The following is a 72089-nucleotide window of genomic DNA, read 5'->3' on the forward strand; positions in this document are numbered from 1 at the left end:
CGGATCGCAGTCCGTATTTTCTATCCTAATCTGGCCCCACTAGTTGCCATTTTCACAAAACCTGTGAAACAATATATTTCCATTCATCCATTCACTAAATATGTGAATGGCCCATGCATTTTACGAAAAACAAGTAAAAATTGCACAACACGCGAAAACTAGTAACTAACTTAGGTTGTTAATCCAATTAACACGCCTAATTAAAACTAGTCAAAATTGTTTAATATATTATGTTTATTAAGGAGCAATTTGTTCACGAAAAAATCATAAGCTCCCACTAAATTCCGCATCTAACTTAATTAATCTAATTAATTAAGCCGATAAACCCTAATTTTGTCAAAATTAAAATTTTTGCAAGAGCCGGAAAAATCGAGGTCTAACCTCGTTAAAATTTTGATTAAAATTAAAACGACAATATTTGCAAAAGACGATAGCCCAAAACTTAAGCAAAAAACGTCCCACTCAAACCTTCTGGGTTGCGCACCAAGGCTGCTAGGCAGCCCATGTGTTGCGCCTGCTATGCTAGGTGCTAGCAAGCTCGCCCAGCGAATCGTGCTATCCCAGACAACACTAGCTGCTCGCTACGTATGCTGCGTATGCTAGCTTGCTAGCTGGTGCCTGGCAGCGCATGGCAGGCTGGCTGGGGCTTTGCTGCCCAGCAGCACGCACAAGCAACTCCAGCAGCCCATGCCACGCACCTAGCCCTACGGCAGTACGCAACAGCATCCCTTGCCACACTGCTCAGCAGCATCTCGAGGCTTAAGCACCCTTTGTGCGCACCTAAGGCAGCCACATGCGGACTGCCGGCTAGCCTTGGTGACGCTTGGGTGTTTTTGCCTCGATTTGCGTGCCGTTTCTCGGGATTTTAATCCCGATTTACGTGTGACATAAAATTAATCCAAAATTTATTTTAGAATCAATTTAGGGAAAAATGAAATTAAAATAAGTCCAACTTAATTAAATTCAATTTTAATGGTGTACAAGCCTAAATCATCCAAAATTACCCTTTTGAAAGAATTTAGGTCTTTCTTTATGCATTAAAATTGAAGGGCTACACCCAAAATTAATTTAACCCAAATGTAAATTAATGATGAGTTTTGACAAAATAGGGAGTTGGAAAATAAAACCAATCATCCAATGAAAAATTTTCCAACTTTTAACTTGTGTAAAATAATAAAATTACATCTTCCAATATGAAGATTAATCAAAATTTAATCACAAGTACTTGAACTTTAAGGACTTTAATCAACCAAAACGAATAAATCCAAAATTAGTTCAACCATGGAATTTAGAATCAAAGTTCCACCATTTAAACACTTAAAGATTGGATCTTTAATATACAAGGAACTTTGAATTTCACATTCACAATAAACATTCACACTTTAATGCAATTGATTTGCATAATTGTGAAATAACAAGTTTATGTGAAAAATTGAACATACAAACTTAAGCACACATTATGACTTCATAACTATGCTTAAAAGGGTTTATAATTGCAGTAGATTAGGGATGCAACCATATATTTAATCTACCCTTAACATGCATAAATTAATCAAGGCATAAAGATTTTAAAAAAATTTCGTCAAAAACGAAAAACCCCTCGAAAAACATATTTTAGGGTGGATTTTGGCTAGAAACGATTTAGAACATCGATTCCACCCAAAAATACTATTTTTGAGTCGAAATCTGGGTTCGACAGCCAAAACGAGAAAAATACGACTTTTAAAATTAATTAAAACGAGCTTCTAATCCAATTAGAAAGCACAACCAGAAATTTAAATTCATTTTAAATCACCTTAATTAATTACAAATTGCAATAATTAAAAGGAGCGCGGCTCCGATACCACTGTTGAGTTTCGTAGCGTCCAACGCTACGCAGAAGAGAAACCCGCCATGACCCGCCCCCATAACTAAAGCAATTAAAGCAAGCATAAACATAATTAAGCAATAATTAAGAGAAAGAGAGAAAGAAGTTATACCCTCGTAGCGTTCTTCGCTCGCAAATCGAGCTCATACTTCGAAAGCTCGAGCGTCACAATCGTGACCGCCTCCAACGGCTCGTACACACGAACCCGACCCGAAGAGTCCAAGTCCCGAAGGTCAGTCGGGAACCGACCAATAAAAACTGGAGTTTTACAAACTTAGAGGTTTTCTCACCTAATGGGAGATGCCTCATTTAGTTCCACTCAAGTATCTTCCCATATGCCCAACACTTGGGTATTTATAAGGCAATGCTACTTGATTTCCCATTCTCCCACCAATGTGGGAGAATTTGCATTTCCATCATAAAATGACAAGCAATTAATAATCAACAAGTGTAACATGGTGAGAAGAGGTTAGGTGAGGACCACCAAGGGAGGGGACCATCCCACCTTGCTCCCCAAGGCTATGACCAAGCATTGGTCCCCACCAACACTCAAGGTCAGCCCATGCATAGCTTGCAGCCAGCCTGCCTTGGCTGCCAAGGCTGCCCAGCTGGCGCCTGGCACCTTGGCTGGGCTGGCCAGCTAGCCCGCATGCGCATTCACGCAGCCAGCAATCCACGCACGCAATGCGGGCTGCTGCTGTAGTGTAGTGCATGCTAGGCGCTGCCTGGCAGCTGCTGCTTGTGCTAAGCGCTGCCGAGCACACAAGCATGCTAAGTCTCATCACATGGCATGCTGCGATGCCCAGCACGCGAGCATACACTGCCATAGCACATAACATGCTTGTTGCGATGCGTGGCTGTGTGCTAGAGGCTGCGATGCGTGAGGCTACCACGCTAGCACACATCGCCACAGCACAGCATGCATAGCGCATTGCTGCTGTGCTTGGTCCAGCGATGATGCGGCTGGGTGCATGGCTCAGCACACTAGCACGCTAGCATGCTCTAGCCGCTAGTATGCTTACGGCCTTGTGCACCGCCCTTGCTAGCGTACTTGCGGGATGCCTAGTGATGCGCATGGCATCATGAGCTAGATTAGCACTCGCATGGCTTAGGCCAATGCGAGGCTACAGCTTAGCACATACTTGTTGATTTTTCCCGTCTCGTCAAATTCCAAATTCGACTCGACCTACGACGATTGGTCTAGATGCTCCGAGCTCGATATCCGATGTCTTTGTTCGTAAAACTCCGACGACTCATCACATCCTTCGGATTGATTCATCGTCTCGGATCGGTTGTTCGATTGGGTTCGACCTAAAGGGTTCAGTCAAGATCAAGCTGTAATATTAATTGTACATTAATATTACTAATCAGAAGCGGCGTCCACCTAGGCATTCGGATCACTTGACCTTACTGAAGAATTAGCTTTCCGATAATTCTGAACCCTCTATCGGAATAATACACTTGTTGGAAGGACACCATTCCTTTTACCCCTTCCACTATAAATAGAGGAAAATCCTCATTTATTACACATTCATAAATACACATAAAAAATCCCGAGCAATATTAATTGCAGAATTCTCTCGGAATCCGGGAGAAAAACCCTTTACATTTCGCACTTTTATACATCCAGAAACGTTCTAACTTGATTGTTGGAGGCAGAACTACACCCAACCGGAGTTTCTATGATTTTGCCGGCATAGACGGTCGCCGCGCATTCTTGGAATTGTAACTCTCCCGAGGGACACCAAAAACCTCGAAACATTTGGCGTCATCTGTGGGGAGAGTACTTCCTAGATGGCATCAGAGTTTGTACCGCCTGTTGAAGACAAACGGCCTATGGCCGAAACTGAGGTCCACACGGACCAAGATAGTGGTGACGACTTTGAAGTCGACACCTACGTGGCCCCAGACGAGTCATTCAGAATGAGACACACCCGTTCCAAAGAAACAAGGGAACAGGACAAAGACAAAGCTGGTCCTAGCAGCACAACCGTCAAGCCGGCTGGGCGACCCCAGGCGGTTCTAGAGACGAACTCATAAAATTCATGACGAGTTTCAAAGGGGAGATCAAGGACCTAATAAACAAGTCAACTGGCACCAATAAGGGTCAGTCGGCCAAGAAACCTTCTCCCTCCGGGAAGAAGCATGTGAAAGATCGTGTGCCTACTCCACACCCTAAACCAAAAGGGGCGGATGGGCCCATGATTGACCTATCCAAACTTCGTTTCCCTGAATCAGGGCAAAGGAAGGCCATCCGGCAAGTTCAGCCGGATGGATCAAAAAGGATTTACTCAGATGCCCGGATGTTAATCCAGCAGAATAGAAGTCAACTATTGTCTAAATCGGCCTCAACGTCGACTTACCCTGACAGTTTCTGGAATACTTCAATGAAGTATTCGGAAACAAACCGAGAGATCAGTCACGCGGCATGTCCGCACGCACTGGCCCTCAGATTATCCAGTCGGCTCCGTATGTGCCCCAACAGCCATACATGCCGTATGGATCACCATACATGCAGCCGACACTCTTTCGGGGTCAGGCGACACAAAATGTCCAGCCAATGGACTGTCAGCTCCGGCTGCTAAACCTTGGGGAACAGCTGTCGGCATTTTCCAGGGAGATAAACGAGGCGGCTCGGCTGGCCAAGGTTAAGAACGTGTTGGTCAGTACCTATGACGGTAACACCAACCCGGAATATCACCTAATGGCTTACACCAACCTCATGTACTTACAGGGGTGGGATGACGCCGCCTGGTGCCGATGCTCCCGACAACACTGAAGGGCATAGCCCAACAATGGTTTGGCAATCTGCCAGCCGGGTGCATCAACAACTTCAAGACGCTTGCATACCTGTTTGCGTCCAACTTTTCTATGAACATCCCTGCTAAAAAGACAAGTCTCGACTTGGGGGCTATTTCGCAGGGAGATAGAGAAGGACTAAGGTCCTATGTCAGGCGGTTCAATCTGATGAGAATTCAGATTCAAGGGCTGTTTGACAAAGTTGCCTACACAGACTTCTTCAAGGGTCTGAAGGACGGGTCAACCTTTAAGTTCGACCTTGTCAGAAAGAGGGTTGCTACCCTCCAAGAGGCATTGATGGAAGACGAAACCTACATACAGGCGACGGAGCTTTGTGCCATCAAGCAACCGTCGGACCCTAAAAAGTCCGACAAAAAGGAGAGCCAGTTAGCTCAGCCGGCTAAAAAAGAAAAGCAAGAAAAGAAAAGAAGTCTGGGTGGAGGACCATTCTGGTCAACCGTCCCAGAAGAAAAAGAGAGAGTTGAAGCCATACGTCTCCAAGTACGAGTTCAACAAGGACTGCTCCTCCATCCTCATGGATATCGAAGACCGGTTGACCATTGAAAAACCGACTGCTATGAAAAGTCCCATCAAAAGCCGAGACAAGAGCAAGTACTGTCATTTCCATGAGGACATAGGCCATGACACCAATGGCTGCTATAGCCTCAGGAAGTTATTGGACCATCTGGCGGATGAGGGGGCTTTGAAGTCCTATATGCTGAAGTCCAAGGGTATCCCCAAAACAAACAATGGACAGCCGTCCAAGAAGCCTGACAACCTTTCTATTACGCTACAACCTGCAACAGAATAAACTGGCACAAAAGCACCCCAACCGGTCAATTATCTCAGCGAGCAGTGAGTTGATGCGGTCTATGTTGACTTGGTGCACGCCCAGCACCGCCTCCTTCTCGGACCGGGTGAGGGTCCTCAGCATCCTCTTGGAATAACTTTGGAGGTCAGGCTAACGAGAAAAGGCATCTGCATCAATAGATTTATTGGTTAAGTACTAAGCATAGGCGGCACCTACATTCTACCGGCTACTTAAAGAATCCACTGATTGGGTAACTTGGGATCAAATGTGAGAGCCGTACCTTGATTTTCAAGCTGAGGGGTCATCCCACCCCCAGCCGCATTGGAGCCGGACGCTACAGCAAGCACCCGACTAGAGGGAATTTCGGGCTACCTCGTTTCAACCTCAGCCGGCCCTGAGCTAAGGGTAAGGTCTTTCGGGCTTTTCCCCGCTGAGGTGGGCCTCTCAGGCACAGGCGACCTTCCGGTAGAGGTAGAGGCAGCCGGAACCCTTCTCAATTTGGAAGTAGGCTGGGAGGGCTCCTCTCCCAGTCTCATCAGCATCTGTCTTAAAGAACAAGGATCATTCTTGCTCCCTATCTGAAAAAGAAAACCAAACAGCCAGTTAATATAAAAATTAGCTTCAAACCATACAAACGGTAAAAGAGCTCAGCCGGTGCTTACCCCATCATCTTTGGCCGCCAGTTAGGCCCTCTTTTTCTCCAATTGATCCTTCCGGATCTCTGCAGCAGATTTAGCCAATCCTTTCTCTGCAAGGAATAAAAATCAAAAAGTCAAAACCCATTCAAGTATTATACAGATGGCTTAAAGTGCTGGTTAACAATCAACATACGTCTGCTCCACATTGCGCTTAGGCCACAGGCGGAAAGGAACGCCTCGTCCTTTAGCCAGTTTGGATAAGGGACCCACTTCTTGGGGACAATGACTTCTGTCCCATCATCCAAAGGCAAGGAGGTCTTTATGAAGAGACCCGTCTCCATTATTTCTGTCCAAGCCTCTTCCGGCACTCTAGGAAGGGCGCACTTCTTTCCAAGGAGAGCCGGGTGTGTATTGTAGCGACGCAACCGGTGGTTTAGTTGCAGCGATGAGGAAGAAACCATGTAAAACTTTCTCTTCCAGCTGCCCCACTTTGACGGCTGGTCAAGCGTCATCATGAATTCCGGATGCATGGTCAATGTATACCACGCATTCCAGCCGCCTGGGGCACGGCAGAGGTAGTGCATATGTGCAAACGCCTCCCAGCTAGGCATTATGTCCTGCATCTCACAGGCGGCTATATATCCTAGTATATTCACCCAAGAGTTAGGTGCTAGCTGTCAAACGCCAAGGTCGTAACCCCTTAGAATGGCTTTTATTGGAGGGGGAACCGGAGGCCGGCTTTGAAAGCCGCCTCATAGCAGCCGAAATAATCATCGGCATGATCAAGGTCGTCATCCCAGACGACGGTTGCCTCTACAGGCGGTACCACAATCTCCCATCCTGCCCAAACCGGGCGCTTTTTCAAAAATACGGGAAAGGTGGCATTTAGAGTGACCACATCCGAGGCGGTCATGTGCGCCTCTGTTGGATTGTTGATAGAGGACCATTTATATGTCTCCTCATCCTCTTGGGGTGCATCCGGTTCCATAGTAGACTCTGTGGAGTCTAATTGCTCGACGGTCTCTTCGCCGCCTATGTCCTCGGAATCGTCTAAGATATCATCTCCGGGCGTGCTAAGTACGCTCGGCTGGTCATAAGGTACAAAGTCAGCCGGAGCTTCGGCTGATCCGTCTGACTAATATTTGGGGTCTACAGTCGTCCGTCTCGTCCGAGCCATTTTGTCCTGCACATGAACAGAGACGGTCGGGTTTGCAAAAGAGTAAGGGTGGTCCAAACACCCCCATACGGCATCCCCAGTCCTAGACTCAACCGTATCTGGTGACCGGCTGACAACTGTCCTAGGCCGTGCCGTGTGTGAGTTGGGTGAGTCCATATTCTTTACAAGCTATACAACCGGAAAAACGCAAAAACGTTGCAAGGGGTAGAGACAGTACCTTGAAGTTGTAAAAAATCTGAAGACGGTTGACTCCTTGAATCATCAGTCGGAAATCCTTTTTGTTGCTTGATGATACCCCAGACGGTAGGCCGGATGTACCCCCTTGAAGAGCAGCTGAATTTTACTAAAGACCCAGGCGTTTTTCTGGAAATTTGCTGGAAGATACCCCAGACGGTTGTGACCGGCTGTGGGTGTATTGGAAGCTAGGGAAAGGTCAAAGGGTCCTCAGGCTGTTTGAAGTTTGTATTGGGCAAAGAGCACTCAAACGGAAGGCGGATGAGTGAAAGAGGAAGTTTTTGCAAATAAAAGCAGCCGGTCTTAGAGCTCTTTTCGTAGGAAGTTTTTTGAAAATATGTAAAGTGTTGAAAATGAGGGGGGGGGGGGGTTTCTACTTATAGAAGAAGAACCCAGATGGCGAACCGTCACCTCCCCACTTCAAATTCCAAAAATAAAAAATAAAAAAAAACGAGAGAGAAGGAGACGAAACGTCTCCTTCTCAAAGCGTGACACATGTCATATGTGCCACGTGGCAAGCCACGTCACACTTGTGAGGGGAAAATGTTTAGGGTAAAAATACTCTATCTGCGTGGTCCAATAGCATGCTGACACGTGTCAGCCTCAGAGAGATCCTAGGGGATCCAATCCTCTACTGACACGTGGCACTTTAACCCTAAAAGGGGAATTGATCTCCTTCCACTATAAATAGAGGTAAATCCTCATTTATTACACATTCATAAATACACACAAAAAACCCGAGCAATATTAATTACAGAATTCTCTCGGAATCCGGGAGAAAAACCCTTTACATTCCGCACTTTTATACTTCCGGAAACGTTCTAACTTGATCGTCGGAGGCGGAACTCAACCCAACCGTAGTTTCTGTGATTTTGCAGGTACAGACGGTCGACGCGCATTCTTGGAATTGTAACTCTCCCGAGGGACTCCAAAAACCCCGAAACAGAAGTCGCGCCTGCTCCCAAAGCAGCCGACAAAAAGAGAAAGGCGGACCACTTGGTGGCCGTAAAAAAAGAGAAGCAATAGCAATCATTGATCGGGGAACGGTCAGACGATTTCCGTCCCCAGCTGGCTGGTGAAAATAATGACATTGTTTTAAATAACAGCCGTCCGGAACGAACCGTTAAAGTGGGGACGGTTGCTTTTGCCAAGTTGGGCGCAGATTTGCACCAACTGCTGAAAGAATTCAAAGACATTTTTGCCTTAGAAGTGGAAGAGATGCCAGGCGTCAGCCCGAATCTTGTTGTCCACAAACTCGCCGTGGATCCAAAAAAGAAGCCGGTTAGGCAAAAGAAAAGGAACCACGACGAGGAAAGATCTCAGGCGGCAGCCGCCGAGGTCAAGGAGCTGTAGGATGCCGGGTTCATTCTGCAATGCTACTACCCGGACTGGGTAGCAAACGTTGTTCTTGTTAAAAAGTCGAATGGTACCTGGTAGATGTGTGTTGATTACACAGATATGAACAAGGCATGTCCAAAGGATAGCTATCCACTTCCAAAGATCGACAGTCTGGTCGAGTCTACAGCCGGTCATGCCTTGATGAGCTTCATGGATGCCTATTCAGGTTTCCATCAGATACCCTTGTGAAAAAAAGATCAAGAGAAGACGGCATTCATCACTGATCAAGGGTTATTCTGTTATACGGTGATGCCGTTTGGGCTGAAAAATGCGCCTGCTACCTTCCAGCTAATGATTAATACAGTCTTCATTAATCAAATTGGAAGGAATGTGGAGGCGTACATTGATGACATGATAGTCAAATCTAAGCTACAGACGGATCACCTAGCTGACCTCCGAGAAACCTTCACCACCCTCAGGCGGCATAAGGTCATGCTTAATCCCAAAAAGTGTGTCTTTGGTGTTGAGTCTGGGAAGTTTCTCGGATTTTTGATTGATCAAAGGGGGATAGAGGCCAACCCAAAAAAGGTACAGGGGGTAATTGACATGAAGTCACCCCGCACTGTCAAGGAAGTCCAAAACCTTACCGGGTGTCTGGCGGCATTGGGAAGATTCCTCAGCCGTTCAGGCAACAAGTGCCTCTACTTCTTCCAGGCAATAAAAAAGAAGACTAGATTCGAATGGGGGGAAAATGCTGAGGCGACATTCCAGAAATTCAAAGATCACCTCCACTCATTGCCACGACTGGTCAGCCCTCTAGTAGGAGAGGTTCTCTATATGTACTTGGCCGTCTCAGATCATGCCCTCAGTGCCGTTCTATTTCATTAGCCATGTTCTTCGAAATGCTGAGCTGTTGTACCCCTTGGTTGAAAATTTTGGCCTTGCTCTATTCATGGCAATCAAGAAGTTAAAACCATACTTCTTGGTACATCCAGTGGTGGTTTAAACAGACCAACCCCTCAAGAGGCCAATGATAACGTTGGAGTCATCCGACAGAATGCTCAAATGGGCTATTGAAATGCAAAGTCTGGAAATAACCTTCGAACCAAGAAAAGCAGTGAAGGGTCAGGCGTTCGCCTATTTCATTGTAGATATAATAAGGTCGGCTCAGCCAGACAATGTTGATCAGGTCTGGAAGGTGTATGTAGACAGGAGCTCTACTATGAACGGCTGTGGTGCAGGCGTAATTTGCAAGTCTCCGGAAGGGGACAAATATGAATACGCTCTACGGTTCAAGTTCCAAGCCTCGATTAATGAGGCGGAGTATGAGGCCCTGCTAGCCAGTATACGCATATGTAAGGCGGCAGGGGCAAAGAAAGTTGACGCCTGCTCCGTTTCCCAGTTGATCGTTAGCCAATACCATGGTGACTACGAGGCCACCCATCCGGCTATGATCAAATATCTGCAGGGGGTCAAAGACGAGGTCGGGACACTTGACGAATTTCATCTAAGTTAGGTGCCCAGGTTAGAAAATAACCAGGCGGATGCACTATCTAAGTTGTCATCATCCGCCTCTTGTGATGCGCCTATGTCAGTCTTTTGGGAAGTCATGGAAAAAAGAAGCATTGAACATGATCCCATTGGAGTTCTTGACCGAAGTTGTACCTGGATGGATGCCATCCGGGCTTATTTGGCAGACGACACTTTGTCGGACGCCCCTTCAGAAGCGGCTGCATTGAAAAAGCGAGCCTCAAGTTTTGAGATCTACAAGGGAGAACTCGTCAGGAAGGGATACCTTCAGCCGCTGCTAAAATGTGTTACCCCTGAAAGGAGGAAAAAGGGAAAGAGGTTCTAGAGGATCTGCACTCGGGCTTTTGTGCATCGCATATAGGCGGCAGAACTCTAGCAAAAAGGGCTAGGCAGCAAGGCTACTTTTGGCCCACTTTTGAGGTAGACGCCATGGAAATGGTGAAGAAGTGCGATAAGTGTCAAAGATTCGGCCAGCTCATACGCCGTCCGGCTACTGATTTGACGGCTGTCTACAGCCCAGTAACATTTGCAAAATGGGGCATAGACATCCTGGGTCCATATATGCCTGCTACAGGCGGACGGAGGTATATCTTGGTGGCTATAGATTACTTCACCAAATGGGTTAAGGAAGAGGCGGTCAAGGGCATTAAGACAAGGGATGTCATCTCTTTCATCTGGAGAAACATCATCACCCGGTTTGGGATACCTATAACTATGGTCTTTGACAATGGCCCTCAGTTTGAAACGCGTACCCTCAAGAGCTGGTTGGGAGATCAAGGGATCTCACATTGTTTTGCATCAGTCGGACGTCCCCAACCAAACGGCCAAGTTGAAGCCTTCAACAAGCTCATCTCAAACGGCATTAAAAAGAAATTGAAAGGGCTGGCCGTTTATGGGCAGATGAGTTGCCTCATGTCCTATGGGCCATTAGAACAACTGAAAAAGGGGCAACCGGTGAAACCCCGTTTCTCATGACATACGACACTTAAGCTGTCCTGCCTATTGAACTTTATGAGCCAACAATTCGAATCAGGCTCTATGATGAAAAGGCAAATTGGGAGGCCATGCGTCTAGCATTGGATTCACTCCCGGAGCGCAGGGGCAATCCCGCCTTGCATCATGAGATATACCGTCTGAGAATGACGAGAGCCTACAACAGAGGAGTACACAAACGACCCCTAAAAGTGGGGGACTTTGTGTTACGAAAAATGGAGGCAACCGGTAGGGCCAATAAACAAAGAAAGTTAACCCCTAATTGGGAGGGCCCCTACCGGATTTTTGAAGAAATTAAAGGTGACACCTACCGCCTGGAAACTCCAGACGGCAGGCAGCTAGCCAACACCTGGAACGTAGATAACTTGAAAAAGTACTACTTCTAAGGACTTGTAAATCTTTGTAAATAGAGTATTTTAATGAAAGAATGCTTTATTTTCATCGTCTTTTGTACAAAGTTCCATCTGTGCAATGCACAACCGGGCAACCGTCTTCTCTAAACTAAGTAGACGTAACCTAAGTATCAAACTTAGCAGCTATTTACAAGGCCAATGGCCGAATAGTTTTCAAACTGTCTGCTCCAACATGAGCAGGCAACCGGTGATGCCCATTTGGGTGAATTCGTCGAAGAGAGCATCTCCCATTTGGGTTGTATTGTTCTATAAATCATAGCTCAAGCGGTTTAACCGACTGTATAGGTTAAAGATAACTCATGGTCGTTTGAATGATCAATTGAAACCAAGATACAACCGGTCGTTGCTTCAAAGCAACACAGACAATAACTAAAATCTTGGTCGAAATGTAACCGGTCGTTGCTTCAAAGCAACACAAACGGTAACTAAAATCTTGGTCGAATGTAACCGGTCTTTGCCCAAAGGCACTACAGCCGGTTACAAACCCAAATTAAGCAAGGTCAAAACCTTGGCAATTAACTTGGTTATGATACATACGCTCGGCCAATGGCCGCCTGCATCCCAACAAACGGCAACGGATACCCAAAGGGTAACCCGTAACCGGTTAAAAGAATAATCTAGGTTGGCCCTAGCCGGCACCTTCTCCTAATCCAACTTAGAATAATTCTACTTCTTTAAATACGGTCAGTGACCACCTATCTATCCATTCGGATGCTTGTTTGGACGGCTACCTTCTTAGAGTTGGGCAATAAGCAAACAATCGTCCAGGGGCAGGCAGAGCCAATGCATCCGACATACCGCATGTACTGAATCAAATTGCAAAAGGAAAAAGACTTGTACAAGCATACTAGAAAAATTGCAAAAATTGAAGCAAATTTTGTCAAAGGCAAAACCGACTCAGTCGGCAAAATATATTAATGATGAGTGACATTTATGTTACCCTTAGGGGTAGTGTATTGGTCTCTTTTCTCCTGTTTTTCTTAGGTTTTCTACCTCTTTTCTCCTCTTATGGCTTCCTTTTCTTTTATGGATGAAAAGTATGCTTATTTGCGCTTGTTTTGATAATCTTTATGCACAATTTTATCATTCCGATGCTCTCGTGATCTTTGCTATCTTTTGCAGGTTCCATGACGGTCCTAAGCACGGTAGGAGGCCCCTTGGCCAAGTATGGAGGCATGGACAAAGACAAGAGGAGCAAAAGGGAAGAAGAGGAAGCAAGAAGAGGAAGTTCAAGAGGAGGTGTGGCCGAACCTTTAAGAGGTTCGGTCGAACCAAGGTGTGGTCAAACTTTTGAAAAGTTCGACCGAACCTCCAAGGCAGTTTCAACCAAGTTTTCAGCATGTTTACAAGAGGGGTCGAACCAGGAAAGTTCGACCAAACAAGGATCAGGGAGGTTCGACCGAACCTACCCTGAGTTCGGCCGAACCTACCCTGAGTCCGACCGAACCTACTCAGAGTTCGGTCGGACCTTTTCCCGTTTCAGCTGACTTTTTGCGGAGCTTCCTAAGCAATTTTGTAAGGGGTATAAATAGATTTTTTTGCTCATTAAAGAAACAGATTTTTTTCAGTTTAGAATAGATTTTAGGTTAGTTTTAGGTTTTAGAGAGAGAAACTCTCAAAATTTTAGAGAGAGAAAGTGAGAGAAACAATGGTTTTCATGGATTTTGGATAATCAAAGGAGGAATTTGATGATTTGAAGATCTCCATTTTATATCAATGAGCATTTCTTACTCTCTTCTCTCTTTATGCTTTATTAATTTCTTTGTTAATCATTTTTGAGTAGATTTCCTTCTACTAGGTGTTGAGTGAAGCTTTGTTATGGTTAATTGAGTTATTTGAGATAAATTTGATGATAATTGTGTGATTAAATTGATTGAATTGATGATGGCATGTTGTTTGTTTTAAATTGGATTGATCTCCCAAGATAGCAAACTTAATTGCATGTTAGTTCTAGTTTGACAAGGGATTGTGAATTAGAATTTATATATTTGATTGCATTTTGGGTAAATTTCTTCTATGCACCTAGTAAATGAGGGATCTAGGCTAGGAATTTGAGAGATTGCTCTTGATGGTAATTAATTCCCATTTTAATTCTTTCTTTGCATGATTGATTATCAAATCGATTCCCATTAACTTGTTAATTGTTCAAAGTGGATCTTTGCCCCTAGTAGACTTTGTAATATCTTGATCTTTATATGTGTGTTAGTGTAGTTGTAGTGTCCACTATCCATAAACCGACTTCGGCATAGCTTAGGCATTAGATTAAGAACAATCTAGCATTACCGTTCCTTGTGGTTCGACTCCGAACTTACCACTAGACTTGTTTAGGGGTTAGTTTTAGGATTTATAAATTTATTTGATTGAGTGCGGAATGTGCGACCGTTCTAACGCCCATTAATTAACAGAAAAGATTGTCTGCCGGACCTACGTCCGGGGAAAGTAGATACATCAAAAGTACACGGCTCGCAGGCCGGAGGTAGAAAAGAAACAAAAACAAATAAAGTCATTGTTGCTGCTGCTGCTGACGCTAAGACGTCTGGCCCTGGCCAGAAGGAGGGGCGTCTTGAGTTTGTTAGGCTTGAGCTTCGTCAGTCTCACCCTGCGCTTGTTCTTCCACCTGCTCCTCCTTTTCTTCCTCGACAATGCCGGCCCATTCTTCAAAGGGAGCCGGCTTCTTTGTTCCGAGGACCTGGGCATCGAACACCTCAATGGCGTACTTGTACCGCAGGTTAAAGAAAGCCCAGTCGGTGTCCGGGTGGATCAGAGACCAGTCCATCTTCATACGCTCTTCACAGTCGCGCTTGTTCTCGGAGATCAGTCGGCCTTGCTCAGCTTCTAGCTTAGCTTTGTGATTCACCTGAGTCTGGGCCAGCTCATTCTTCAACCGGGAGACGTCTACTCGCAGCTCAGTATTCTCCTTGTCAGCCTCCCCCAATGCCTTGACATCAGGTTGGAGGTTTTTAACTTGCAGCTCAAAGTCAGCCGCCTTCTTGTTGGCCGTCTCAGCATCAGCCGTGAGCTCCTTGATAAGCTCCTCCTGTTTTATCTCCCGGCTTTTAGTTTGTATTTCATACATTGAGGTCTTATATTGGGTAACATTTATGAGATCGGTTGCCCTTCTATAGGCATCCCTTACCTCCTCCTGCTTCTTTCGCAAGGGGACCATCATGTCGTCTACCCTTAGCATCACCTGCAAATTCAGCCGAAATGGAGTTAGTCTTTCAATTATGCTACAACCGGAAAAAGAGTAAAATTGTACAAAAGCACCCCAATCGGCCAATTACCTTAGCGAGCAGTGAGTTGATGCGGTCTATGTTGACCTGGTGTACACCCGGCACCGCCTCCTTTTCGGACCGGGTAAGGGTCCTCAGCATCCTCTTAGCGTACTGTTGGAGGTCAGGCAAACGAGAAGAGGCATCTGCATCAACAGATTTATTGGTTAAGTATTGAGCATAGGCGGCACCTACATTCTGCCGGCTGCCTGAAGAATCCCCTGATTGGGTAGCTTGGGACTTGACTCGCATAGGCCCAAGCGGCTAGGGGGGATCAAAGGTGAGAGCCATACCTTGATTTTCAGGCTGACTCGCATAGGCCCAAGCTTGACCAGGCTTGAGGGAATTTGGATCTCCCTCGTTTCAACCTTAGCTGACTCTGTGCTTAGGCCAAGGTCTTTCAGCCTTTTGCCTGCTGAGGTGGGACTCTCAGGCACAAACGGCCTTCCAGTAGAGGCAGGGGCAGCCAGAACCCTTCGAGATTTAGAAGTAGGCTGGGAGGGCTCCTCTCCCGGTCTCTTCAACATCTTTGTTAAAGAACGAGGAACGTTCTTGCTCCCCGTCTGCAAAAGAAAATAAAACAGCCGGTTAATAACAAAGTTGACATCAAACCATGCAAACGGTAAAAAAGCTCAGCCGGCACTCACCCCATCATTCTTGGCCGCCAGCTGGGCCCTTTTCTTCTCCAACAGATCCTTCCGGATCTGTGCAGCAGATTTAGTAGGCGTCTTCTCAAAGTTAAAATCAAAGTTAAAATTCATTCAAGCATGATACACACGGCATAAAGTTCCGGTTTATCAGTCAACATACGTCTGATAAACATGGTGCTAAGGTCACAGGCGGAAAGGAACGCCTCATCCTTAAGCCAGTCCGGATGAGGGACCTAGTTCTTGGGGACAATGACTTCATTTCCATCATCCAATGGCAGGGAAGTCTTCTTGAAGAGCCCCGTCTCCATTATTTGTGTCCAAGCCTCTTCCGGCACTCTAGGAAGGGCGCATTTCTTTCCAAGGAGAGTCGGGTGTGTATATTGTAGCGACGCAGCCAGTGGTTCTGATGCAACGCTGGGGAAGAAACCAAGTAAAACTTGCTCTTCCAGCTGCTCCATTTTGAAAGCTTGTCCAGCGTCATCATGTATTCCGGATGCGTGGTCAACGTATACCACGCGTTCCAGCCGCCTGGGGCACGGCTGAGGTAGTGCATATGTGCAAACGCCTCCCAGCTAGGCGTTATGTCCTGCATCTCACAGGCGGCTATATATCCTAGTATATTCACTCAAGAGTTGGGTGTTAACTGCCAAACGCCAAGGTCGTAACCCCTTAGAATGGCTTTTATTGTATCATGGAGGCGGAACCAGAGGTCGGCTTTGAATGCCGCCTCATAGCAGCCGAAATAATCATCGGCATGGTCAAGGTCGTCATCCCAAACGACGGTTGCCTCTACAGGCGGCACAACAATCTTCCATCCTACCCCAACCAGGCGCTTCTGTAAAAATCCGGGTAAGGTGGCATTTAGTGTGACCACATCCCTGGCGGTCATATGCGCCTCTGTTGGATTGTTGATAGAGGGCCATTTATATGCCTCCTCATCTTCTTGGGGGGCATCCGGTTCCATGGTAGACTCTGTAGAGTCTGATTGTTGGACGGTCTCTTCTCCGTCTATATCCTCGGACTCGTCCAAGATATCATCTCCGGGCGTGCTAGGTACGCCCGGCTGGTCATACTGTACTATGTCAGCCGGCGCTTCGACTGAGCCGTTTGACTGGTATTCGGGGTCTACAACCGTCCGTCTCGTCCGAGCCATTCTATCCTGCACATGAACAGAGACGGTCGGATTCGCAGAAGAGTAAGGGTGGTCCAAACACCCCCAGACGGCATCCCTAGTCCTAGACTCAACCGTATCCGGTGACCGGCTGACAACTGTCCGAGGTCGTGCCGTGTGTGTGTTGGGTGAGTCCATTACTCTTTACAAGCTATACAACCGAAAAAACTCAAAAAAGTTGCAAGGGGTAGAGACGGTACCTTGAAGATGCTTTGAGTAAGGGGAAAGTGGGCTATCTAGATCAGCAGCCGAAAATCTTTTTGTTGCTTGCTAGATACCCAGACGATTGCCAGATGTACCCTCTTCAAGAGCAATTGGAAATTGTTGAAGAGCCCAGACGTTTCTCTGAAATCATACTTGATGGTACCCTATGTAGGGTTTCGTAGTGACCCGACACTACGCGGAAGGAAACCCACCAAGACCCGCCCCTTAATTAAAGCAATTAAACAAGCATAATAAACTTAATCAAACAAGATTAAGGACAAGAATTATACCTTTGACGCGTGCTTCGCTCCTAAAGAGCTCTTACTTCAAAATCCCGAAAAGACGAGATCTCCGACGGATCGTACCCTCGACCCGACCCGAGCGTCCTAAGCCTCGAAGGTTAGTCGAGGCCCGAACAAAACAAACTTGGAGTTTTACGAATTTCAAGGCATACTCAACAATGGAGTTACCTTTACTTTTCCACTAAAGGTTGTAACAAATCCCAATACCAAACTTGGTATTTATAGGGAAATGTTCCCTTGATATTTCATCCTCCACCAATGTGGGAGAATGAATTTTTCTAATAAATTTATTTCTAAAATAAATTATTAAACAAAACTAATCACAATGCAACAAGTGTCAAATAGAGAGAGAGAGGGTTAGGTAAGGACCATGAATGGGTGGGGGGGACTATTGCCTTGTTCCTCAAGGCCTTGCCCAAGATTGGTCCCCACCCCTTCACCTTAACCGCCACCACATGGGCAGCTGGGCTGCTTCCAGCTAGCACGCCAGCTAGCATGGCGCTGGCCAGCCCAGCCAGCTAGCATGGTGTTGCCCAGCAGCCTTGCATGCCTAGTGCTAGACCATGGTAGGCGATGGTGCTGGCCAGTGCTAGGCCCTGCTGCTGGCAGCCTAGCAATGCCCATCGCACCACGCATCTCTCTCTCCGCATAGCATCGCTAGCACAGCCAGCATGCGTGCTGCTATCGAGCCACGCATGTTGGCCGCACTGACCCTCGCACCACTCGCATACCCCATCGCACACACGCACCGGCACGATGCGCCACGCACCACGCACTGCCAACCCACATGCATCACATGCGAGGCTGCTTGTGCGAGGCTGCGAGTGCCAGGCCTAGCATCGAGCTGGCCCCAGCCCTTGCATGTAATGCGATGCTTAGTGATGCCATGCGAAGGCTAGCACTTAAGCATACGCACATGGCGCACCATTGCTAGGCAGTCAACCATGCTAGCACTTGGTGCTTGCGATGGTGCTGCCAGGCCTGGCACGCACGCACGCAGCACCTAGTGCTTGCGATGGCGCGCCTGGTGATGCCATGGCCCTGCGATAGGCACCTAGGCTTGCGACAGCGCCCAGCCATCCTAGGCCACGCATGGTGCGCCTAGGCATGCGCATGGGCTTGCGATGGGTGTGGTGGCTTGCGATGGCTACCATGCGCACCTAGGCACCCATGCTAGCATGCGATGGGCTGTTAAGGTGTGCCTAGGCTGCGATGGTGCCTAGCACACCATGGTGCGCCTAGCACACACATGGTGCACCTAGGTTGCGATGAGCTAGCCTAGCCTAGCTATGGCTACGCTCATGCTTGTCGATTGTGATTTAGCGACGCTCGGTATCGACGCCCTAGGCTCGATTTCCGACGTCTGTATTCGTAAAACTCTATTGACTTATTAAATCCTTTCGGATTAATTCGACGTCTCGGATCGGAGATTCGATTGGGTTCGACCCGAAGGGTTCAGTTAAGATTAAGTTGTAATATCAATTGTACCTTGATATTACTGATCGGAAGCGGCCTCCACCTAGGCATTTCGATCACTTGACCTTACTAAAGAATTACCTCTGTAATAATTCTTAACCCTCTATCGGAATAATACACTTGTTGGAAGGACACCATTCCTTTCAATCTCCCACTTGTCCTTCCGGACAAGTGTGCATATTGTGTATAGCTCATTTCCTTTGTCACTTAATGTTTCTTCGTGAACTATAAGGTAAGATTCCTTGTCATCCTTATTACGTTCAAAAGTGTTTCTCGATCTCCGAGTTCGACTGTCAAATAAGCAGATGATTTCTAAAATCCATCTGAGCATGGCCATGCATTTTACAGTCTCACTCTTCGAGCAGCCTTTTAAACAACAAAACATTTTCCCTATTGTTAGTAGGGGGACAATCCCAGTCTTGTATTGTAAGTTCTTCTTACTAAGAGGACATAGACTCCCGAGTGTTCCCGTTATGATCCCTAGTTACGGCAGACATTAGGAAACATCTAAGAGCCTAGTACTCAAACAAGAAAACTTCACAGTACTCATGGTCTGAGGAAATAAGTTTCGATAGCCATAATGAGAAATGTACTTCTGACAAAAGTTAAATTTTCTTAAAGTACTCTCATAGGTCTTATCCAGTACAGTTCTAAACTGTACTTGTGCAAATGATTTATGACTGTCACGTCCTTGCAGCACAAGAAACGGTGCTGTAAATCATACTACACACTAATCTATTGCGGTCATCAATCGTCCATCTGTTAGATGACCTCGATTAGGGATACTTTTCGATTTAATATTCAATGTTCACTTAACAGGTGTTTCTTTATCCAAGACATGGTCTTGATACCCTGTTTTGAATATTTCCGTAAATCGAATGGACTCATTATTTAATTCTAAACCACAATTAAATAGTAATGGAGCGAATGATAATTTTGCACAAAATTAATTACTCCATTAATGAATGGTTTTAGTACAGTGTCTTACATTAAATCAACCCTATTTAATTAAAACACTTGTACAGGGAATATCAAAGCCAGTCTCCAACATGCTTGACTCCCATTGCCTCAACGTGTCTGTTGTGTTTCACTTAAGGCAGAGGTTTAGTCAAAGGATCGGCCACATTATCATCCGTCCCGATCTTACAAATTCTGATTTCACCTTCGGATTTCCATTCCCTTATCATGTGAAATCGTCGTTGCACGTGTTTGACCTTCTGGTGTTCTCTCGGCTCTCTGGCCTAAGCGATAGCTCCATTATTATCACAATAAAGGTCTATCGGTCCCTTGATTGAGGGTAAAACACCAAGTTCACTAATGAACTTGCGAATCCAAACAGCTTCCTTGGCTGCTTCCGAAGCAGCCAAGTACTCGGCTTCAGTTGTAGAGTCTGCAGTGGTGCTCTGCTTGGAACTCTTCCAGCTAAACGCTCCTCCATTCAGACAGAATACATATCCTGACTGTGACTTGAAGTCGTCTCTGTCAGTCTGAAAGCTAGCATCGGTGTAACCTTCAACAACCAGTTCTTTGTGGCCTCCATACACCAGGAATTTATCCTTGTTCCTTTTCAGGTACTTAAGGATCTTCTTGGCCGCAGTCCAATGCGCCTCTCCTGGGTTCGATTGATATCGACTCGTTGCACTCAGGGCATACGATACATCCGGCCTTGTACATATCATAGCATACATGATCGATCCGATTAGCGAAGCATATGGGATCTGATTCATTCTTTCTCGCTCAACAGGTGTCTGTGGACACTATTTCTTGCTGAGAGTTATGCCATGGGACATGGGTAAATGCCCTCTTTTGGAATTTTCCATGTTGAATCGAGCCAGTACCTTATCAATGTAAGTACTCTGGCTTAATCCAATCATCCTCTTAGATCTATCCCTGTAGATCTTGATGCCCAATATGTACTGTGCCTCTCCTAAGTCCTTCATTGAAAATCACTTTCTCAACCAGCCCCTTACGGACTCCAATAATTTTGTGTTGTTTCCAATGAGCAGTATGTCATCGACATACAGTACTAGGACTGCAATATCACTCCCACTGACCTTCTTGTATACACAAGACTCATCTGGATTCTTGATAAAACCAAACTTGTTGATCGCTTCATCAAATCGCAAATTCCAACTCCTGTTGGCTTGCTTTAGTCCATAAATGGACTTCTTTAGCTTGCAAACCTTTCCAGCGTTGCCTGGATCGACAAAACCCTCTGGCTGTGTCATATACACAGTTTCTTCCAAAATCCCATTAAGGAAGGCGGTTTTGACATCCATTTGCCATATTTCGTAATCGTAATATGCAGCAATCGCTAGGATAATCCGGACGGACTTTAGCATTGCAACTGGTGAAAAAGTTTCATCATAGTCAATCCCGTGGACTTGTCTATAACCTTTTGCCACCAGTCTAGCTTTGTATACCGATACATTTCCATCTTTTTTGTCTTCACTTTGAAGATCCATTTGCAACCAATGGGTGTATAACCCTCGGGCAAATTCACCAAGTTCCAGACTTGATTTTCAGACATGGAGTCGGGGCTCGTCATAGCTTGCTTGTATGTCGCCGGCTCATCACCATCCATAACTAGGATGTCCTGATCATCAGTTAAGACAATACCGAGGTATCTGTCTGGTTGAGATCTTTGTCGTTGCGACCTATGTAGGGTAATCGGTTGAGCATTTACATTGTCTGTTTGACTCTGACCAATCTTCTCCGATGCTTCCAAAGTATCCAGATTGTCAGTTTTGTCAGGTTGACATTGTTGTTGCTCGTCCTCTCGAACTTCATCGAGTTCGATTTTCCTCCCACTTGTCATTTTGGAAAGGTGATCCTTCTCCAAAAAGACACCATCACGAGCAACAAATACTTTGTTCTCGGATTTATTGTAGAAGTAATACCCTTTGGTTTCTTTTGGATATCCCACAAAGAAACACTTATCCAATTTGAGGTGAAGTTTGTCCGAAATTAATCGCGTGACATATGCTTCGCATCCCCAAATCTTGAGAAAAGACAACCTTGGAGGTTTCTTAGTCCATAATTCATATGGAGTCTTTTCAACAGCTTTTGACGGAGCTCTATTCAGTGTTAGTGCTGCTGTTTGTAGCGCATGTCCCCAAAACGAGATAGGGAGTTCACTAAGACCCATCATTGACCGAACCATGTCTAACAAGGTCCGATTCCTCCGTTCGGACACTCCGTTCCATTGAGGAGTTCCAGGAGGTGTCAATTCTGAAAGAATACCACATTCTTTCAAATGATCGTCGAATTCATGGCTCAAATATTCGCCACCTCGATCCGATCGAAGTGCTTTAATTTTCTTGCCAAGTTGATTTTCAACCTCTTTCTGAAATTCCTTGAACTTTTCAAAGGATTCAGATTTATTCGACATTAAGTAGATATAGCCATATCTACTATAATCGTCGGTGAAAGTGATGAAATATCGGTAACCTTGCCTTGCGGGTGTGCTCATAGGTCCATATACATCCGTGTGTATTAGTCCTAATAAGTCACTTGCCCTTTCTCCCAACTTGGAGAATGGCTGTTTGATCATCTTGCCTAATAAGCATCCTTCGCAATTTTCAAATGACTCTAAGTCAAATGAGTCAAGAACACCTTCTTGAAGAAGTTTCTTGATGCGTTTGATGTTAATGTGGCCAAGACGATAATGCCACAAGTAGGTTTGATTCGACTCGATCGTCTTAGCATAGTGGTATCAACTTTTGTCATATGTAAAACATGCAATTTAATTGAACATAAATTTGTAAACTTGAAACAACTATTGTTAAAAGTCTTACATTTAAATTTCATAGGTGTCCAACACCATGGATAATATGTTCAAAGCATGATAAAACTAGAAATAGTTTTAATTAAATGTCATAGACAAAATAGTGCATGCAAGCACGACCGAAAAGCCATCTTCGTCGTCTTCATGCACCAACACTTGATAAGCTTCTCACTTGGTCCCTGAAAAGGTAACATTAAGTGAGTCATACTTGGTATCCAATACCTTATGATAAGCTTAATCCACAAGTGTTAAGGAAGATACCTGAGGCGGATGCTCCATTCCTCTCCTCCTCCTCCCGAAAGAGCTTGCATTCTCTCTTGAAGTGGCCTTGCCCGCCACAGTAGAAGCAACGCATCTTAGCCTTAACCTTGAGATCCCTCCTTCATGTTGGTCTTTTGGTTGCCCCAAATGAGTTGGCCTGGTGCAGAAGCTCCACCACATTCTTTAAGGAATGTGTCTCCTTTGAATCAGAGATATATGCCTTTAATGCATCATATCCTGAGTGGAGTGAAGTGAGCAAAATATGACCGGCCATTCCATCTTCTAGTGGAATTCCGAGGAGTTCCATGTGCTTGAAGAGCTTAGTCATTCTTGCCACATGGGGTCGGAGGGGCATACCTGGTCTCAACTTAGTGTTGCAGACCATAGACCAAAGATGGTACCTCTCTTTCGCAAGACAACCTTGATTCGACGGCTTCACATTCATGTCCGTAAGTGACCTAGTCACTTCAAACAAGAGTCCATCATTGTTGTCGTTGAAACTCTTAGAGAATCTCACACCGACAACATCCCTTAGTCCTCCAAGGAACAAATCTGGGAAGGAAAATGGAAGTTTTTCTTTCCATTCTTCCGGGATGGAGTTAGCCATGAGTTGTGACACTAATTTGCAGTCTTTCGACCATGCACAATAAGTTTCGTCACTTAAGAGGGTCTTGGAACAGAGAGTTGGGAGGGAAGTATCCAGAACATACTCCTTGGAACAACTCCGGAGAGTTTTCCTGAGTTCTTCTTCCCATTCATCAAGGTTTGTTAAGTTAAGCTTGATAGCTAACTTATCGGGGAGTTCCGGGCACACATGGTTGTTGTTTGTGTTACTTGCAGACATGATTCTACAATTGAAAGAATTTGAAATGAAAAACCATTCATACATCAATAAGTTGAAATTTAAAGCGTTCATGCATTTATTCACACTTATTGAACATTTTATCCACGCATTTTAAGATTGTCCCTTATGGGCGAGAATAAAATGATTCCGAGATCCCAAAGATCAAGAAATGGATAAGCATGCTTTGGCTTGTCTTAACCATTAAATATCTTAAGGTAAGCAATCCAATTGCTAATAGCTCCAAGCTACTCTTGGTTCGATAAAACGTCGTATCTAATGCACTCTTGACATTTTATCTCTTTTGCCACGACATCTAAGGACTCCTTACTGATATCGTTGAGCTTAACCAAGACCAACTCGTATACCTAGTATACCTTACGTTCCTAGGGAAGTAGTGATGCCTCGCTTTGGCGTAATCCATCACGTACGCGCATTAGTTCGATAAGTGTTGTCCTTGGAATGGCAAATTTTAGCTCAATATTATTAAGGGACCCAGGGTTTCTATGTTGGTTGATTTAAGTGAACTTAACTAATCATCGCAACATCATAGAAATCCTAGACATGCATCTAGCAAACAAATATATATAACAATATATAAGGCATAAAATAGATGCATTTGGAAACTAGCATGACCCCTTGAAATCTTCAATTTCCATGGGTCTTCATCTTGGCTCGTCTTCCTCGAACACCGTCTTGAGACTTCTTGGCCAAAATGAAGTAAAAGAAGCTAGCTAGAACGACTAAGATTAATCTAAATAGTACAAAAATACTTAACGGTTCGCAGACCGTATTTAAATTTACAAAAATACATAACGGAACGCAGTCCGTATTTTCTATCCTAGTCGGGCCCCACTAGTTGGCATTTTCAAACAACCTGTTTTGAAAGCAATTTTCATTCACCCGTTTACTATTTGTGAACGGCCAATGCAATTTTACGAAATACATAATTAAACACGCAAAACTAGTAACTAACTTAGGTCGTTAATCCAATTAACGCGCCTAATTAAAACTAGTCAAAGTGGTTTAATTCATTATTTCTAAACGCAAAATGCCAACGCATTCAATTAAGCTCCCACTAAATTCCGCATCCGTACTTAATTAATCCGGTTAATTAAGTCGGCATAACCCATAATTTGTCAAAATTTTGCAAAATCGAAAATCGAGGTTTTTAGCCTCGTTAAAATAATTAATTAAAATTATTAATACGGAAAAATCGCAAAATTCATAGCTCATCTTTAAGCAAGAAGAGCATCATCCAATGATGCTTGGCGCACCAAGGCTGCTAGGCAGCCCATGGCCCCTTGCGCCATGGTGCGTGGTGCTGGCAGCTAGCAGGTGCGCCTAGCACAGCCTGCCTAGCATGCTAGCACCAGCAGCTTGCTGGCACAAGCATCAGGGGCTGGCTGGCTGGGGCTTGCTGCCTCGCTGCCCAGCAGCCGCACAAGCATACCAGCAGCCTAGGGCCCTTGCGCGCCAGCACATGCACCACACAGCACCCCTCCACGCCACACAGCTACGCACCAAGCGATGCACAGCCTTGTGCGCACCACAGGCAGCCTACATGTGGGCTGCTAGGCAGCCCGATTGGCCTTGGTGACGCTTGCGATTTTGCATCGTTTTGCGTGCATTTAACTCGGAATTTAATTCCGATTTGTGTGCGACGATAATCAATTCTAAATCAAATTTTAGAATTAATTTTGAGGGAAAAATAAAATAAAACAAATGTTAAGTCTAACTTAAGCAATTTTATTTTAATTGGTGCACAAGCCCAAATTTATCCAAAATTATCAATTTTGAACAAAATTAGGTCAAGCTTTATGCTTAAAATAAAATGAGCTATGTCCAAAATTAATCTTGCCAATATGCAAATTAATCATGGATTTGACAAAAGGGAGTTGGAAAAACAAAATAATCATCCAATGATAAAATTTTCCAACTTGCATACTTGTGTAAAATACCAAGATTACATTTTCCAATATGAAGATTAATCAAATTTTACTCACAAGTAATTGAACATAATGGATTTTAATCAACCAAAAACATGAAAAAATCCAAACTTTGTTCAACTTGGAATTTAGGGTTAGGATTCCAATCATTTAAACACTTAAAGATTAGAACTTTAACATTACTTAGGAACTCAAAATGCAAAATCACAACAAGTTTTCACACCTTATTGCAATTTATTAGCAAAATTGTGAAAAACAAGTTTATGTAATTACTTGGTATATCAACTTAAGCACTAATAAACACTCCATTATTATGCTCAAGGATATTTTAAAACCAGTAGATTAGTGATGCAAATATGCATTTAATCTAACCTTGTAATGCTTACATTAATCAAGGCTTAAAACGAATTAAAACTTTCGTTGAAAAACAAAAAACCCCAGAAAAAATGGGTTTCTGGTTCGAATTTGGCTTCTGGACATCCCTAGAAGGATTGAAACAGTTCCAGAATGTCGATTTCACCCAAAAATCACTATTTTTGAGCCAAAATCTGGGTTCGACAGCCAAATCGATAATAAAATCGAGTTTTAAAATTCAATTAAAACGTGCATCTAATCTAATTAGATTAACATGAACCAGAAAAATTAAATTCTTTAAAACACCTCAATTAAACAATAATTGCAAAAATAAAAAGGAGCGTGGCTCTGATACCACTGTAGAGTTTCGTAGTGACCCGACACTACGTGGAAGGAAACCCACCAAGACCCGCCCCTTAATTAAAGCAATTAAACAAGCATAATAAACTTAATCAAACAAGATTAAGGATAAGAATTATACCTTTGACGCGTGCTTCGCTCCTAAAGAGCTCTTACTTCAAAATCCCGAAAAGACGAGATCTCTGACGGATCGTACCCTCGACCCGACCCGAGCGTCCTAAGTCTTGAAGGTTAGTCAAGACCCGGACAAAATAACTATGAGTTTTACGAATCAAAGGTTTACTCTTTTCTAGAGTTGTCTTTTTAATTCCACTCAAGGTTGTAACAAATCCCTATACCAAGCTTGGTATTTATAGGGAAATGTTCCCTTGATATTTCATCCTCCACCAATGTGGGAGAATGAATTTTGCTAATTAATTTATTTCTAAAATAAATTGTTAAACAAAACTAATCACAATGCAACAAGTGTCAAATAGAGAGAGAGTGTGTTAGGTGAGGACCATGAATGGGTGGGGGGGACCATTGCCTTGTTCCTCAAGGCCTTGCCCAAGATTGGTCCCCACCCCTTCACCTTAACCGCCACCACATGGGCAGTTGGGCTGCTGCCAGCTAGCACGCCAGCTAGCATGGCGCTGGCCAGCGAGCCAGCTAGCATGGTGCTGCCCAGCAGCCTCGCATGCCTAGTGCTAGGCCATGCTAGGCGCTGGTGCTGGCCAGTGCTAGGCGCTGCTGCTGGCAGCCTAGCAATGCCCATCGCACCACGCATCTCTCTCTCCACATAGCATCGCTAGCACAGCCAGCATGCGTGCTGCTAGCGAGCCACGCATGCTGGCCGCACTGACCCTCGCACCACTCGCATACCCCATCGCACACACGCACTTGCACGATGCGCCACGCACCACGCACTGTCAGCCCACATGCATCACATGCGAGGCTGCTTGTGCGAGGCTGCGAGTGTCAGGCCTAGCATCGAGCTGGCCCCAGCCCTTGCATGTGCTGCGATGCTTAGTGCTGCCATGCGAAGGCTAGCACTCAAGCATACGCACATGGCGCGCCATTGCTAGGTAGTCAACCATGCTAGCACTTGGTGCTTGCGATGGTGCTGTCAGGCCTGGCACGCACGCACGCAGCACCTAGTGCTTGCGATGGCGCGCCTGGTGATGCCATGGCCCTGCGATAGGCACCTAGGCTTGCGACAGCGCCCAGCCATCCTAGGCCACGCATGTTGCGCCTAGGCATGTGCATGGGCTTGCGATGGGTGTGGTGGCTTGCGATGGCTACCATGCGCACCTAGGCACCCATGCTAGCATGCGATGGGCTGTTAAGGTGTGCCTAGGCTGCGATGGTGCCTAGCACACCATGGTGCGCCTAGCACACACATGGTGCACCTAGGTTGCGATGAGCTAGCCTAGCCTAGCTATGGCTACGCTCATGCTTGTCGATTGTGATTTTGCGACGCTCGGTATCGACGCCCTAGGCTCGATTTCCAACGTCTGTATTCGTAAAACTCTGTCGACTCATTAAATCCTTTCGGATTAATTCGACGTCTCGGATCGGAGATTCGATTGGGTTCGACCCGAAGGGTTCAGTTAAGATTAAGCTGTAATATCAATTGTACCCTGATATTACTGATCGGAAGCGGCCTCCACCTAGGCATTCCGATCACTTGACTTTACTGAAGAATTACCTCTGTAATAATTCTGAACCCTCTATCGGAATAATACACTTGTTGGAAGGACACCATTCCTTTCACCCTAGACGGTAGACCGGTTGTGGGTGTATTGAAAGATAGGGGGATGACAAAAGACCCTCAGGCGGTTTTAACAAGTTCTAAACAAAGAGCACTCAGACGGTGACCAGATGAGTGAGGAAAAGGAAGACGGATGTGTAAGAAATAGCAGCCAGTATCAGAGCTTTCTCTCTTTCTCTCAGGAAAATTTCTCAAAATAAGCAAAGTGTGAAAATGAGAGGAGGGGGATCACTACTTATAGAGACACCTAGAAGGTGAACCGTCACCTCCCTAATTCGAATTCAAAATTCAAATTCAAATTCAAAAAAAAAAAACCGGAGAGAGAAGGAGACGAAACGTTACCTTCTCAGAGTATGACACTTGTCACAGGTGCCACGTGGCATGCCACATCACACCTGTGAGGGGCAAATGTTTAGGGTAAAAATACCCCCGGTCCAAATGGACCAACCGCATGCTGACATGTGTCATCATCAGAGAGATAGAACCAATCCTCTAGTGACACGTGGCACTCTAACTATGAAAGGAGAACTGATCTCCTCTCACTATAAATAGAGGAAAATCCTCATTTATTACACATTCATAAATACACACAAAAAACCCGAGCAATATTAATTGCAGAATTCTCTCGGAATCCGAGAGAAAAACCCTTACATTCCGCACTTTTATACATCCGGACACGTTCTAACTTGATCGTCGGAGGCGGAACTCCACCCAACCGGAGTTTTCGTGGTTTTGCAGGTATAGATGGTCGACGCGCATTCTTGGAATTGTAACTCTCCCGAGGGACTCCAAAAACCCCGAAACATCACTTGCTAAACGACTCAACTGAGGATGGGTTTTCAATAATTGTGTAATTGTATTACTTCCTTATATCAGCCATTGTCTCTTTACCAAGTGCTTCATAGGATGCCATTGTTACCAAACCAAAACAGTTGAACAATACTTTCATAAACAATATTTAATCCTTATGCTTTCACAAGTTATGGGATGATGAAAACTTGAAAAGTTATTAACCAATTTTATAGAAGATTTAACGATCACTTAAACAGATATTAGAGGTGATCATTAGGCGGGTCGGGCCGAAGCTAAAAATTATGTCCACTACTCGGGCCGGGCTGGACCAGGCCAAGCTTAGGGCTGGAATTTTTGTGCCCAAACCCGCCCAAAATGGTCAGGCTATGCGGGCTTTTCAGGCCATTTTTGGGCCGGGCCTAAAAAATCAACTAAATATGCATAAAAACGCATTCCCAAACCCGCCCAAAATAAATAAATTTTCAGGCCGAAAAATTCTGCCCAGAATCGGGTCGGGCCATACTTGATCAGGTCTAACAGATATTATGGTAGCAACATTATACCTTAAACCAAACAAAATCAAGGCCATTGGCAGATGAATAAGCTATGGTGTGTGAGCTCTTCTTGCGTTTTGTTTGACATGCTCAACATTCATTTGACATGCTCTTCCCCTTTCTGTTTTGTTCATCATAGCCAAGATTCATGAACCAGGAAAAAGTTAAATAACAAATTTAAAAAACACAAATACAATAAATAGGAATAAAAGAGGAATAAAATGCTTATAACATAAATATGATGAGAATCAACCAAATCTAGAAATTTGCTCCAAGAGATTCCATAGAATAAAAGGCTACTAAAGCACTTATCATTGATATAATCACCAAATAGAACACTGCAATACATAGCAAATCAACTACAAGCCTTATAAAACTCAAACTAAGATAAGGGGCAAAAAAGGCTGATATCAATAATCCGAAATATTGAGTCAATAATCAAAAGCATGTAAAGCAGTCTTCTCAAATGGCTAATATCAAGTGACCGTATAATAATATTGAGATAATTTTCAGGAGTTTGCTTTGTGCAAGGTATTGAAAATTACAATTGAAACCATGAATGAATCTAAGTCCTCTCAGATCAAATTTTATCAATTTTTTTTTATCAATCTGAGTACTTTTCAGAATTTAAAAGCTTGAGGTGAACCTTAGGCAAAACTTAACATGTGTAATCATCCAAGAAAGTCAATTAAATAGCTCTATAACTTTGCAAAGAGACTGTCTTATTATGGCAAAGAGAGTTTTAGCCCTATCAAATCCAATCTTAACAAAGGAGTAGCAACTTTAGCGAAACCCCTTTTAATTGATACCAGTCTAGAGTCTCACCCTTTTGACATCTCAAGTTTAACAAATAGTAGTCAACTTACCCCAGTATCCTCACGAGTCTCACTCCAATTAATGGTGGTAATGGAAATAGTCTTGTATATAAATATGCAGAGAAAGCCCCATAATAATGCAAATTTATTTTCAATTATCTCCAAGTATGTGTTTTGCTTTGTAAATTTTCATCAGCACTTGTTACCTTATTAGAGATGGTTTCGAGTGCTAATGAATGGAAGTTTATGAGGAGAAAAACATAGAAATTGAGAATTGTTATCATGATCATTGTCACAAGACTAAACTGACAAATTTACTTATAAACTCATTACCATTATTGTCATTAATTATCACCTAGTGATAAGGCCTTATAGAAAACAACTCATTCACATTCAAACAGATTGTATTAAATAAAGACTTTCCTATCAGATTGTATTAATATGAACCAAATAGGGGGTAGAAAAGGCATACATGGAATTCAGCATTGGACCGCCACTGAAGTAATTGCACATGGATGGCTTGTCAATCTAGGAGCTTCCACAAAAGTGATAAATACCTTATGGGTGAGAGACTAAGCACTCATCTGTGTGTGCCTCTGTGTAAGAGAAAGACAGATAGAGAAAAAGGGAGTAACATAGATATGGTGAAGAAGGAAGACTGGAAGAGAATATGAACCAGGGTCAATGGGGGCAACTATATATTGTCACTGAAATTTTATGAGTATTGAAAACAACATCAGCTCGCAAAATTTTGCCCACATTTAAGAGCTATAAAACAAACTTAATCAATCCCAAACTGCTAGAGCTATAGACCAAAGTCACCAAACCCAAAAACATAGGACCAAACCTTAGGAGTAAAAAAAAAGAGGGAAGTTAATAGACAATTATAAACCAGTCATACCAGTAAAACACAATCAACAACCACAATCGTAGCCTCGAACACTCACAGACTGCTGTGAATACAATCAAACCATGCACAACCATGATTACTTATTGTATTTATATAATGCATAATGAACCCTAAATCTCACATGCTACAAAAATAAAATCACAAGAGATCACAATTTAGTAGAAGATATTGACAACTTTTACAGATATATACATTTAAAATCCGTTTTTCAATCCAATTGAAAAGAAATCCCAGAGTTTACTAAAGCATGATAAAATCCTTCTTTCTATTTTTCTCTCTTTCTAGTTTTGTCCCATCAAATAGCCTTTCAACTGTCACTTAATTAAAGCAACAATACCATATACCTAAGTAAGAATTACATAGATCAAATAAAGTAAGCAATAAATCTAGCAACCTAACAACCATTTTCTAGTAAAATCCAAATTACAAACATACAGAATATTTTTCTATAAAGTTGAGATATTGCTCACCCTTACACACACAATCGGCTTCTTAATCCTCAATTCAATCAATAGATTAGCTTCTCACACTTCCAAAACCCTAAAAGCATGAAAAATAATCAACAAAACAACACATCCGACCCAAACACAATCCAAAAAAACTCTCTACATATTTGTTCAACCCAATTCATTCATTTATCTATAAACAGCTAGAAATTCATTTAAGAAGCTAAAAATGAAACTAACATACATGTAATCTCACTCGTTTTAGCAAAGATTTCACCTAAAAAAGCACTATGTAACAAGATAATATAACTAAATTTCGTTCAATATAAACACCCCCACATCCCCACCTCAAAATAAGAATAAACCAACAACATGATCAAAATGTTAGCAGTTAAATATAAACCACAGCAACAGCAAACGATATATGCTCATCATACCATTTGTAAAAGAGAAATCAATCACTATTGAAAAATAAACAAAGCAATCACATACTATCATGATTATGAAGTTAACAGTAGCCTAAAAGTCGCAATCTCAACCAAAAAATTGAAGTATGAACTAAGGAAAGTGTAAGAAAACCTTTTTCTTTTTTAACACCTGACGTATCTTCCCACCATCAAAACCAAACATAACAATTCAATTGTCACACTTAATTTCAATAAAAGCGAGATACTCAAATATCTATAACTATATACTAAAGGCGAATCAGAAATGACACGTGTCATCTTCAAATTAAATATTTTCCCGCCTTTTTTTTTCTTTCTTTCTTTTATTTTTCCTTTGGTCAAACCTCCATAACTATAATATTTTCTTTCCATTTTTAAGGAACTACTTCCTCCATTTTTTTTTAGTTGAAACTGTTTGACTTTTACACTATTCACACAACACGCTTTGACTCGCTTTTGTGGTTTATAGATACGATAAAACATATTCATGTGGGATCTTTTTTGAATCATTTCAATGTATATTTTATTAATATCCACTTTTTATAATTTTACAATATTTATAATTAGAGATATTAATCGTTAAAAACATGCGTTGGCAAGCGTGATAATAGAAAGGTGTCAACTAAAAAAAACAGAGGAAGTATATAATTAGAATAGTATTTTTAGCCAAGGATGACGGTGTATGATCATTATTTTTTTTTCCTCCAACTTGATTAATTTTGGCAACAAAGTCTATTTCAATTAGAATAGAAAATATTTTAATAACATATATAAATGTATATTCTTTAATTTTCTACTCTTCATATTAAAAATATCATGTGTCAAAATAATGTTAAAGTACAAACAATTGACAAGCTTGCCTGATCCACTTGTATACTCGTAATGTAAGCTAACGCTGATCACTAAAGCAATGATCAACACAAAAAAACAATAACCAATTATACTACAACCCCTATAGAATCACCTTCCATCTCAATCAAATCCAAAATGAAAATGATCGCGAAAAAGTTAACACACACACTCACACACAAAAAGGCATAATCAAAAAGCAAAATAAAATGAGTAATAGTGATCCACACACTAAACTCTGAAATCGAAGAACTATAATCAAAGTAGGCAATGTTACTTAAAATAGGAATCGATTTAAAACACCCTTTTCAAGTTATTATTATTATTATTATGCTAGCTATTCTAATTATCTTTTACAATTTCCTATCCTATTTTTTTGTTGTTGGCCAAAAAAACCTAAATGCAAATAAAAGACACAAATCACCAATAAGCCATCTATATATAATCTCTATATGATATGTCTTATAGATTCAGGTAAATTCCATACTTGTTTTAACATTTATTATACTCTATATACCAAGAAGAGCTGGCAATTTTCGATAGGAATTTCGTGTGCATTAGGATATAAAAGCTGGTGATCTCTGTCTACAGTTCTACACTACATCTTAAAGAAGCAATGAAGCCGCACAATTCAAGGAGCACCATTTCAGAAACACTGATGGTGATAGATAATCATGACAGCAAAATGTTTCTTATAAGTCTTTCTTAACTTTCAGCAGCAGACATGAGCAAAATTTTAAGTGTTTTTTTTTCCACTGACACTACACGAGGCAGAGCAAAAAAACATCACAACACATGATAGATGAAAAGAAGCTTGTTAACTCTTAGTAGTAAATAGCACTTATCTGAAAATATTACCTTTCTCTGGATTTTTTCCTTGAGAATAAATCGCCCGCCTTATGTCTAGAAGTTGGAAGCAACTTGATAAGTTCTTGAGAAAGACCTCGACTTTGACTTCCTATTGCCTCACCTGGGTAAAGTAATTCTTGCAACAAGAGATCCGTTCAGTCACCAACTAAACTCGAATATATAGAACAACATGCCATATAAATAAACAGTTACTTTTCATTAGCAAGAAATAATCTGGCACATAAAAAATATATAGATTTCAATTTGCCAAACATCTATACAATCACAGCCTCAAACCACGTATTTACAGCCATCATCACTAAGATCGAACTGAACCTCAACAAAATAGCAATTAAATTCCAACAATTAAAGATAAACAACACCAATAGTTATTGAGAATAAGTACTTTCACAGCAGATACAGCCGAGCTCACTAACACCTTCACCAAAGGCAAAGCGTTAACTGCATGCAACAAAGAACAAAATTGTCAGAAGCGATTAAAAAATACTTTATCTCTAAATAACAACAAAAATCCAGAAGCTTATAGAACAACCAACACAATTTACGAATTTATATCTTAAAAGCTTAACTTAAATAAAATCCTTTTAATTTAAAATAGAATGAAAAATGAACAGAGACCCTAACACAATCAAAATCAGTAAGAACCAACATCAAAAACATCGAAATTCAAAAATCAAATTACTAAACTCAAACCAAAGAAAGTCAAGAGTATTCCAAAATTTCAGAAGATTCACATTTAATATTAGCTCAACCCAAAAAATTAAAAAAATCTACACTCTTTACAAATCACTTCATATAAGCTTCAATGGAGAACAAACAAACAAAAAAGAAAGAGCAAAGAAGAAGGAAAAACAAAAATGAAAGAAGAAGCAAGTACGAAGACAGAGAAAAGAAGAAGGACAAAATGAGTGATAGCAAGTGATTTTAGGGAAAAAGAAAAGGGGAAAAAGGACAAAGATGAGTTGGAAAGCAATGTCAGAATACAATGGCAAGACCATAAATAGCATCCCAAGCCGAGGGTAATCCGGAAGGACACTGTCCTACTGTTCATAAGGAACAGTTCCGTGAATTTCTCACTTTTTAAAGAGTGTAGATGGATATTATACATATGTGCGGATGTGCTATGATCCCTTTCCTTCTAATAATCAGAATGATAATGATGATAAGGATGATGAGGACGACTAGGACTCTGATGACTAGGAGTAGCATTATTTTACTCAAATTATTTTAAAAAAATATAATTTTTTTATGCACAATAAAATTTTATGGTTACATTATCCCACATAATTTTATTAATTTTATTAATCCAACTAATATAATAATTCTATTCCTAAGAGGAAACCCATTAAATCAATTTGATGCTAATATAAACCCTCTAGCCTCTCCTTTTGTTCAACGACACTTATTAACATTCAATTTCTACGCACGCGACTCTAATTTTCATTAACAGATATAATTGTTAATTTATTTATTGGATACTAAAACCATTCATAATTTACATGTTTGCAAATGTATGATAATTAGTTATTAATCATGTAGCTAATCATAATTGTTTAACCTTCTCAGATTTCTTCATCATAATTCCTAGCACGGTCAATGGCTACAAAAAATGGCAAAAGGTATGACTAAAGAGGTTAAATTTTGATCATTAATTTTAATATCAAGGAGTATTTTTTTTGTTTTTATTATGATTAATATTTAATTAGTCAATAAGTACATAGTAATCCCAATTATTGCCAATTTTATTGATTATTTTATGAGATGATTATCCAATACAATAATAGCCAAATTGGTCATAAATAGTGATTCCAATTACTATCAATCTCCTATTGATTATTTTAATGAGAAGATTGTCCAAAATAATCCTAGCCCAATTTCTTATGGTTTTTCTTTATTTAGAGTAGCCTATGATTATAATTAGTAGCCTATGATTATAATTATTGAGGGTTACCACGACATGAAATTGCAGGGGTTAAGATTTTAGTCGTTAGAGAGCCAAAGTTCTTGATAATTAGTATATCCCTTTTTACGGAAACAGAGCGGGTTTATTATAAATCTTTACACTATTAATTTATTATAATAAACTTGGTTTATTATTTGGTGTAAACGTTTATTATTTGGTCACAAACTCACAACACCTTTAACACACATACATCATACCAATTGAATTAATTGATCACGGAATGTTAACTACTCGGTCTATATGCTTGTAACGCGTATAATAGAATGCTTGCATCATTAATAGGAGATGTTGATATATGTCAGTTTTTTTTCCCTCTATATTTTATATGTAATTAACATGTTTTTTTTCCTAATGATTTTTAGAGATAGGACATCGTTTGAACGAAAGTTATAATCTCATCGAGGACTTGAAGATTAGCAATGAGAGGCAAGATTGGACTCTAAAGATAAGAATCACTAGAATGTGGGATGTAATTAGCCCGAAGTCCAATAAGTTTCTAGGTATTGACATGATACTAGCTGATGAAGACGTAAGTATTTTTGCACAACAACTATCATGTATTATTCCAATATTTGTTATTACCTAATATCTCTTTGAAATAAAATCTAAGGCAATAAAACAGAGACAACACATACATGCTTCAATTACAAGAGAAGATGCATCTGATTTTAGAGAAAAGTTCAAAGAGGGATGTATTTATATGATTAAGCACTTTAATGTGACGCCTAACAAGAAAGAGTGGAGGATTGTCACAAATGATCACATGATATTTTTCAATTTTGCAACGTCGACTCAATTACTAGAGAAAAATAATCCAAAAATCCCTAAACATAAGTTTGAACTGGGAGATGATGAATTAATCAAGCAACGATGCAACTCAGTTGTTTAACTCAGGTTTTTATTGATGCGTTTCTTGATTCGTTTGGTCTTAGGTTTAAACAAGCTTCACTCGTTTGTTTTCGCCTAAGGGTTCTAAATCTGATTTCAAGGCTTCACTCACCTTAATCTCGTGATTTAGGGGTTTTTTGAGGATAGTTTGAATTAGCTTCACTCACTAATTAATCTAACCTCTCTTAAATCAGGTTTCACTCGCCTAATCTAAGGGTTTTTATGTTTAACTTCACTCGTCAAACACAAAGAAAACTTGGAAAGAAACGTTCCAAATTAACAAGCAATAAAGCTTTAATCAACAAAACAAACTTCTTCTTTAATTCAAAGTTTACAACCTTTATTTATAGACTCAAAACTAATTCTAAACCTAATCAAATTAGAAAACTAATCCTAATTGAATTAGAATCCCATTTGACCTAGAAAACCTAAGAAAACCGAAACTTGATCCCCAAGTTCCTAATTCGGATATGACTAAACTAACTAAGTTTAATTCAACTTAGATTAGGTTATTCAATCCTCCTAAAACACCTAGACACGCCTAAAAACCAAAGTCAAGTCCTAATCCACTTAGGAATTTACTTTGTTAAAAACAAGTCCTAATTCAAATAGGAACTCACTAGACCAAAACAATTCCTAATCAAAATAGAAATCCTAATGCTTAAAACAAGAAAAACCCTTTCAAGTGAAAGGTAAAAACTTGTAAGCCAAAATCTAATCTAAGAAACATTAAAGAAACGGACTAAGAAAGGAAACGTTGAATGCATCCGCATCATACTCCTCCTCTTGAAAACTAACTTGTCCTCAAGTTACATCATAACAAGGAACAAGATCATTTGCACTAAGAGAAGCACAAACGCCTTCACCAAGTAGCACTTGAAATGTATCATAATTCTCCCTATGCACGATTTTAAAAGGCCCTTCATCAAAGGATTCATGCTTGTCTTTGCGGTTGTTGTATAACTTCTGTGCACTCAAAGAAAGCCACACATAGTCACCTATCTCAAATGGAGACTTACGAACAAGTTGAAGCACTCTATCTTGCTGCTTGTCTTTCTTCTTCCTTTTACTTGAACCACCTTCATCCCATGTAGAAAGAGAAATAACCTTGCTGCCATCATGTTGCATAGGTTCGAATTTAGGAGGCAAAGGTTTTAATCCAATCCTTTTCCCTTTATGTAGAACTGAAACCACATTCTTCTTTGCAAGGTAGATCACATCACGATCAAATTGCCAAGGACGGCCTAGCAACAAAGCACATGCATCCATAGGAACAACATCACACCATACTTTGTCTTCAAACTCACCAATTGTAAAAGAAACCAATGCTTGTTTCGAAACATGTACTCCTCCAACATTTGTGAGCCAATTAAGTTTGTAAGGATTAGGATGGTTCCTAGTCTCAAGCTGCAATGTATCCGTCATCTTCTTAGAGCATGCATTAGTACAAGAACCATTATCCACAATAACTGAACAACTACGCCCATTCACTAAGCATCTAGTGTGAAACAAGTTCTCCCTTTGTGCCATATCAGTCAAAGGAGTAGATTGAGCATGGAGAAGCTTTCTCAAAACAAGTGTGTTGTGATCCGGGGCTGCCTCACACAATGGTTGCTCTTCACACTCTTCCTCAAAGTCATATTCATTCTCCTCTCCTTCACGTTGCTCTTTTAGAAGTAAAGCAAGTTTAGCATCCTCCTCTTCTAAGGCTTGGTATCTTGTTAATGTCATGACCCTTCTATTAGGACACTCGGACTTGTAGTGACCTCTACCTTGACACTTGAAACACTTGATTTCATCTTTATCAACTCTTTGATTTTTAGCTTGAGCATCAAACTTAAAGGAATCCGAAACACCTTTATTCTTTTCCCAATTTTCAGATTTTTCAAAACCCTTTGAAGTCTCACCCTTTAGAGCATAATTAGGTCGAAAAGATTTCAACTTTGAAGTTTTAATTTGTCTTTCAACCTTTACAGCAAGCTCACAAGCCTCATCAAAAGTAAAGAACGATTGCAACTCAACTTTATGTCCAATTTCCATATTAAGGCCAACAAGAAATTTAGAGATCTTTTGTTCCTCCTCATCTTTACAATCACAAGCTAATGACAATCTCTCAAATTCTTTAATATAATCTTCGACACTCAAATTATTTTGTTGCAAAGTATTGAATTTGTGAAACAAATCTTGCTTATAGGATCGTGGAACAAAGCGTTTTCTCAATTTTTGTTTCAGCAAATTCCATGAATTAATTCTTTCTTTCTTTTCCCTTTCTCTCTTGATTTGACAATTATCATACCATAAAGATGCAAGCTTTGACAATTTAAGAATAGCATAAGTAAAGCACTTATAATCATCAATACCTTTGTGAGAGAAAATTCGATCTACTCGTCGCTCCCAATCTAGATAAACTTCTGGATCTAAAGTACCATCGAATTCTGGAAGATCACTCAGTTTGATCTCCTCATCCTTCTTGTATCCACCACTACCAATAGAACCTCCCGAAGCCTTAGCCTTCAATTCGGACATCTCCCCTTCAAGACTCTTCATATGATTCATGAAAATAATGTTTTGTTCCATCAAAGCAGCCATTTGTTCAAGCAAGTGAGTTTCCGTTGATTTACTCGCCATATTTGCGCACAATCAATAATCTTCCCTCGAATGTTTGTTGCTGTAGATTTTGCGTCACTTATCCAATGACCACGAAATTTTACAGGCTATAATTCTAGTCCAATAGGAATCCAACCAAAAAAGAATCACCGAAAAATACCAAGTATATAGTTCGCAGTAACCTAAAACTTCCAACTGGTCCAGATCTGCGCCGAGAAGAACAAGAACCAAGAAACTAGCACGAATTGATTCTTGATTGCTCAAGAACAAGGATATAACGACTCAATAATCACACCAACAGCTCTGATACCATTTGATGCGTTTCTTGATTCGTTTGGTCTTAGGTTTAAACAAGCTTCACTCGTTTGTTTTCGCCTAAGGGTTCTAAATCTGATTTCAAGGCTTCACTCACCTTAATCTCGTGATTTAGGGGTTTTTTGAGGATAGTTTGAATTAGCTTCACTCACTAATTAATCTAACCTCTCTTAAATCAGGTTTCACTCGCCTAATCTAAGGGTTTTTATGTTTAACTTCACTCGTCAAACACAAAGAAAACTTGGAAAGAAACGTTCCAAATTAACAAGCAATAAAGCTTTAATCAACAAAACAAACTTCTTCTTTAATTCAAAGTTTACAACCTTTATTTATAGACTCAAAACTAATTCTAAACCTAATCAAATTAGAAAACTAATCCTAATTGAATTAGAATCCCATTTGACCTAGAAAACCTAAGAAAACCGAAACTTGATCCCCAAGTTCCTAATTCGGATATGAATAACCTAATCTAAGTTGAATTAAACTTAGTTAGTTTAGTCATATCCGAATTAGGAACTTGGGGATCAAGTTTCGGTTTTCTTAGGTTTTCTAGGTCAAATGGGATTCTAATTCAATTAGGATTAGTTTTCTAATTTGATTAGGTTTAGAATTAGTTTTGAGTCTATAAATAAAGGTTGTAAACTTTGAATTAAAGAAGAAGTTTGTTTTGTTGATTAAAGCTTTATTGCTTGTTAATTTGGAACGTTTCTTTCCAAGTTTTCTTTGTGTTTGACGAGTGAAGTTAAACATAAAAACCCTTAGATTAGGCGAGTGAAACCTGATTTAAGAGAGGTTAGATTAATTAGTGAGTGAAGCTAATTCAAACTATCCTCAAAAAACCCCTAAATCACGAGATTAAGGTGAGTGAAGCCTTGAAATCAGATTTAGAACCCTTAGGCGAAAACAAACGAGTGAAGCTTGTTTAAACCTAAGACCAAACGAATCAAGAAACGCATCATTTATAGATTCATATAATTACTATTCAAACTCAGTCTATAATTATTATTATATACAACAATTTACAACACTCTGTACCATAAATAATTATTCTACTTTATTTATTATGCAGATGTGTTAGGCCAACTAAGAGGAATTGGAGATCTAAACATAAAGCTGGGAAGGTCTCCATTACGAGAAATCATATTAGAACACACAAGGTATAATTATTTAGTATTAAAAATTATAATCAATTATATATATTTATTAATATCCTAATTAAACACTATTCTCATATTTTAATACAGTGGACAAACATACTTGATAACACTATGGGGAAAAATAGCCGAAACATTCAACAACCATCTCGGTGTAAATAATGTACCAATTGTGCTTATCATTACATCTCTCAGAATTAGAACCTATAATGGTATGTATTTGAATCGAAGAAACATAACATCATACTATTTTTAATCAATTGTGTATGTGAATTGTGAGCTAATATTATATTTCAAATTAAAGGTAATATAACTTTTTCATCCAATGGAGCAACAAAAATATACAGGGACATAACCATACTAGAAGTAAATGAATTCATACAAGGGTAATTACACATTAATAATATTATTCATATATAAAATCAGTTTCACCACGTATTATAAGTACTCATACTTCTCGCAATTTTTTTTAATTTTTTTCACAGGAAAACAGATAGTTGCATAGAAGTACTTACCCTATCAAATACAGAGAACAATGACCAATCAAGGTCAATGAAATTAGATGAACTTACCCAGCTTTTATTTAACAACAATATTAAAGATGGTACTAAAGTGGTATGCAAAGCTATGATATCCGGAATTAAATTAGACAATGATTGGCTATTTTCATCATGTGCTAAGTGTAGATCTAAGCTCCAAAAAGATTGTGGTAGATTTTTTTGCTTCAAATGCATGGAAGCACGGGATTTCCCCATACTAAGGTAATAATCGTATTTAAAACAAAACTAAACACAAAATAATTATTTATCGTTCCAACTACTAAAAGTAACTAATTCCACAGATACAGGGTAGAAGTAGAGGTGGAAGATGATACGGCAAAATTAACATTTGTTAATTTTGATAAACAGGCAGAGAAATTAAAAAAAGTAAGATCATATGATCAAGACTGTCAGATGATTTCATGAAGAACTATATCTTTAACACATGCAGTTTTATCACTTAGGCATTAGGCAGTTGAAGGCTTCACTGATGGATGGTTTCACACCTAAAAAACATTGAATAAGAAGCCTAAGAAACTAACGCCTAGGAGGAAAAACATAAAACAATTTCAATCACGTCTTTTTCAAATGCACCATTTGCTCAACAGAATGTCAATGCTTCACAATCAAAAAAAACTCATACATCATCAACAGAACGAAGAAGAAACTCCGTACAAGCCAATCTTAGACCGTTTAACCTGTAAAAAAAATCATAATTATGAATTAAGTACTATAGTATAAAATAAATCACCAAAAAACAAAAAAAAATAAAGTCAGAATTTACCGTCTAAAAGCAATCCCATATTAGCAAGAGTTACAAATAAGGCAAAGACAAACCCAGGCCACATTTTGTCAACCTCTTGATACAAGGCCGCACGTCCCTTTAAGTTCAGCTGTGACTTTAGATTGTAAAACAACATAGTTAAGTAATATGAATCACAAAATATAAAATTAATACATAATTAAGTATGTTCACAAGACCCGTTAAAAAAAGACATAAAACTCATTACCAGCGAATTGATGTGAGCATATACATTGCGAACAAATCGCAAGTAATCGAAAGCCTCAATAAAGTTGTAGATTACTTTTTTTTTGCTGCCGGTATGATACACATGTTTAATTTGTGGGTGGACATTATATACATCCTTCCACGAAAACTGAGGACCAGCCGGAGGAGCCGAAGGAGAACCAGCCGGAGGAGCCGAAGGAGAACCAGCCGGAGGAGCCGAAGGAGAACGTGGCAGAGGAGCCGAAGGAGAACGTGGCAGAGGAGATGAGGGAGAACGTGGCAGAGGAGATGAGGGAGAACGTGGCAGAGGAGCCGAAGGAGAACGTGGCAGAGGAGCCGAAGGAGAACTTGGCAGAGGAGATGAGGGAGAACGTGGCAGAGGAGATGAGGGAGAACCTGTTTGGGAAGGAGAACCCACCGTAACCGGAGACGGGAAGGAGCCCAACATAATCAAATTACTTCGAATTGACTGCTCACATACAGATTGCTCATTCGCTCGGAGGTTTGAGAACAGCGTATGAGTTTGTACATTATTTCCCTTAGGGCTTGTCATACTACCCTGGGCTTTTAGAACTTCACTCTCTGTAAAACCAAACATACATAACACGAGTCTTTTTCTGCCGGAGTAAAAAAGTGGGTGTTCGTCGTAATACCCGTAGACAGTCCTAAACAAGAATTCAAAAACTAATTAATAAAGCTAAAACTGTATTCGTTGGTTTGATGACCAACATCTTCATGATAATCACAGAATTTTTCTTGATTCCGATTGCTCGCAGAACCCTTCATGGGACCGGCTTCTCAATTGAGATTCGTCCCTTGATTTCTTTTAGGATAGCTTGGCTATCCTTGTTAAACGCATACTTTGGGGAGTATGGTTTGAATTCTTTCTTCTTCTTCTGGGCCGGCTGTTTAGAGGAGTCAGCCGCCCAGACCTCTTTTCTCTTCTTTTCATCTTTGTTGGACGACTGTTTCTGTCGTCCTTCTCTTTTGTCGAACCTTTTCCCGTCCGACTGTTTTCCCGTACTACAAAGATCAGTCGCCTGTATATAGGCTTCCGCTTCAATTAAGGCTTCTTGAAGAGTAGCCACCCTCTTTCGAACCAAATCAAATTTGAAGGTCGACCCGTCTTTGAGGCCTCTGAAAAAGTCAGTGTAGGCTACTTCATCCGGTAACCCTTGAATCTGTATTCTCATCAGGTTAAACCGCCTGATGTAAGAACGAAGCCCTTCCTTCTCGCCCTGCTGAATCGTCCCTAAATCAAGGGTCGTCTTCTTCGCAGGTATGTTCATGGCAAAGTTGGAGGTAAATAAGAAAGCAAGCGTCCTGAAGTTATTTACACAACCAGTCGGCAGGTTGTCGAACCATTGTTGGGCGATTCCTTTGAGAGTCGCCGGAAAACACTTGCACCAAGTGGGATCATCCAACCCTTGAAGGTACATCAGGTTAGTGAATGCCATTAAATGGTCTTCTGGGTTAGTAGTGCCGTCATAGGCGCCTACTAATACATTTTTCACTTTGGCCGGCTGAGCGGCTTCAATAATTTCCTTGGAGAAGGCCGACGGCTGTTCCCCAAGTCTAAGCAACCGTAGCTGCCAGTCCATAGGTTGGACATTCTTTGCCGCATGCCCTCCAAACAGAGGTGGCTGCAAAAAATATTGTTGTTGCGGTACAAATGGTAAGTTTGGTACCGCCTGGTCACTATAAAAGCCGGACTGACGGGAGGTACCGCCTGACTGACTCTCATGATGCGACTGAGTATACCTCATCGAGGTATTGCGTAGACTGTCTTGGAAGTCTGAAGTAGAGGTCGACTCTGACAATCGGTCATTCTTCTTCTGCTCTAGCAATAGCCGAGCATCTGTGTATGTTTTCTTCGAACCGTCCGCCTGAATATGACGAACAGGTTTCCTCTTTCCTGGAGTAGGAAAGCGGTACTTTGTGAAATCAAGGACAGGCGGCTCCCACTTCCTAGAGTTAGGATGAGGGGTCGCCTGTCGCCCTTGAACAAGCTTCCTCTTCCCTGAAGAGGAAGGTTTCTTAGCCGACTGCTCCTTGGCCAGAGCAGACGACTTCTTGTTGAGCAACTCTTGAATCTCTCCCTTGAAGCCCCTCATGAAGGTCATGAGTTCGTTTCTTGTAATGGAAGTAGACCCATCAGCCGGCTGCTGCTGAACAGGCGGTGCGCCGGCTGGATCACTGAGTCCAGTTTGAAGATCTTCCCGTTCTCTCCTTTCGGTATGACGGGTGCGCCGGGCCCTTAGGGTCCCGTCTGAAGCTGTGTGAGCTTCAACTTCAAATTCTTCCTCAGTATCATGGTCCGACTGAACTTGAGGGTCGTCAGGGGACGCCTCTCTTCAGGAGTCGGTACAAACGTGGATGCCATCTCAGAAGTACTCTCCCCACAGACGGCGCCAAAATGTTTCGGGGTTTTCTGATGTCCTGCGGGAGAGTTACAATTCTGAGACTGGAACCGGACGCCTGTACCTGCAAAACAAACGGATGCTCCGGATGATTGGAGATCCGCCTCCGACGGTCAAGTTAGTACTTGATTAAGTAGTAATTAATGCGGAAATAAAAGTAATTTGGTCTCTCTAGGTGAGAGTGTTAAATGTGCGTAATCCCCCTTAATGAGGATTAATGGGCATATTTATATGCCTTGGAATGCGTGCCAGTACTAGGTTTAGGTTAATAGGCTGACTGGGCTTTCCACAAAGATTGGGCCTTGTTGGCTGATTTACCCATATGGCATGGATGGACACGTGTCGCGTAGCAATTGGTCCATAGAGGACGGATATATGGTTGACACGTGGCAGGCTCCTATTGGCCCATGTGACGGACACATGGCGGGACCTGATTGGTCCACTTGTCAGATGGTGATTGGTGGATAAAAATCCCCTAATCAGCTATTACCTTTTTATTTGTTTGGTTTAACCATGGAAAGGGTATTTGTTAAGAGTAGGGTAAGAGTATTTGTTACCCCAAGTTTTTGAGAGGTAAAAAATGAGGGGTAACTATTACCCTTAAGTAATGGTAATTGTTACCATGTCTTCAAACCAAACACACGGTAACGGTATCGGTTTATTCGAATCCGTTTCCAATCCAAAAAACACTCTAACCAAACGCCTCCTCAAAGTAGTTAGTAATTTATCTTCATTCTAAGATTCAAATTTGGTAAAAGTAGTATGCACAATATATATATATATATATATATATATATTGTAAATTGAAACTCCATTGCTTTAGACATCTATCACCAAGTTTTTTATTTTATTTTTTTTCTTCTCCTAATAGACTACTTTTAATGATTGAAGTATTGTATTATGTTTTTAGTTATTTTAAAAAAAAATAAAAATAAAAACATATAATTAAATATATAAACCTTGAGATCTATATATATATATATATATATATATATATATATATATATATATATATATATATATATATATATATATATATATGTATGTATGTATGTATGTATGTATGTATGTATGTATGTATGTATGTATGTATGTATGTATGTATGTATGTATGTATGTATGTATATGTATGTATATACATACATACATATATATATATATATAAAAGCCTTGAGTATAAGAGAAAGAAAAATTGAAGGCCCCAAATATTATTAAGACGATCCTGAGAGTAAGGGCGGTGATGATTTTATTTTTATTTTTGTATAAAGATCGTTTTGGCCCGATGAATATTAGCACAGAGCCCAAAGATGGTTTAGGGCCGATGAAATAAAAACGATTAAGTTGATTCAATATACCAAGTATTATTTTGAGAAATCGAAATTTAGAACATGGCTTAACCCCCCCCCCCCCCCCCGGTTTCGTTATACTACCAACACTTCCCTCCCAATGCTTCTGTTTGTTACACTATTTACAAAATTATATGTATTTTTACTTCATTAGTTGTATAAAAATAAATAATAAATAAAATTAAAAGAATCATTTGCATAGGAAAATTGAAAGGGAAAATTGAGAGGGAAAAGGTTAAAAAGCAAAATGCTAACATCATGAGAGCATTTGGCAATTGGGTTATTGACAAAAACCATTTGCAATTGTGAATTCGGCATACACTAATCTAGTGATGAATGCTATTCGTGAAGCCGGGACTAATGTCAAAGGCTCAAAGCTCCTTCTGCATATGAGCTTGTAGAGGTGTATCTCCCTCAAGAATGTAAATTGATGAAAAAGTAAATAGCCTCGTTTGCAAATGTTTGGGATGAAAGGGGAGTCACCATAATGTGAGATGGATGGACTAGTCCAACTTAAATACATATTATTAATTTTCTTATCTATTCAAATCGTGGAAATGTATTTCATTAATCAGTTGATGGCACTGACGTTATTGCTATTTTTTCTTAATGAAAAAGGTAGCAGAAGAAGTTGGACCGAGTAGAGTTATTCAATTGGTGACTGATAATGAAGCAGCCATGAAAGCGGCATGGAAGAAACTTATGGAAGAATTCCCAACTTAATTTGTATTGGACAACTTGTGCAGCTTATTGCATCGATTTGATGTTGGAGGATATTGCGAAAAAGACTTCTATCAAGGATGTTCTAGAACATGCGAAAAAGATTTCTGGTTTAATATATAACTCTACTTGGTGTGTATATTATATGAATTGAAGAAGTTGACAAATGGTCGGGAGATCTTACACACTGGAATGACTCGATTTGCGACTAATTTTGTGCCACTAGAAAGCATTGTCAATAAACATAGGTTGACACTTAAGGATATGTTTGAATCTCCTGGATGGTTGACTTCTAGATGGGGCCAAATGACACAACCAACTGCTAAAAAGGTACGTGAACTTGTACTCGCAAACACCAAAAGGAAGAGGTTAAATTTTGGAAAGAGGCAGCTAGAATTTCAAAAGTAATGCCACTTTTAAGGGTGTTGAGGCTCATTGATGGAGATGAAAAGCTAACTATGGATTTCATATACAAGGCTATGAAACGAGCTAAGTTGTCTATAAAAGGGATTGTAGATATTACATGACCTATTAGAAAATCATCGATAATAGATGGAATTTTCAATTACATCATGATCTTCATGCTAATGGTAAGTTAATATCTATTATATAATACTTAAAAGAAAAAAATTAAGTGGACACTCTGTAACATATTATTAAATATTTTCCCTCCAAAATTACTTTCTACAAAAAATCATTGGCATACGTCCTCCGTGTTTTAATAAGTGTTACACTTACCAAATACGGTCGTGTTTTAATAATTGTTATCTTTCTTCATTCATGGTCCCACCAAAACCCATTACTACTTTTTTATTATTTGTTTCCTCTCACATTCATTGCTTTTCAATAAACTATTAACCCCACTATTTTTTTTTAATTTTTAATACTTCAACTACTCCACTTACCTCTTATTTTATTTAAGTATATTAAATTGCATAAAACTATATGCCGGTTACAGTGTAACACTTATTAAAACACGGAGGGAGTATAAAAATAAGGTTTGTATGACTTTTATTGTATACTCCCTCCGTTTTTATTTGTTTATCCCATTTCCCATTTTATGTGGTTTAATAAGTTAGTCCCATTTTTTTGTCATTTATTTTTTCCCAAAATACCCTCATCCTAATTTTATTGTTCCTATTTTATCCTTAGATTCCTTTCCTTATTTACCTTGATTTTTGTACTTAAATTACTTTAGTTAAATAAACCCACCTATCGCACAATCCTATATCCCATGATTTTCTCACTCCACTCCACTAAATCCTCTTCAGAAACATCTTCTTCCTATTTTCTCCATTTTCACTATGAGCTTTCTCTCTCTACAAGGAATCCTAACTCTCTCTCTTCAAATCGGAGGTAAATTTTCATAATTTTTCTTTAATTTTTCCATGATCATTTTTGTAATCCCCCGTATTTTTTAAATATTTTATAAATAAAATTTTATTTTATTTATAATATTTATTTGTATTTTTCCAGAATTTAATTTTAAAAGTTTCAAATTATTAATTTGAGTCAAAAAATTATTTTAGGCTAAATTATTTTATGAACCTATATCCTACAATCCATTATAATAAAAACAAAGTCTAACCCATTTGTTTATTTAATTGGCCCATTATTTTCATGAGGCCCAATTCTACCTTACAATTCTCTGCTATAAATACGCCATGAATCCTCAAATTTTCCCCAACACAAAAAGGTTAGTCTTATTTTCTTCCTCCTTTATTTCTTATTATTTTCATAAAGCTTATGTAATTGATTTTTGGGTTTTGGTTTTTATTGCTTAAAATTAGTTTATTTAGTATCAAAATCATGTTTTTGATGTTTTAAACTAATAATTTCAGATTATAATTGTAGTTTTAATTTTCAGATTTTGTAATTTTAAACCTAGGGTTTTAATTTAGTTAAATTGAAATTTTAGGGTTCTAATGATCAATTATTTGGGGCTTTTGTTCCTATAGAATTTCTAATGATTAATTAAGCATAAAAACAAATTTTCAGTTTTCCGTAATCAACTTCTGATCTCCGTTCTTTTTTTTTTTTTTTAATCACGTTGTAATTCTAACTCGTCCGATTTTTACACTAAAATAGTGTTTTTCGTGTGTAAACGACGTTTTAATCAAACAACACTACTTTTAGTAGTGATTACCACCCTCTCGTGGCCAAAATCAGCCTCTAAATATGGTTTTCTGGCAATTTTGATTTTTAACGAAGGTTTAATGTTTAAAATAAATTTTCAGATTATTAAAGTTTTAATCTTGGGTTTAAAGTGTATTGATTTCATGTGTTTCAAGTCTCTAATTTCATTAAACAAAGGTTGTGGTTATTTTATGATTATAAAGTTTGGAACTTGAAAGTTTAATTGCAAGAATAAATTTTCAGATTTTTGGTTATTATATTTGGAGTCTTTAATTACATTGAATTGAGGAATTTTTGGGTTTAAAGTCTACTAGCTTTCTATATAATGTATGTAGTGATAAAGATTTCTATAATTTCAAGATTTCATGTGTAAAATAAATTTTCAGATTTTTATAAAACTCTAAACTAGCTGTAATTTCATGAATAAGTATGTATTTTAAGGTTTTTATATAAGAAACTTAAAGAACTATATATAAGCTTTTAATTCTAGTAAAAGGTGTTGTTTAATTGAATTTTGAAGGTTTTAAAGTAAGTTAGTATTGCTATAAATTATATTGCTTGAGTATTGATTGAATTGTTATTGTTTGGTTTAGGAGAGGACCTTGTAGAAGGCGATTGGAGTTCCTAAAGTGGCCAACCAACTCATTTACTCAAGGTACGTACAAGGATACGAAAACCATGACTTCAGGAGCATGTATAAGGACTGGGAAAACTTAGAATCATGTTAGGAAACTTGTAGATTGGATGAAATTGTTTGGTAGTGAATTTGATTGATGATTAATGTGATGATTGGTTTGATTCATGTATGAGAAATGCGTATTGATTTTCTTGTAAGTGTTATTTATGCAATAACATGCAAGACGAGTTTAGAGGCAAAGGTACATGAATATGGGGAATGAATTATTTTAAACTCGTTTATGTTTATTTAACTGGAATGAGTAAAGGGAGAATTAAAGTCTTATAAGGTGAGGTTGATGATTTGAGGTGCATAAGGTATTTATACACCAAGGTAGTTAAGGGATTTAATAATACATATTGTTTGTCACTAATAAATCAAGAATTGAATTGGAAATATGAATTGCTTGAATGATAAATGTTTGATTGGTTGAATTGCTTTGCATTGAGTCATCACCAAGTCCAAACATGTAAATCACGTAAAGTGCAAGATAAATGAGCAATAAAACTCTAGATTTGTGCACATCTAGAGTATTGACAATCAGGGGTAGGGGTTCACGGGGTATTAGCCGTGTACTTTCTAGAGGCCGTCTGATCTACGAATCTCTTGTTTACAAATGCTTTTTAAAACTATAAGGAGTTAGATGAGATCTCATACTAGCTATGGCCACGGAGTCGCGCCTGTCTGCCATTGGATGTTTATTGATGTTTCCGAAAGGAGGCATAGGGTTTTTCTTATATTGATGTTCCGAAATGGAGCATGGGGAGACAACCTTGTCTATTGCTTAATCTAATTAATGAATGAAATGAAATGAATTATTATTAGTAATTAGTGAAGTCTTAATAATGTTAATAGTTGAGGCATGTGTTAGAGTCAATAATTAAATGTGTGTGCTGATTAATTTTTAGTAACATGCTAGGAACTCTTTGATATATTTCGTAGCTTGTATGTACTCAGCGTTGCAGATCGCATGCTTTTGTGTGTCTTTTTCTTGGTCATGGCCTTCGCCCTTCAATGACCCAGTATTGATCCATTTTTTACACTTGTAATATTGGGGAGCAGATTAATCACAGGTTTTTACATAATTAGAACTTGCATCAAGGTGGTGGGATTTTGAGTGGAGTGTTGGATATTTCCACAGTATATTTCATTTCATTAGTTTTGATTTAATTAAACTCTGGTTTGATTTATTTACTACTTTTATTGGGTTTTGAATTAGGGCCTTAATGGTTCCAATTTGTAAGACCAAATTTGGTTTTGATTTTTGGTTTTGAAACTTGTTGATAACTGAGTTAGTTTTTCCGCTGCTAAATTCTGAACTAGCCTTAACGTTTGAACACGTGGTGGTAGCACGTCAGTAATTATCTTGCAAATTGTTAAATATATTTACAGGTTTTCAAGAGAGAATTATTGGGGTGTTACAATTTTCCCCATGTCATTATCTATTAAAGCCCTCACTTTTTTTTTCTTCATATTTTCATCGTTTCTCTCTCCTTTATTTTTATCTTCACTTTTTTTTCTTCATAACTTCATATTTACCATATGTGATTACCTTCTCTTGAACAATCTTGTGCTCTTGCTTTTTTCCGATATTAGTCCCCTATTATTCGTAAATCAAGGCTTTTACTCAATCTCTTCATCAGGATATTCATCAAATATCTCAACAACAAAGCAGTCATCTTATTCGTCAGCAAATGATTCATTAAGTTTAGGAGGGAAAGATTTTTTTATTTGAAATTGCTTGAAATATTTGGCTATAATCTATGTGAAATGCAGTTATTGGTTGGTGTAATTGCAACTAGTAATCAGGTTGGTTTAATATAATGGTAATGGATTGCTGATTATACATTTTAGAAATCCAAAAAGGCGTTTGATTTATTAAAGCTCAGATTAATTTATCTTTTTCCAAGAAAAAAAAGAAAAGAAAAACTTATTCCAGCTCAAAAAACAAAATAATAAATGCTCTTTTGCATGCATGATTGAATAGAGTACTTTCACTTGAATTAACTCCCCTCCTTAATATATGTAAAAAAAATGAGAAATAAGACAAACAAAAAGAAATGGAGAGAATATAAAATATAAAGTAAACTTTCAATTCAAAATATCAATTTGCACTTGTTTTATTCAATCAATCAACTTGCACATTATAACCATTATGTATTAAATATCGATTCATTATATTTTTATTTTTTCTATGTAATTACATTGACATTATAATTATTTATTAACATCCGTACATGGTTTAACCTAGTTTATAATATAAAGCATTTGTTATTATAATTTTCTCGATTATAATTTATTAACCTTAGTGTTGTTGTATGAAGGTTATTTTTTCAATCCCTTATTTTGTTATTCAAATGATAAATTTTTTGATGACGAAGAGGTTATGTCGGGTGTGAAGAAAGTGATCCGAAGAATAGAGCCCAACATGGACAATGCAATTAAAGCATTAAACCAAGTAATATTTACTACAACTAAAATCAATACTTTTTTTTTAAAAATAATAAACATTTTTAAAAAAAAAATAATAACATTGATTATTCAATTTTTTGTTACAGCTATTCTTTTACAAAGATAAGAGCGACATTTTTGGAAATTCCATGGCATTAAATACTATTAAATACATGAATCCAAGTAAAAATAAAATTTATGTTGCTACTATAATTTTGATATGAGTAAAGTAAATAATTAAAACAGTGTACTACATTCATTTTGTATTATTTTGCAGCTGAATGGTGGGTGACTTTTGGAGAAAGTGTTCTTCAATGGAGACAAATTGATATACGAGTGTTAAGTCAAACCACGTCTTCTTCAAATTGTGAAAGAAATTGGAGCATGTGGAAAGTTCATACAAAGGCAAGGAATCGTCTCCAATATAAGAGACTTCATATGATTGTGTTCATACCTCCGCTACAATATGAAGCTGAAAATAAGACATTCAACAAAGAGGAGTCAACAAGAAATCGATTCTGGCTTCAATCCTATCAACTTGGATTATATTTTGAAGAAGATCCATTAAATTCATGTATTGAAGTAGGAGAAGAACCCGTCTTTGATGGTGATGATTTAGAATGGATAAACTTTGGGGAAGATGAAGATAACAACACGATTCCCGTTAATGATGATGATTCCGCCATCCACCTTGGCTTATCTTCTCCCATAACTTATAGCAACATGCAACGCTCTATATATGCAGGTACATCCAGTTTGGATCCACCATCGGATGACAGTGGTGGTGATGGATTTGGTCACAGAGATATATGGTGGTAATGCATGTTTCTTCAACACATACGAAGATTTCGAACAATCATCACCACACGTGCATGACATACCATTTCATGATTACCAAGATGATGCAGTGACACTCAGGCATCAAATGCCAACTGAAACGTTTGCAAGGCACCAACAACGGAGCAATGATAAGTTGGATAATGACAAATTAGATGAAAATTCGAGTTATTCAAGTAACACGGTACAAGGTAACATATTCCAATAAAATTACCCTACACCAAATTGGGGAGATACTGGATATGTAATCAATCAATCACAAATGCCTTCCCCATATTATCCACCGAAGGCATACCAACAACAACCAACATGGGAAGATACATGGAATTGGAACACTAGTAATGAATCTAACACATTTGAAGTTGAAACTAGAACTCAATACTGAGATCACATCCAAATTATATGGAAGGAACAATAACACATATGGAACACTAGTAGTGAACTATAAACTAGAGGTGAAATTACTAGTGTTATTATTTATTACTAGTGTTCCATATGTCTTATTGTTCATAACGTTCAATCCGAATTACTGGATAACACATCTATATGAACAATAACAAAAAACATATAGAATGAGCAATAACACTAATGAAATTACTAGTGTTATTGCTCCATAGTTTAATGAACAATAAACTGGTGGTGAAATTCCTATAATGTGGAATATGTGAACAATAACACTACATATGGAACACGAGTAATGAACAATAACCCATATGGAATGGGAAACATGTGCTCATATATTTTTGGTCATCCAGTTAGAGATGATAACGATGATAACAACAATGTATGCCCCCCATCGCCATTCATTTTGGTGGTGATATACATTAACTTTCGTGTATGTGTAATTTATAAATAAGTTCAAACTTTTGTAATATTTTTTTAAGTATTGTTGTAATATCAATTGTTGTGTGTTGTGCGATACCTTATTTTTATAGTGTTGACGACTTAATTTCCTTAATAGTTGTCGTATTTTGTACATACTTTTAAACAATTAAATATACTACTCCATACAATTTTTTTGGCTTTTTACAAAAGTGATAAACATATATAAGTGTATCTAGTATCTATTGCAACAAAATTATAAAAAAATAAAAATAAATAATAAAATAGTTGTAGATGAAAAATCTATATTTTTACCAGTGGCGTTTTTGGGCCGGTGTAAGGTGAGGGCCCCAAAATTTTAGGGGGCCTAGGTTTCAGATAGATATTAACTTGTTTTCTAATTGAATTGAAAAATGATGTTAGAATTAGGGATGGTTATTGGGTAGGGGTACCCAATGACAAAAGAGTCGGGCCTAATACTAAAGGATTTTGACCCTTTAATTTTTTAATGGACAGGGCTTTTATAATGTCTTATTTTGTAGGGCTTTTATAGGATTTCAATTATGGCCCAATAATTTAAGAATTAAAATAAAAAGCCCAATAATAATGGTTAAGGGTCAGCCACTCAGCCCTTACTTCCATTTTCTCTCTCTTCTCCTCTGTTCTTCCGCCCACCTTTCTCTCTCCTCCATTGAAGCGCACTTAGAGTTCTCCATTGAAGTCGCTTCTCAGCTTCTCAGGTATCATCATTTTCTCTCTCTTAATCTGTTCTCCAATTTTGATTCATGTTTTCGTTTTGTTAATGTTTGATCGTCTTCATTCGTCGGTGAATTCGATGGTTTCGGAGGTGGTGGTTGGAATAATTGGGATGATTGGACTTCTTTGTTTTCCGATGATCCGACTTTTGATTTCGTCTATGAGGTTTAGTGTTGGATCATTTTCTCAAATTGCTTACATTTTGTGTTCAAAAAGCTTGTTCGTTTGATTACTAAGGAAAGAGAGAAGGTTCCGTTGAGAATGGAAGTTTGCTGATAATTTACCGGTACTTTATTCGTTCTGATGTATATAATTGTACATATTATGGTTGAATTCTCGAACATATTATTGGTTAAATTGTACATATAGTACGGAGTAGTTATGATTTGATTGATAATTTGCTGAAATCTTTGTTCCTTAGATAGTTGTGAATTGATTCTTAATTTGCCAAAATTATTGTTTCTTAAATTGCTGTTTATCGATTGATAATTTGCCAAATTCATTGTTCATTACATAGTTTCGAATTGATTCTTAACTTGCCGAAATTATTAGTTCTTAAATTGCTGTTTAGTGTGAGAGTGAAAGATTAAGGAAAGGAAGGAAGGAAGTTTCTGGGGAGACATTGATATTTGATAAGGAATGAAGAACTGTAATTGACGCAAATTTGAAGTCGGTGGGTATAAAACAAACAGAAAGAGAGTGAAATCTGCAGATACAATCATGAGTAGCTAAATGGAAGTATGTGGGTAAAGACCCATTAATGGCCCATTTCACTTTTACCTCCACCCTGACCCGCATTGACCCTAACCTAACCCTGATCCACTAAATATTCATCATGACCCACAACTGACCCACCCCGCTAATGACCCGCACCGATCAACACTGACCCGCCCAATAACCACCCCTTGTTGGAATAGTGGTTAAGAGTTATTGTATGCCTAATGGATGACCAGTGTTCGACTCTTAATTAACTTTTTTTATTTTTAAAACTGACTTACTGCATCCAACACTTACGAAGTTACGAGAAAGCAATACACGATATCCCATAATTCATTAATTATTTTAAATTTCTTTATTCAAAATCCGTTTATATATATCTAACGAATTACTGACTTAATGCATGTTCCATAATTCATTAATTATTTTCACATCCTTAATTTTTCTGAAATCGTTTATATCCCAAGGTAAATTTCATTTGTATTAAATTTTATCTTCAGACTTCAACAGTTAATCTATAATGGAAATAATAATTATTTAATTTTCTTTAACAAATATTGTCATACCTAGTAATTTCAAACCAATTTATTTATTATATATTTTTATAATTATTAAGATTAATAAGTATGTCTTATTTCATGTCATGAAAACTCATTTATGAAAAATGGATGAATTATTTTCCCGTATACTTATAAAATGTCTTCTTGTAGTGTTAAGATATTTTGGATTATTAAGCTATAAATTTTCCTTTAATTATAATACAACTTTCAAGTGGATTTTAATTAGAAAATTATAATTTCCTAAACTCTAGTTATAAAGTTACTATTTTAATATGAGCCTTGTTATTTCATGAACATAGTTATTGGGTTAGTAAGCTATCTATCCTAACCCATTTGAGTAATTGCAAGTCCAACTGATATTCGCAACCCAAATTTCCCTATAAATAAAGCAAGAATTTTTAACATTTTCCTCTGACGAGTGTCATTTATGGCACTCATAGGGTAGTTTTCTTCGTAGTTTTATGCTCAATTTTAGCCTTTTATATCGAATTTTTAGGTAATAATGCTTGCTTCGCGTGCTTGTTTGTTAGTCTAGAGAAATGCATGTTTTTATCGGCTTTATTACCCTTTTTTATGCATTTCTTTGCTATTCTCTTGCTTTCCGTTTGGTTTGATTTGTTTTGTAGGTGTGTCGGGATTTTTCGAGGTTCAAATGTCGAGGAGGAAGCGCAACACGAGCTTTGGAAGTCAACCAAACAAAGTCCAGGAAGTTATAGAGCAAGCAAACCAAGTTAGAAGTTGTTAGGAGGGTGTGCCCATCGTAGGGGATCCTTCTCCTCTATGCCCATGGCCCTTTAAAAGATTAGGACTTTACACTTTTTAGGGTGTGTTAGGATTTGAATTCCTGACTGCTTGGGGGACCTTGAATTAGAATTGATTCTATCACTACGCTTTTTTGTAAGAAACTAATAGGGAGTCGCTAATGAGTTTTAGGAAAACTCATAAACCTCGTTCATGCCTTTCTCCCAAGTAGGGATCAAGGGATATTTAGCATGAATCTTAAGTTTATCCATGCCCAAATCGGTCTACTTGTACCAAAAATGAGTCGGGAGCGAGGGTACTAAAATAACGTTCCTTTAAGAGAGGAATCGCTATTCTAGCCCAAGTGCGGCCTCTAGTAGCTATTCCTTTCTCACAATTTCATTGCCAAATAATATATGCAACGTGATACCTAAAACTAAGTTAATTGATTTTATTTACACACATTAATCACATAAAGATTACATTACAACAAATGTTGTTTTTCTTATTTAATTCAAATTCGTGAAAGGAACAAAATAAATAAGATTTGCCTTGGCTTAGGTGATAAAACAATCAATTAATTATTCAAATTCTAGTCTTGATTAACGCAAGAATACTATGTGAAATTAATTAATTAAAGTTTATTTAGGGTGATCAAACAACACTATTTAATTGATTAAAAGTTGTTTAAGCAAGGAAAGAAATGTGATTTATCTAAGTGCTCGAGAATTTACCACTTTTCCTTGCTAGATCTTTGTTTAGAACACTTGAGGACTCCTTCTTGTTTGGGAACCTCCACCGTAAGAACAAACAATTAAAGGGTGAGTGTTTAGGAGAAGAAGGATGATTATTGCATAAGTTCACAAAGTTTCTGCTGACTTTTAGGTTTTTTTTCTGTGTGTTCAAAGCTCGTATTGAACCTCTATTTATAGGGAATGGGTGAGTTTAGGGTTTCGGACATTCTACCGCAGCAGGTTGCGCACGGCTGCTGCGCGCAATTGATTAAGCTGCGCTGCTTTAGGCAGTGCAACCTATGGTCTTGCGTGTGGCTTTATGGTAAGATTCGATTCAGTATTTTTATGAAATTCCGAATCTTCCGCAAGCGCATCACTGGTGGTTGCGCTGGGTGTCACGCGAAACCTTGCCAGTTGCGCGCGCCAGGCCAGTGTGACTCCTTGAGTTGCATGCGGTTTTTCCTGCGTCAGCCCTAGATTTTAACTTATGCGCTTCTAGATCCGTCAAAATTAGGTTTAATCTTCGGGATTAGGCCTAATTGCTAATTGGGCTTTGTAATAACAAGCTTTGGTTCATTTCATTTTGGGTCAAGCTAGTTGGTTTATGTATTTAGGCCTTAATCAATAGTCCATAAGCATTCCTCACTCCAATCCAGCACAAAGATGGAATTATTTATCGTCATAGCAGTTCCAGTTGGGATAGGGGACCAAAAGTAGATGTCTACAGTGAAAGGAATGGTGTCCTTCCAACAAGTGTATTATTCTGAATGAGGGTTTAGAATTATCAGGAAGCTAATTCTTCAGTGAGATCAAGTGATCGGAATGCCTGGGTGGAGGCCGCTTCCGATCTGTAATATTAGTGAACAATTAATATTACAACTTTGCCTTGACTGAACCCTTCGGGTCGAACCCAAACGAACTGCCGATCCGAACCGACGAATCAATCCGAAGGATTTGATGAGTCACTAGAGTATTACGAACACAGACGTCGGATATCGAGCTTAGGGCTTCGAGACCGAGCGTCGCAAAATCAACAAGCAACAAGTTCGAGCAAAGCCGTAGCAACACATTGGCCTAGCCATGTGGTTGCTAGGCTAGCTCGAGCTAGCACCGCACCATCGCAGCACCATGCGTGCTTGCGTGTGTGCGTGTTTTGCATGGCAGCACCATCGCTAGCACTAGGTGCTTGCGTGTGTGCGTGCTTCGCATGGCAGTACCATCGCTAGCACTAGGTGCTTGCGTGTGTGCGTGCCTCGCATGGCAGCAGCATCGCTAGCACTAGGTGCTTGCGTGTGTGCGTGCCTCGCATGGCAGCACCATCGCTAGCACTAGGTGCTTGCGTGTGTGCGTGCCTCACATGGCAACCAAGCAGCAGCAGCGAGCTGTGGCCTCGCCTAGCATTGGTAGCCCAGCGCCCAGCACTGCTATGCGCTCAGCAGCATGCATGGTTTGCTAGCAGCACGCATGTGCTGGGGCGTGCTAGCAAGGGCTGGCTGGCTGTGCTAGCTGGCCAGTAAGGCAGGCTGCCAGCCCAGCCTTATGCTTGATGCCGATTTAGGAGGAGTGGGGACCAATGCTTGGAGCAAAGCCTTGGGGAGCAAGGTAATGGTCCCCCCCTTTGGTTATGGTCCTCACCTAACCTCTCCTCTCCTCATGCCACTTGTTGATTGTTGATTGCATTGTTTTATAATTTATTTTTTATTTAAATAAATTAGATGAAAAATGCAACTATCCCACACTGATCATGAATGGGAGTGCAAGTTGCATTTCCCTATAAATACCCCAAGATTGGGCATTTGGGAATATAACTTGAGTGGAACTCAAAAAGGCATCTCTTATTATTTGAGAAAACCTTGAAGTTCGTAAAACTCTAGTTTTATACTTGGTCAATTCTCGACTAACTCTCGAGACGAAGATCGTTCGGGTCGGGTTGTGGGTACGAGGCGTTGGAAGCCGTCACGCTTGTGAGGCTTTAAGCTTCGAAGTAAGATCTCGGTTTACGAGCGAAGCACGGTTCAAGGGTATTACTTCTTTATCCCTTCTCTTAATTATGTTTATGCATGCTTTATTGCTTTAATTATTGGGGCGGGTCTTGGGCGGGTTTCTCTTCCGCGTAGCGTTGGACGCTACGATACCCAACATACAGTTAGCCCCCACTTTGATTAAGTCTAGAATAGACGATAATCAAAGTAGCCAAGGAAATGAATCTGAGACTCATTCTGCGAAGTTCCTTAGGGATAAGAAATCTTTCAGTAGCGTTGAGAATGTCAAAACTATTCTCGATTTGCTAAGTGTTTAAGACAAGTAGCTGCTAAGACCAGAAAAGGTTTTTTCTGGTTTTAGTGCGCTAAAGAATCTAGATTGACCCTTTGCTAGCATAGAACGTTTTTATTAGTAAAGGCTATCCTGGGTGATGTCATGTTATGAGAAGGTGTCGGGTTTAAAAAAGAGTAAAGAGGATGATATCCTCTTAATATGTCATCGGCGGTCTAAAGTCCCTCAATATGTCATTGAAACTTTAGTCCATGACTTTAACAAAGTAAAAGATGATAAAATGGGGGTGTCTCGGCATTTGTAGCCTAGCACTTAAATAAAAGATTGACATACGCTGTCAAAACAGATACTCGATGTCCACAAGATAGAAATAAATGTCTCAGGACTAGAAGCACATATCCAAATCCAGTGAGAGAGAAGAAAATTGGCAACTCTCTCAGCAATTTTGTCCACAAGATGAAAACATGTGTCTCAAGACAAGGGGTACGTGTCTAAATGGGTGTGGCTTCAGCAGGGTTCGCTCTTTATACAGGGGGTGGACGAACACCCTAACTATCCGGTAAAGCCAGAGTGCTTCCTAGCTAACCGTATTTGCTTCCAACGGGGGTCGTCTGACCCCGATGGTTCAGCGCACTCGTCGACTCATTTAAGCTAATGCCTAATGACAGAACTAGAAGTTCTATCATTTTTTACGGGAGGCAGATCACGTTGCTAGTGCAATTTTACGCATCACATACGCCATACAATTTTACGTTGTATGATAACGCGGTATTTTTTTTATGGACGCCAAAAATACGAAAAACGTGACATTTGTAAAAGGGCAGTACAAGAAAATGTGATGGCCGGATAATAGGTCACCAACTACTATCCTAGATCAAATCATACAATTTATAAACCTACAATTCACACTACCTAGATAGTGATAAGCAAGGGTCAAACCACAAAGAAATGGGAGAAATGCACGATTAGGGTGAAATCAAGAATCTATTGCAAGGTAAAGAGGGGTAGTTCGAATTTTTTGTTGTATTCTATGAAGAATAAAGGCTACCACAACTAATAAAAGAAACTAAGTGAAAAGAAATCAAACTAAATGAACTAAAACGAAGTTGAAACACTAAATTAGAGAAATACGATCAAATCACTAGGGAGAGGGGGTTCCAATCATGCTCAACCAAGGAAATATTGAAGATAAACATGGATAAATGCCAAGGAATACAAATTCTACCCAAATAATTCATTCCCATGCAATTATTCAAGCAAGTTGATGAAACAGACCAACACTAAACTAGATCATTCCCATGCATCCAATTTAGAAATCAAACTATGGAATTAAAGGTGCATAACAAAAATTCCAAGAAATTTGAGCACAAAATAATTAACTCAAAGCAATATCCAATCAATCATTAACATTATCCAAGCTAATCATGATCTTCACCACCTTCCCTAGATAGAAATCTAAGCTAGAGAAGAGAAATTATCCATCAAAACTACTCTAAGCATAAATTCAATATCAAGCAAGCAAAACACGATTCAAAATTAAAGCAAATCAATCAAACAAGTAAAATCAAGAAATTAGATGGAAATAAACACAATCAAAAGCAATCAAACAAAAAATGAAAGGAAAGAAGTAAGAGATTACTAATAAAAAGCTTGATTGATAAAGAAAACATGGAATACTTGCATTAGATTGAAGGAAAACTTGAAGAAATCTTGATTACAATGATGAAACTTGATGATTAAGCCTCTTTCTCTCTTTAAAATCTCTATTGTTTCTCTCTCTACAAAGTTCTAGGAATAATTGAAAAATTAGATGATTCACAAATTCAAGAAAAAGTCTATTTATAGTACTTAAGAAATGCTGAAATAACGAACTAAGCCGCGCCATCTGTAGCTGCACCGCGCCCTCTTTCAACTGGGTACGGACAAGAAGACCTCAAGGACTGCGCCCGCGGTGGCTGATGGAGAGGCCTCTCTCAATTGAGGACAAGTCGCGGCGTAGGAACAGGGGAAGTCAGGCAGGCAAGAGGCAGCGCCCGCGGCTTCATAGGCCGCGCCCGCGGTGGCTGATGGAGAGCCCTCTCCTGGGGCACGGGAAACCATCTTTAGGTTCTAATGAGAACCTCCAAAATCTTCTCTCCGCGCTCGCGGCTCGTACACCCGCGCCCGCAGCCTGCTGGAAAGCTGCGCACCCTCTCCAAGCTGCCATCTCTCCTCTCCTTGGCCAACATAACTCATTTATCTTCATCCAAAAGCGCTAAAAACCTACAAAACAAGGATAAAAATTCTAGAAAACACAAGAGCTAAAAGAAGAAGAAAACACGAGAGAAAGCTAATATAACCAAAATAAATATAAAAATGACTAGAGAAGGCACAAACAAGTAACAATTGGGGGTAAATCCTCCCTAAAAAGAGGTGAAATAGTGGCATAAATGCCACTCATCAAAATGCTAAACTGTCTATGGGAGCTTTTACGTAAAGCACCGCTACGGGATATTTTAAGACTCTTCATGAAAAACATCCAAAACGTATGCTTGAGCAGGCACAAAGCACGGTGTGCATGCAGGATGATGCAAAACTATCAAAGAAGAAAATAAACTACAAAATGCAAAGCAATTTACAAGGATTTTGATGATTCGCGTGTTATTACGTCTAAAAACGCACAAATCGTTAGAAAAAATTCAAAACGGATCAAAATCCGGATACTGGTCTTTTAAATGACCAATATCCGCGCCCAACTCAGTAGGTCGTGCTAGCCAGGCGTGCACAAGTATCTAAGTTGCACAAGTGTGTCACGCGCAACTTAGTGAGTTGTACGCGACATTTAAATCAGTAAAAAAAAGATCGAAGAGCGCGATTTCGGTTCGCTCTCTCTCTTTCCTCTTTTCACCATTTTCGACTCTTTTTCTCTCCACAAAGCTCAGTTTTTGTTGCTTTTTGAAGCCAAAGAAAGGAGATCTAACATCCCACTTGTTTTTGCCAAAATCCAATGTAAGTTTTCTTGTCATTTTTGCTTGTTTTTGGCCGAATTTGGTTTTGAACCTAAGAGGTAAAAAGAAAAGGTGGGCCCCACGAACATTTTCTGTGACGGAAGTTGTTAACTGGTGGTAATGACTTTGATTGATTTATAGAAAATCCAAGTTTATAATTAATTCATGTTTATCAATCCAAGTTTATAATTAACTCAAGGAGATCTAACATCCCACTTGTTTTTGCCAAAATCCAATGTAAGTTTTCTTGTCATTTTTCCAATGTAAGTTTTCTTGTCATTTTTGCTTGTTTTTGGCCGAATTCGGGGATTCGATCCATAATTCTTGAAATTGTTTGTTCCATGTTGTTATGCTATGTTTAAGCAGTGTTTTGCAACAAATTTCATGAAAAATGGCTGAATATTGAACCTTGTATGAGCATGTCTTTGTTCAAATTCGTTCTTTGCACTTTTCTTCAATTTTGAGTTCGAATTTTCTGTTTTGCTTGCTCAATTGGTTTATACTTGTTGTTCATGAGATGAATTAAAGGATTATGTTTACAATTATGCTCATGAATCATGTTTTGAAAATTTTGATTTCCAGAAATGGCGCAAAATGCATGTTCTTTCTTTTTTTTTTTTTTTGCCATTTTCAAGCTTTAAAATAATTGTTTGGTAGCGATAACTATATTTGGATGATTATTATTCATCTAAGAACTGTTAATCCCCAAGATTTATAGAAATAATCTCTAGAATAGTTAGTTAAACTGCTATAAGTTGGCTTTGTGGGTGTTTAAGCCCCATTTACTGAGTTCAATTGCAGGTGTTGTAGCCCCAAGTATTGGGTGACATTTGACTTAATGTTTTAACCTTTTTTTTTGCAGCCGTTATACTGCCAAAATGGGCCTAGGATTCGTCCTTGCGTTTCTTTTAGGACTTAGAAAGCATACTTAATCGTGTAATTTTTCAAAAATTTCATCGATTGTAGCATGGAATCTCCCCCGTCTGTCGATGCCAAGGAATTTTTAGGAGGACCGAATCCGGACGAGGTGGTTCGCCCTCGAAAGAGGGTGGCACGTCCTCGTGAGGAAGGTCAAGAGCGGCGCGTCGGTGCTGAGCGACATCGTCACGAGGAGGTGGTTTGGGAGGCTTTTCCCAACTGGGATTCGCAGGTCCTTAAATGGGACCCAGACCACCATGTTTCGGTTTGAGGTTGGCGCAACATAGTGAGTTTTTTCGCGTTTTTTATTTTTCTATTTTCTCTTTTCTGTTTCTTTTCAAAACCTGTCATGACCGAATTTTTTTTAGAGTGAACCTAGCATCCGCATGTACGGCTCGGGTGACCTTAGAGGTCGGTTTGAGAGCTTACCCGATGTAGCGAAGGGGGTGATAGAGCTTCCGGGGGTCAGTCCCCAGGTGGCAGCTCTTTGAGATCTATCGAGTTAGCCTGCGTCATTACTTTCCTTTGCGGGTTGTTGGAGTTTTGGTGGGATTCCACCAACACTTTTCACTTTCCGTGGGGAGAGATGACGGCTACCCCTTACAATTTCTCTATGATCACATGTTTTCCTTTTAGAGGCGAGCCCGTGGTTTTGGAGAACGTAAAGGGGTCAGACAAGAGACTACGGGACCTCGTGGGGGATCATCTCGCGGCGACCCTCCATGTGTATGCAGAGTCTTGTTCGTACTCGGTTCTTACCGATGAGGTTGACTGGCAGTGTACACCTGAGCAGCTGGCTCGGATACACTTTGCTCACGTTCTTTCCGTTACTATTCTGAGTGCTCGGGGAAAGCGTTTCGCCATTGGGTTACTTATTTGCCTCAGCGATCTGGGGCAAGTGGGTAACCTGAGCTGGGCGGAGGTGTCGTATGCCCGTATGCTTACTGTTATGGGCAAGGCGACCCGGGTGATGGATTCCGCGGTAGCTACTGAGGTGCCCCGGATCTCCATTTCATGGCACGGCCGTATTCTTGAGGTACGTGTTCATTTCTTTTTTATATTTTATTTATTATTGTTTGGATAATTTCACTTTTGCTACCACCAAAACACATGCATGTCACTTTTGCTACCCCTTTAAAGTTTTATTTTATTTTGCTACCACACAAAATCACATTTGTTAAAATTTGCTATCACTTAACAGAAACCGTTATGGTTCCGTTAAGTTTATTTAAAAAAATAAAAATGATTAAAAAAAAAACCAACTGCCTCTTCTTCCTCCCTTCCTCCCTTTCCATTATTTTGGCTGCTCTCGCCAGCCACCCTCCCCCCTTCCGGCGCCGGTGACTCCAATCTCCCTCCCTTTCCTCCACTTACGCAGCCCACCCCCTTCCTTATCCCCTTCTCGCTGCCCCAACCCCCACCCCGAAACCTGAAAACAACCCTCCCTCCCCATAATTCTTCTGATCAGATATTCTTCCCCTTTGATTTTTATGGAATATCATTACAACTCTTCGAAATTCTTGATTGTTTGATTCGATGATCCCATTTATCTGCTAATTTCATCCAAAATATCATCATAGTTTGATGAATTCTGCTACAGAAATCTAGCGCCCCTTTCTTAATTAGGGTTTCGAGCGAATTAGATTGTTAACAATGGAAAATTGATCCGAAAATTCTTCTTCGTTTTAGATAATTTGAGCTGGCAAAGAATCAATTCTAAGAGTAAAAATGGCATCTGCAAAATCAAATTTGGTTTTAACAGTGATTGGATTTGTAGTGAGCACATTGTTCATAGTCTTCATTTGCACTCGACTCATTTGTGCTTGGATTCAATTGCGCGTCGTCGGAATCTAGCTTTGGGCGCCGCCGGCGTCGGCAGGGGGTGGCTGACGGGAGCAGCCAAAATAATGGAAAGGGAGGAAGAAGAAGAAGGCATGGAGGAAGAAGAAGGCAGGGAGGGAGGGAGGAAGAAGAGGCAGCTGGTTTTTTTTTTCAACATTTTAAATTTTTTTTATTTTTTTTGGGTGGCTGACGGGGAGGCGGTTAGGGTGGCTGAGGAGGGAGGGGTGGCCGGAAGGTGACATTGAGGGTGGCTGGATCTCAATAACGAAAATAGTAACTGAATCCATTAACTGGTAGCAAGTTTTAACAAATGTGCTTTTAAGTGGTAGTTAAATAAAAATAAAATTTAAAGGGGTAGCAAAAGTGAAAATTTCCTTATTTTTTTAATTATCTAGTCCACTGTTCTTTTAGGTTGATCACGTTTTGTTTATCTTTTCTAGGCCTGGGGGTACTCGTACCTGCCTTTCTTAGCCCCCAGGACGCTTGGGCCGAATCGTTTTCCTATTAGCCACCATTTTGCCATAATAAAAAAGAAACCAGCTACTGTAGCCGGCGACTTCCGCCAGAGGATTCTTTCGACGACTCGTGCATCGGTGAATATGGTTTTAACAACAAATCTCTATAATTCTTTGTTTAGTCGTCACCATTTTTGACATGAATTTGTGTTTTTAGGTTAACCTTCGCCCTTGGGGCTTGGTTGTAGGGGTCCCTGAGGCCGTCCGGGCAAGCGCTGTTCGCTGTCGTTTTCGGGTGCTCTATCAAGGACTCTCTTTGTTTCACCGGACGAACACGTGGTTTTTAGGCGAGCGCGTTGTGTGGCAGTTTTCGTCCAAGGTGCCTTTGGTTCCTGCGGATCCTCTGATCCGGATGCTGAGTCCGGATCTGCTGTCTACCGAGAATCGAGCTCAAGCGATCCTTGGTTATCCTGTGGAGTAGCTAGTGCTGCCTGGAGTATCTTACCAGGCGTTTGTCGCATCCAGACTTACTCCATTTCCAGCTTTCGTTCCAGTTAGTCTTTCTTTCTCTAGATTTTGTTATATTTTTTCAACGTTCGGATATTGAGCCCTTGTTTGTTTTTTCTTTGTTATTTTTTAGAAGGTCGAGCTGGGTGGTTGGGTGCCTCCTATGGCAGAGATCTCATATACCGACGCTTTCAGATCTGTGATTCACGAGACTCTTCCGGCAACGGAGGATGAGGACATGTCATTTGTTTCAGAGACGGTTGAGTCAGTATGTTTTGTTTCGCATATGTACATAAAATTTATATCTATCATACACACTTTTATGACTTTCCCTTTTTTTTGGAACAGGTTCCGCGAGAGACCGTGAACGGCATGGTGAGGACCCTTCGAGCTTTCCAAGCTGCTTATCGGAGGGCTCTTGTGGCTTTTGTCATCCCGTGATTATCGGATGGTTGCGCTAAATTTATTTATTTATTTTTGTTTATTTTTATCAAAGTTATTACATGAATGTGTATTAATCTTTGATTTGGATTTTACAGGATGTGCAGCAGCCTTTCGGGAGCCACCGGACCCTTGATTCCATTATGTATATATTATTTTATTATTATTATTATTATTATTATTATTTTATTTATGGAAAATGTATATATATTTTTTATTTTTTATACATATGCATACAACATATTTTGTATATATCGCCATTTGTCTTTTATCGTATTTTAATTTCCATAACTATGTGCGTAAAAAATTTGTAAAAATTTCCGAGGGAGGGAAAGGGTTTCCGATTTACCCCCCCCCCCTCGAAAAAATAATGAAAAAAGGAAAGGTAAAGGTAAAAAAAGTAGAATAAAAATAAAAGGAAAAGAAAAATAAAGGAAAGAAAATAAGAAAAAGATGAAAAATAAAAATAAGAAAAAGATAAAGAAAGAAAAGAGGAATAAGAAAAAGAAAAAAGGAAGTAAATAATAATAAAAAAAAGCAAGCGTGTGAGTTAATCATAAAAACCGTAATAATATTTCCATTATTCTTAAAATGATTACGGAAATAACCAAAAAATAAGCTGCGACAGACTAGGCGCGCGCAATTGGTTGAGTTGCACGCGTCACATGCGGTTTAACTTTCCTTTGAGCGAATTTTGCCAAAATCGGACCATTTTGGTCTATTTAAACACGGTTACGTCTACGCTTTTGATAATCTCGCATTCGTTCGACACCAAGAATTAGTATTACTAAAAAGGTTCTTTAATACTCTCTCTTCTCTTAATTATTACAATGGTAAAAACTTTAGAGCAATGATTGAAATAATGGGTCACCTCCCTTTCTAGTGAGGATAAGCTAACTTTTAAAATATACCATTTAGATGCCCTATTAAGTTATATGCAACTCAACATTAACTTTGATTTTCTTCATGCCGCTGTCAACCATTAGGACTCTAACCATCAACTTTTTCTCTTCAAAGGGGATGGAATAATCCCATTACTGGCGAGTTTGAGGCTCTTCTAGGCTTCCCTGCAAATACTCTCCCTGTGACTTATGCCCCTAACTTGTCAGATTCCAAACCTTCTTTTCAGCGATTTTTTTAGTTTGAATGACAATGATATGGCCACAATTGATACGGAGCATGGCGTGAATTTAATTTAATTCAATTTATCGAACATCTTATAACTCCTTGAAACAATTTAACTAAACAACGCTTTAAAATTCGTGCTTTATGTTCTTGTTGCCAATTGTTTACTTAAGACACGCAAAGAATATGGAGATTATTCAATGGTGTCCATAGTAGAGCAAATAGAGGGGTGTCATTCACACGTTCCACTAGCCTTGGCGAAAACTGTGCTTTGCTTGAATCGGCTTAGAGGAGATCCAAACGAGAACGATTTCACCGGAAGTCCACTCCTTTTACACGTACGTTTTTTTAACGTCCTCGTCAACGCGCGAAACTCTAGAAGTTGCGCTGGTATGTCCAGCGTAATCGTCACAGTTGCGCGCGGATGGCGCACGCGACACTTTCTTTTGCGTGCGCCACCTGCTGTTGTAATGTTCGTAATCTAACTTTGGTTTTTTTTTTTTTTTTTAAGATTTGGCTCATGGAGAGCTTGCAAATTGTTGATCAGCCACAAAATCTTGAGGCTAATGGAGTGAGATCGTTCCATGGTCGTCGTATTCTTTACAAGCATAAGAATGAAAAAGAATGGAGGCCTTTTGCTGTTACTGGGTTCCTAACATAAGCTTTGTGATTCCTTGGTGAAACACAAGTAGTTTGGTTGGGAATAGTTTTAATTGTCCCTACATTTGCCTTTTAGGCCTTTCTAGTACCACTTACATATTTCCTTGCAGGGTTATGAGACAATATGGGATGAAAAAACTTATCCCTCCATAGGATTGTGACGCTCCCAAGGATGTGAATTTTAAGGTCGAAAGAATTCCCCGTTGGATTGAGTATTGGACTAGCCTTCCTAAGTGGGTAGTGCAAAATCCCACGACAAGCATAGTTTTATCTCCCTTTTACAAGGCTTGGATGAATGCGACTGACAAGGGAGAATTGAATAAAGCTCATCAATAAAATCAAGCCGCTTTAGCTCGCAATCCACCTAAGTCTTTACTGCAATCGGCCACCACTACTCCTACTCATGGCCAAAACAAAGGACTGAGGAGAAAATTAGATTTTTCTACATCTCCTAAGGCTCGTCCAAGAGCACCTAAGAGGAAGGTTGTTTCTAAACCTGCACAACAAGGAATAAAAATTAAAGAGTCATCCTTAAATCCTCGAAAAAAGACTCCTCTAAACTCCCAAGAGAAGGGGGAAAAGGTAGAAAGGGCCCCTATTTCCAGATTGAAGAATAATGTGTGGGTCAAGAAGAAGGGAGAAGGCGAAAGTTCTAAGATTGCTGAAAATACTGCAATGGATACTCCTCCTCCTTCGACTATCACGATCGAGGATATAGTAAAACCTTAGGGTGTTACACAATATTAGTAGTACTTTTTTTTTTTTTTTAATAAAGTGTAATCACTACTAGAAGGTTTTTTTTTTATTTTATTTTATTATTATTATCATTATTATTTGTTATGAAATATTTGTGGATATCCATTATCCTCCTTGTATCATTCTGGAATATTCTAGATCTAGGGTTTATATTCTTATCCAATCAAACCCTAATTATATTGTATGTATATATATATACCCAATTATATGGAATAAAGATACACAGATTAATTCTCTCTCCATCTCTCATATTTTCTCCCTATCTCACAACACGTTATCAACACCATAACTCTAGATTGATTTCAATATCAATTAAAGCATCATAAATTGACCGATCTCAAACGACAATCAAAGGTATTCCTAAACTTTGTTATTATCAAATTATTAGGTAAATAATTTTACACACTTTAACAAATCGACATGTATACATTTGTTGGATATATTCTAATTAATAATTTTGATGAAGACTTATTTTGATGTGGAGTATTGTGGTTATCATTATATTACTATTGTGTTTTTGATATATGGATCTAACATTATGTATTGTGTGATATTAAGAAAATAAAATCTCCCTTTTCGATTGTCCTCTAATGATGACTGCTTTTATTAATTTGGTTATATATATGCTTTCAAACTTTATTCCTTTATATATGATAAATATATATATATATATATATATATATATATATATATATATATATATATATATATATATATATATAGAGGAAGGCTCATGTAAGAACCCTCCTCTATATAAGAACTCAATCTTATATAAGAACCAATCTCAACCATTTATTAGTTTTGATCCAACCATCTAAAACCATCCTTTAGTAATGGCATTTCTGTAATTCTTTTTTTATGTTTTAAATTTTTTTGCCTACTCTTATGTTCTAAATCTAGTCTACCTATTTTCTAATTTTTTTTTTCTATGTTCCAAATTTAGTCTACTTATATACTAAAGTTTTTTTTTTTTTTTTTTTTTTTTTTTTTTTTTTTTTTTTTTTTTTTCCTATGTTCTAAATTTTTCCAACCTATGTTCTAAAGTTTTTTTTCTTCTTCTTATGTTCTAAATATTCTTTTACCTATGTTCTAAATTCTTTTGCCTATAATCTAAATTCAGTCTACTTATGTTCTAAAGTTTTTTTTTCCTAAGTTCTAAATTTTTACTACCTATGTTCTAAAGTTTCTTTTTTTTTGTTTACGTTCTAAATATTCTTTTACCTATATTCTAAATATTCTTTTATCTATGTTCAAATTTTTTTTTTCTATGTTCTAAATTTAGTCTACTTATGTTCTAAAGTTTTTTTTTCCTGTGTTCTAAATTTTTTCAACCTATGTTCTAATTTTTTCCTATATTCTAAATTTTTTCTACCTATGTTCTAACGGTTTTTATTTCCTATGTTTAAAATATTCTTTCCTATGTTCAAAATTCTTTTGCCTATGTTCTAAATTCAGTCTACTTATGTTCTAAAGTTTTTTTTTTTTTTTTTTTTTTTTTTTTTTTTTTTTTTTATGTTCTAAACTTTTACTACCTATTTTCTAAAGTTTTTCTTATATAGTTATTTATAAATATTGCCTATGTAGGATTCGAACCTATATCAACTATGCATTTGCATAGTGCTCTACCACTTGAGCTAATAGGTTTTTAATATAAATCAACACCCTCCCATAGAAGCCGAGGAAAACAATCACATGCAATGTAGAAACTCAAATGCGACAATTTTGCATAAAGAAGATCTATGGACACCCCATTGAACTTAAATCTCATCACCGGGACAAAAGCATCAGGCACAGGGTGCAACTTTGTAACCTCAGGCATCTCAGAAAGCATCTAATGGAGTTCTTCGAAGAAATCTTCCTATATCCAGTAAAATATAATAAGTTAAGGGGCACTAAAGTAGCAAAAAATAATGGAAAAAGTATAGAAGCAGACAAAAGTTATATCTTACCTCTCGCGTAGCATGTCTAGGGGCAACACATAGGATATTTATATCAACTCCAGGACTACGCACCTATTTACAACAACCAAAAAAAAAACAAGAAGAAGAATTTAAAGCATAAGAAAACAAATATCTAGAACATAGGAAAAAATTTAGAACATAAGCTGAAAAAATAATTTAAAACATAGGAAAAAATTTAGAACATAAGCTGAAAAAATAATATAGAATATAGGAAAAAAAAATTACTACATAGGAAAAATTTAGAACATAAACAAAAAAACATATGAAAAATAATTTAGAACATAGGAAAAAATTTAGAACATAAATTGAAAAAATAATTTCGAACATAGAAAAAAAATTTAAAACATAAGCTGAAAAAATAATTTAAAATATAGGAAAAAATTTAGAACATAAGAAAAAATTTAGAATTTAGGAAAAAAATTTAGATTATAGGAAAATTTAGAACATAAGCAAACCAACTTTTAAAACATAAGAAAAAATTTAGAACGTAAGCTGAAAAAAAAATTTAGAACATAGAAAAAAATTTAAAACATAAGCTGAAAAAAAAATTTAGAACATAAAAAAAATGTATAATATAGGAAAAAAAATTTAGAACATATGAAAAATTTAGAACCTAAACAAACAAACATTTAGAATATATGAAAAATAATTTAGAATATAGGAAAAAATTTAGAACATAAGCTAAAAAATAATTTAGAACATAGGAAAAATTTTAGAACATAAGCTGAAAAAAAAATTTAGAACATAAGAAAAAATTTAGAACATATGCTGAAAAAAATTATTTAGAATATAGAAAAAAAAATTAGAACATAAACAAACAAACATTTAAAACATATGAAAAATAATTTAGAACATAAACTGAAAAAAATAATTTAGAATATAGGAAAAAAATTTAAAACATAAGTTGAAAAAA

The 72089-nt window shown here is 39.1% G+C and overlaps 2 protein-coding genes and 1 long non-coding RNA gene across 22 annotated transcripts; all 3 read right to left on the reverse strand.

Moving 5' to 3' along the window:
- Positions 1–5133: 5133 nt before the first annotated feature.
- LOC110685284 lies at positions 5134–8769 on the reverse strand. The gene is made up of 3 exons (XR_002503979.1): positions 6140–8769; positions 5758–6055; positions 5134–5644 (listed from the first exon to the last, which is right to left on the reverse strand). It is a non-coding gene; the product is annotated as an uncharacterized LOC110685284 (long non-coding RNA).
- Positions 8770–14172: 5403 nt separating this feature from the next.
- On the reverse strand, positions 14173–34974 carry LOC110685290. Of its 20 annotated transcripts, none has more exons than XM_021861863.1 (7): positions 34594–34974; positions 34245–34300; positions 33848–33974; positions 30811–31788; positions 29533–29644; positions 15085–15635; positions 14173–14990 (listed from the first exon to the last, which is right to left on the reverse strand). In XM_021861863.1, the coding sequence occupies exons 6-7, from the start codon at positions 15322–15324 to the stop codon at positions 14373–14375; spliced, it is 858 nt and encodes a 285-aa protein (XP_021717555.1). In that variant the 5' UTR covers positions 15325–15635; positions 29533–29644; positions 30811–31788; positions 33848–33974; positions 34245–34300; positions 34594–34974; the 3' UTR covers positions 14173–14372. The 20 variants fall into 20 exon arrangements, 17 of the variants coding, with proteins under 17 accessions (XP_021717555.1, XP_021717560.1, XP_021717539.1 ...); XM_021861868.1 differs by having other exon boundaries at positions 33848–34009; XM_021861847.1 differs by having other exon boundaries at positions 34547–34974.
- Positions 34975–41519: 6545 nt separating this feature from the next.
- LOC110684869 (sulfated surface glycoprotein 185-like) lies at positions 41520–42975 on the reverse strand. The gene is made up of 2 exons (XM_021861310.1): positions 42336–42975; positions 41520–42224 (listed from the first exon to the last, which is right to left on the reverse strand). The coding sequence occupies exons 1-2, from the start codon at positions 42930–42932 to the stop codon at positions 42099–42101; spliced, it is 723 nt and encodes a 240-aa protein (XP_021717002.1). The 5' UTR covers positions 42933–42975; the 3' UTR covers positions 41520–42098.
- Positions 42976–72089: the final 29114 nt, after the last annotated feature.

This window comes from Chenopodium quinoa, unplaced genomic scaffold (genome assembly GCF_001683475.1).
Source record: "Chenopodium quinoa cultivar QQ74 unplaced genomic scaffold, ASM168347v1, whole genome shotgun sequence".
Lineage (NCBI taxonomy): Eukaryota > Viridiplantae > Streptophyta > Magnoliopsida > Caryophyllales > Amaranthaceae > Chenopodium > Chenopodium quinoa.

Coding starts and splice junctions, on each gene's coding strand:
- LOC110684869 (XM_021861310.1), bottom strand. CDS start 42,932: ATGTTTGGTTTTACAGAGAGTGAAGTTCTAAAAGCCCAGGGTAGTATG. Junction 42,225..42,335: donor ATGCTCACATCAATTCGCTG/GTAATGAGTTTT, acceptor TACAATCTAAAG/TCACAGCTGAACTTAAAGGG.
- LOC110685290 (XM_021861863.1), bottom strand. CDS start 15,324: ATGCGAGTCAAGTCCCAAGCTACCCAATCAGGGGATTCTTCAGGCAGC. Junction 14,991..15,084: donor TCAACTCACTGCTCGCTAAG/GTAATTGGCCGA, acceptor CTGAATTTGCAG/GTGATGCTAAGGGTAGACGA.